At 38.1% G+C, this 72,089-nt stretch overlaps 1 protein-coding gene across 1 annotated transcript; it reads right to left on the bottom strand.

Annotated features, from left to right (window-relative positions):
* Nucleotides 1–18,225: 18,225 nt before the first annotated feature.
* LOC128691604 (leucine zipper transcription factor-like protein 1) lies at nucleotides 18,226–51,832 on the bottom strand. Its single transcript, XM_053780433.2, has 7 exons — nucleotides 51,747–51,832; nucleotides 44,517–44,641; nucleotides 29,248–29,442; nucleotides 27,081–27,282; nucleotides 24,328–24,447; nucleotides 23,783–23,923; nucleotides 18,226–18,499 (listed from the first exon to the last, which is right to left on the bottom strand). Exons 1-7 carry the CDS (start codon nucleotides 51,747–51,749, stop codon nucleotides 18,359–18,361), a joined length of 927 nt encoding a protein of 308 aa, XP_053636408.1. The 5' UTR covers nucleotides 51,750–51,832; the 3' UTR covers nucleotides 18,226–18,358.
* Between the last annotated feature and the right edge of the window lie 20,257 nt (nucleotides 51,833–72,089).

The following is a 72,089-nucleotide window of genomic DNA, read 5'->3' as shown; positions in this document are numbered from 1 at the left end:
GTAACACCACAACATTGCCTGGTCCAGCTGGTAACATTATAACATTGCCTGGTCCAGCTGGTAACATTATAACATTGCCTGGTCCAGCTGGTAGCACCACAACATTGCCTGGTCCAGCTGGTAACATTATAACATTGCCTGGTCCAGCTGGTAACGTTATAACATTGCCTGGTCCAGCTGGTAACATTATAACATTGCCTGGTCCAGCTGGTAACATCATAACATTGCCTGGTCCAGCTGGTAACACCACAACATTGCCTGGTCCAGCTGGTAACATCATAACATTGCCTGGTCCAGCTGGTAACATCATAACATTGCCTGGTCCAGCTGGTAACATCACAACATTGCCTGGTCCAGCTGGTAACATCATAACATTGCCTGGTCCAGCTGGTAACATCACAACATTGCCTGGTCCAGCTGGTAACACCACAACATTGCCTGGTCCAGCTGGTAACATCATAACATTGCCTGGTCCAGCTGGTAACATCATAACATTGCCAGGTCCAGCTGGTAACATCACAACATTGCCTGGTCCAGCTGGTAACATCATAACATTGCCTGGTCCAGCTGGTAACATCACAACATTGCCTGGTTCAGCTGGTAACATCATAACATTGCCTGGTCCAGCTGGTAACATCATAACATTGCCTGGTCCAGCTGGTAACATCATAACATTGCCTGGTCCAGCTGGTAACATTATAACATTGCCTGGTCCAGCTGGTAACATCATAACATTGCCTGGTCCAGCTGGTAACATCATAACATTGCCTGGTCCAGCTGGTAACGTCATAACATTGCCTGGTCCAGCTGGTAACATTGCCTGGTCCAGCTGGTAACATCACAACATTGCCTGGTCCAGCTGGTAACATCATAACATTGCCTGGTCCAGCTGGTAACATCATAACATTGCCTGGTCCAGCTGGTAACATCATAACATTGCCTGGTCCAGCTGGTAACATCATAACATTGCCTGGTCCAGCTGGTAACATTATAACATTGCCTGGTCCAGCTGGTAACATCACAACATTGCCTGGTCCAGCTGGTAACATCACAACATTGCCTGGTCCAGCTGGTAACATCATAACATTGCCTGGTCCAGCTGGTAACATCATAACATTGCCTGGTCCAGCTGGTAACATCATAACATTGCCTGGTCCAGCTGGTAACGTCATAACATTGCCTGGTCCAGCTGGTAACATCACAACATTGCCTGGTCCAGATTGTAACATCATAACATTGCCTGGTCCAGCTGATAACATCACAACATTGCCTGGTCCAGCTGGTAACATCACAACATTGCCTGGTCCAGCTGGTAACATCACAACATTGCCTGGTCCAGCTGGTAACATCACAACATTGCCTGGTCCAGCTGGTAACATCACAACATTGCCTGGTCCAGCTGGTAACACCACAACATTGCCTGGTCCAGCTGGTAACATTATAACATTGCCTGGTCCAGCTGGTAACATTATAACATTGCCTGGTCCAGCTGGTAACATTATAACATTGCCTGGTCCAGCTGGTAACACCACAACATTGCCTGGTCCAGCTGGTAACATTATAACATTGCCTGGTCCAGCTGGTAACATTATAACATTGCCTGGTCCAGCTGGTAACATTATAACATTGCCTGGTCCAGCTGGTAACACCACAACATTGCCTGGTCCAGCTGGTAACATTATAACATTGCCTGGTCCAGCTGGTAACATTATAACATTGCCTGGTCCAGCTGGTAACATCATAACATTACCTGGTCCAGCTGGTAACACCACAACATTGCCTGGTCCAGCTGGTAACATTATAACATTGCCTGGTCCAGCTGGTAACATCACAACATTGCCTGGTCCAGCTGGTAACATTATAACATTGCCTGGTCCAGCTGGTAACATTATAACATTGCCTGGTCCAGCTGGTAACATCATAACATTGCCTGATCCAGCTGGTAACATCACAACATTGCCTGGTCCAGCTGGTAACATCACAACATTGCCTGGTCCAGCTGGTAACATTATAACATTGCCTGGTCCAGCTGGTAACATTATAACATTGCCTGGTCCAGCTGGTAACATCACAACATTGCCTGGTCCAGCTGGTAACATTATAACATTGCCTGGTCCAGCTGGCAACATCACAACATTGCCTGGTCCAGCTGGTAACATTATAACATTGCCTGGTCCAGCTGGTAACATTATAACATTGCCTGGTCCAGCTGGTAACATCATAACATTGCCTGGTCAAGCTGGTAACATCACAACATTGCCTGGTCCAGCTGGTAACATCACAACATTGCCTGGTCCAGCTGGTAACATCACAACATTGCCTGGTCCAGCTGGTAACATCACAACATTGCCTGGTCCAGCTGGTAACATCACAACATTGCCTGGTCCAGCTGGTAACATTATAACATTGCCTGGTCCAGCTGGTAACATTATAACATTGCCTGGTCCAGCTGGTAACATCATAACATTGCCTGGTCCAGCTGGTAACATCACAACATTGCCTGGTCCAGCTGGTAACATCACAACATTGCCTGGTCCAGCTGGTAACATCACAACATTGCCTGGTCCAGCTGGTAACATCACAACATTGCCTGGTCCAGCTGGTAACACCACAACATTGCCTGGTCCAGCTGGTAACATCATAACATTGCCTGGTCCAGCTGGTAACATCATAACATTGCCTGGTCCAGCTGGTAACATTATAACATTGCCTGGTCCAGCTGGTAACATTATAACATTGCCTGGTCCAGCTGGTAACATCATAACATTGCCTGGTCCAGCTGGTAACATCATAACATTGCCTGGTCCAGCTGGTAACATTATAACATTGCCTGGTCCAGCTGGTAACATCACAACATTGCCTGGTCCAGCTGGTAACATCACAACATTGCCTGGTCCAGCTGGTAACACCACAACATTGCCTGGTCCAGCTGGTAACATCATAACATTGCCTGGTCCAGCTGGTAACATCATAACATTGCCTGGTCCAGCTGGTAACATTATAACATTGCCTGGTCCAGCTGGTAACATCATAACATTGCCTGGTCCAGCTGGTAACATCATAACATTGCCTGGTCCAGCTGGTAACATCATAACATTGCCTGGTCCAGCTGGTAACATCATAACATTGCCTGGTCCAGCTGGTAACATCATAACATTGCCTGGTCCAGCTGGTAACATCATAACATTGCCTGGTCCAGCTGGTAACATCATAACATTGCCTGGTCCAGCTGGTAACATCATAACATTGCCTGGTCCAGCTGGTAACATCATAACATTGCCTGGTCCAGCTGGTAACATCATAACATTGCCTGGTCCAGCTGGTAACATCATAACATTGCCTGGTCCAGCTGGTAACATCATAACATTGCCTGGTCCAGCTGGTAACATCATAACATTGCCTGGTCCAGCTGGTAACATCATAACATTGCCTGGTCCTGCTGGTAACATCATAACATTGCCTGGTCCAGCTGGTAACATCATAACATTGCCTGGTCCAGCTGGTAACATTATAACATTGCCTGGTCCAGCTGGTAACATCATAACATTGCCTGGTCCAGCTGGTAACATCATAACATTGCCTGGTCCAGCTGGTAACATCATAACATTGCCTGGTCCAGCTGGTAACATCATAACATTGCCTGGTCCAGCTGGTAACATCATAACATTGCCTGGTCCAGCTGGTAACATCATAACATTGCCTGGTCCAGCTGGTAACATCATAACATTGCCTGGTCCAGCTGGTAACATCATAACATTGCCTGGTCCAGCTGGTAACATCATAACATTGCCTGGTCCAGCTGGTAACATCATAACATTGCCTGGTCCAGCTGGTAACATCATAACATTGCCTGGTCCAGCTGGTAACATCATAACATTGCCTGGTCCAGCTGGTAACATCATAACATTGCCTGGTCCAGCTGGTAACATTATAACATTGCCTGGTCCAGCTGGTAACATCATAACATTGCCTGGTCCAGCTGGTAACATCATAACATTGCCTGGTCCAGCTGGTAACATCATAACATTGCCTGGTCCAGCTGGTAACATCATAACATTGCCTGGTCCAGCTGGTAACATCATAACATTGCCTGGTCCAGCTGGTAACATCATAACATTGCCTGGTCCAGCTGGTAACATCATAACATTGCCTGGTCCAGCTGGTAACATCATAACATTGCCTGGTCCAGCTGGTAACATCATAACATTGCCTGGTCCAGCTGGTAACATCATAACATTGCCTGGTCCAGCTGGTAACATCATAACATTGCCTGGTCCAGCTGGTAACATTATAAATGCCAGTCAGGTATAAATAAAACACATTTTAATGTGTGTTAGGTTATATTTCGCACAGATGAATATTATTATATATGTCATCATAATTCCTTTATTATATTTATATGAATATGTAAACCCATGTGGGTCCTTCAGCGCAAGGCGTGGTGGAGGCTCGATCCTCCGTCCGTTTAAAGCTATTCTGGCACAATGCCGGTTTATTATGCTTATAGGATTTACAATATATAAGAACGTGGACAACATTCTGAGATACTCTCGCATAATACATACATACATACATATGTATATATATATATATATATATATATATATATATATATATATATATATATATATATATATATATATATATATATATATATATATATATATATATATATATATATATATAAAGATTATTTATATTTATATAAAGAAATAGAAATAGAAGAGCTCAAAGATTATTCTTCAGTTCTATACATCATTAATAAGGCCTCACCTGAATAGCCTGAGCTTGCTACCACCTGCAGCTTGCTACCACCTGCAGCTTGCTACCACCTGCAGCTTGCTACCACCTGCAGCTTGCTACCACCTGCAGCTTGCTACCACCTGCAGCTCACAAGACTGCCATCCCCACGAGCCTCTTTGTGGCGGGGCAGATGGCAGACCAGAGGCCTAGCTTCTCCCTACGAGCCCCGTGAGGGCGGGGACTGTGGCTAGGCCTGGGGACACTTGGTCCTAAAGACGAAAGGGTACTTGTACCTACTCCCATGGGAGACTTAGGTCTCGAGACACTTCCCAGATAGGGAGCCAAGGCCGGGTCACCACTCTTGGAAAAGACCCGGGCCGGGAGAGTACCGGCGAATAAAAAAAAAAAGGCCTTACTTATATTATACACCTCATTTCTGGACTCCACATATTCACAGAAGAAAATTGAAAAAAGGTGACGATGTTAATCCGCTGTAGAGCCTCATAGATTAACTGAACCTGCCGTCATGAAAGACGAAGAGGGAGGGGAGATATTAAAATATACAAGTGGAAGACAGGTTTAAATAAAGATATAGAATGCTAAGGATATCTAAAAAAAAAATTACTTAGAACAACGAATTAAAGTTGAAAATTTGAGATTTAGAAAGAATGTAGGAAAGTACTGGTTTAGCAACAGTGGCAGACGAGTGAAGCAATCTGTTAAGTAGTTACTGACGTTAACATCTTGAGCAGCTGTATTATATTACACTAATATATCAGTGAGAAGAATTGAATTTGAGAACCTTCTTAGCCTGGGACATGATAAATGCCCAAAGTCTTGTATGTGTCTTTATCTAACAATCTGTTATTAATGATATTCCTTGTGCTTGTACTGTCTGTCAGACATAGCACACAATCGATGTTTTTTATGGAGAGTACTTGTCTCTTCTTCTAAATATAAAAGCACAGTCATCGTTGCCGCTCCGTCTTCCTTAGAGACTGAAATGAGGAAATGGTTACCCCTTGATCTGCTCCTCGTCTCTGGCAGATTCTAGCCGTCCTCTTCTTCCCCAGTAACACGACTTCACTTGCACTTGTAAGTGTATCTTTATACCGGCATACTGGGAATAAGACACATATGCATAATCAAGACATTTGTCGAAAGAGACATAGTGGTTTTGAAAAAGCCACCATTAACAAAACGTCTACTTCAATCAATGTCTTGATTATGAATGTTAGTTATTGCCACACGTCTCTACTTACAGAAGTGTACTGACCAACTCTTTGTTCTTGCCTCCCTGAGACCAACTGACACTGCCCAACAGACACACTGCCCAACAGACACACTGCCTAACAGACACACTGCCCAACAGACACACTGCCCAACAGGCACACTGCCCAACAAACACACTGCCTAACAGACTGCCCAACAGACACACAGCCCAACAGGCACACTGCCCAACAGACGCACTGCGCAACAGACGCTCCCAATATTTAACAAAAGGTTACACTGAACAGAAAACACTTCCTTTTGTAACAGAAAATGGAACAAAATTAGCAAACAGGACATTAACAACTTATTCATACTGAAGTTTTCTACTTTATACATAAACAGAAGCATGATCTTAATATTATTTTTCAAAAACCGTCACTTCGAAGACACAGAATTCCCAGAAAGATTATGTATAATTATTCATCATAGTTCAGAATCATCCTAGGATGTCCAAGTACCACCAAAATTCGAAACAAGTGTAAAAAAAAATTGATAGTCCAAGCATCAGAGATCGTGCCACCAAAGGAAATCCCTCTAATCGGTGTTAAAATGCTCAGACACATTCACCCAAACTCTTACACAGAAACCCACCAAGCTTTCTTCAGCACTGATGTGCACTCTTCTAAATACATAAAACAAAAACTGGAACCGGCCTCCGGCTGAATCAACCACGATCTGCCAGGTAAGACAACAGTGACACCTCGCGGCACCGTGGGAAACTATCTCTTTCCAAACCACCGTCCATCACTTTCCCAAAAGAACTTTATTTAGTCACAACCAAAGCTTCGTCTTAAAGCCAAACACGATGCCTTGAGTTGTATTGATGTCTTAGTCACACAGCACTCTCCTCCACATATTTTGTATGTTGATGGCTCTGTTCACCAACCCACTGGTGCAGCTGGTAGTGTGCCCTTGTTGTCATGCAGAGTGATGGTTCTTATACCGCATAGAAATTGGAACACGCATCAATAAATGTTCTTATGTCATTCATACTGAACTATTTGCTATACTCCTTACACTTAAATGCGGTCATGTATCTAAAGCAAGCACACTAAGTGTAAGTGATTCACTTTCACACATAAATTCTCTTAATTCCACGAGCGCCAATTGTGTCATGCTTGCGTCAGAAGCCAGACACAGGTAAGTAGGACTGTAAACAGTAGAATCATAATACACCTGTGGATTCCATATCGCATTGGTCTTCATAGGCATAATATAACAGATGAATTGGCAAAGGCATATACATTCAGGAGGGAATAAATTACAGTCTCGGGTTGTCAACCAGCAGTTTAAATCAATGCGAAGAGAACTTCAGTTGAACTTCATTGACTTGAGACTGTGGGAGACTGATGCCAGTCAGTCATTCTATCATGCAGGAGCAGCGCTGTACGACCCTGGTGGCTTAGCGCGTAGTTTTGATTATAATAAAAGTAATATCATGCAGAAGAAGCCACATTTTTATGGTGCATTCAAATAATCAACATACACACGGCTTGGGTTGGACTACAAGTACCTCGTGAGGTTGCATCATTAATTTTATCACACGCCAGTACATAATGACGCAGGGTGTGACAATAGTCCATCTGGCAAAGTTTACATTTCGTTTGGTCTACATCTGGTGGTGGTGATTTAACCTGCCAAAGATACTTGTAACCCAGCCGGAGCCGGGCAGTAGTGACATCCAAGAGTCTGCTTATTTTGTTGGATGCACCATAGACATGTGGCTCCTCCTGCATGATAGAATGATGATAGATGGACTCACTGGTGTCAATCTCCCTGAGCCTTAAGTCCATAAAATTCAGTTGAAGTTCTTTTCGTATTATTGTTCTCAAACTACTACCTGACAAGCCAAGATTGTAATCTACTCCCTCTTTGAAAGCATATAGCTTAGGCAATTTATCAGTTCTATCATGCATCTGAAGACCAATGTGAGATAGAATCCACAGCATGTGCACTCTGACTCCACTGTCCACAATCCTACCATACCTGTGTCTGGCTTCTGACACAAGCATGCAACAATTTATGCTTAATGAGTTGAGAGCATTTATGGATGACAGAGAATCAGTTACAATTAAACTGTCAATCTTTGATACATAGATGCATTTCAGTGCAAGGAGTATGGCAAACAGTTCTGTCTGAAGGGTAGAGGCCCAATTATTAATGCGTGCTCCAATTTCTTTAAGAGAGCCATCACTCTGTACGACAACCGCAGCACTACCAGCTGCACCAGTGGATTGGTGAACAGAACCATCAGCGTAAATAATTTGCGAGAGTGTGTGCTGTGTGACTAAGTTATCAATACAGCTTAAGGCCTCATGTTTGGCTTCAAGGCGAAGTTTTGGTTGTGATTTAAGAAGTAGTTTGGGGGGAAATGGAGGAATGGTAGTTTGGAATGGGGTAATATTCCATGGAGCGGAGAAGTGCCGCTGTTGCCTTACTTGACATAGATCATGTATCTGATTCATGCGGAGGTCGGTTCCAGTTTTTTCGATCCATCTGGAGGATTGTTCACCAGTGCTGAGGAAAGTTTGGAGGGCTTCTGTGCAGGGGTTTGAATGAGCTTGCCTGAGCATAAAATTAATGAATTTAGAAACAACTCGCTCAGAAATGTTCAAGAAATGGCAAAGTACTTTATCCACAGTGATATATTGCAGACCATTCTGGAGAAATACCCTGACTTTGCTAGCTGTAAATAAAGCATTACCACATGTGTGCATGTGTGTGTGTGTGTGTGTGTGTGTGTGTGTGTGTGTGTGTGTGTGTGCACTCACCTAGTTGAGATTGCAGGGGTCGAGTCCAAGCTCCTGTGTGTGTGTGTGTGTGTGTGTGTGTGTGTGTGTGTGTGTGTGTGTGTGTGTTTGTGTGTGTTTGTGTGTGCGTGTGTATGTGTATGAGTGTATATGAGTGTGTGTGTGTGTGTATGAGTGTGTGTGTGTGTATGAGTGTGTGTGTGTGTGTGTGTGTGTATGAGTGTGTGTGTGTGTGTGTGTATGAGTTTGTGTATGTGTGTGTGTGTGTGTGTGTTTGTGTGTGTGTGTGTGTGTGTGTGTGTGTGTGTGTGTGTGTGTGTGTGTGTTTATGTGTGTGTGTGTGTGTGTATGAATTTGTATATGTGTGTGTGTGTGTGTGTGTGTCTCAACAACAATATATGCACCAATAACTCACTACAGTTGTGACCGGGTGTGGAAGTGTGAATTGCTCATTACACTATAATTTGTTCTTGATTGTAGCCATGTATAAACGTAAGTAACCATTCTTACAGGATTCATTACCTATGTAACTTGTGAGTTCATTACCTTGTACCTAGTTCAGCCATCACAACTTTGGGAGCCCAGTCCCTGGACCCATTACGTACCTCTGTAATCTGTAAATACCTTTGTAACTTGTCATGATTGTGACTAGACCTACCTAGAGTTCATTACCTTTGTAAATTGTGAGTTCATTACCTTTGTAAATTGTGAATTCATTACCTCTGTAACTTGCTCAGCTATCAAAACTTTGGAGTCCAGTCCCTGGACCAATTATGTACCTCTGTAATCTTTTGACTACCGCCCACAGGATGGGTATGGGGTGCATAATAAACATATTAAACTAATTAAACTAAAGGTTGCATCACCAGCTCAGCGCTGTATAGCCCTTGTGGCTTAGCGCTTCTTTTTGATTATAATAATAATGCATCACCAGCTGATGTAGACATAACTAAAGTAAACTTTTCCACATGAGCTATTGTCACACTGCATCATTATATGTTGGTTAGATTTTTTTTAGATTTTGCCACCGAAGTGGCTAGTTTATTGTGCACCCCATATCCATCCTGTGGACGGTAGCGCGAGAGCATATGGATACACAAAAGGCCTAGGAACTAGGCCCCAAAGGGTTAACAGGAATACATATGGATTTATATCTACATATCTATAGTTCACTTATCTGTTACAAGCAAATTTAGGAAATTTGCTTAGTATATCTGGTATCTTATTTTCATTAATAAGATATCTTGACATGTCACATAGGTTATTATACTGTCTGTCTCTGTATTCCTCAATAAGTGGACAATTAAGCACATAGTGTTCAAGAGAGTGACCATATGCCTGATCACATAATTTACATTTAGTTTGATCATCATCTGTGTGTCTCCCAAACTGCCAGAAGTACTTGTAACCAAGCCTAAGCCTGGCCACTACAACATCAGTCAGTCTGTTCACATTGCAAGTTGCTCCATAAACATACTTATCTACGTTCATGTTATCATAGTGGGTTATAGATCTACTCAGGCTTCTAACTGCATTCATATAACAATCATTTTCATTATTTACTTCTCTCCTAATATTATTCCTAATGCTAGACACAGTTATACCAAAGTTATATTCTACATTCTCCTTCTGGGTACTCTTCTTGGCTAACATATCAACTTTATCATGAAGGAGTAATCCAATGTGTGATGGGATCCATAGTAATTGTACATTAATTCCTTTGTCCCTAATTTTTGAGTATCTATACCTGGCTTCACCAATGAGCATGTTGTTGGAGTCATTATATGAGTCAAGAGCCTTCAATGATGACATAGAATCAGTAATGATGATAGAGTCAAGCTCAGTGTCATAGGTTAGCTTTAGCGCCATTAGGATTGCAAACAATTCAGTTTGCAGTGTAGACGCCCAGTTGTTAATTCTTATGTCTAACTCAACAAATTTATTATCGTTCTTAACTAGGGAGGTGGCAACAAGAGCAGATGCAGCCCTGCCAGAAGACTCCTGTTTAGATCCATCAGTGTATATAACTTGTGATAACTTATTACTACCGGCTAGGTGAGAAATTTCTTCTTGAGCAGTTGCTCTAACAAGAGATTTAAGGAAGGGATTACTAGCAATGAGCTTCTTGGGAGGGACTTGTAGGTATGTGATATTAAATGAACACATCTTCCATGGAGGGGTGAAATGCTCTTGTTGCCTACAGTGATACAGTTCATGTAGGTTATAAAACTTAATGCAATTGCACGTTTTCACAATCCATTTAGATCTGTGTGTATTTACCTCTAGACACTTGGTAAGGTTCACTGTGACAGTGTCTGGTTCGTTTCTCAACATTCTAATACCGAGTACAGTGTTAATTTCAACAATCCTATCACTGATACTAGAAATACCAAGCTCCTTCCTCATGTTAAGAACTTTTGTAGATCTGGGACAGCCAAGAATAATCCTGAGAGCTTCATTTTGCATTAACTCCAAGGGTCGGAGAGAACTTTCTCTAGCTAATATCAACATGGGAGCAGCATAATCAATTAAGGACCTAACATAGGCTATGTACATCATTCTCACGATTCTCACATTAGCACCATAGTTGGGATTGTAGCCAGCAACAGCTTTGAGAGCATTTAGCCTAGCTTTGCATTTCTTGTTTAGTTGTGGTATAGTGGATTTGTTAAAGGGTACATCTACACCAAGATATCTGTAAGTTTTAACGTAGCTAATGATTTCACCCTGCAAATAGATGGGTGGGGGATGTCGTTTTCTTGTTAAGATCTTTGTTTTAGAGGAAGATATTATGAGGCCTAGTCGATTACAAATTGCTTGAACTTCATTAAGAATGGTATTCATCTTCTTATGCCCTGTTGTATGGATCATATCATCAGCATAGCTTATAGCTATATGTTTAGGTGAGGCAGGTAGAGCATTTAGGAGAGCATTAATCAGAATATTAAATAGCATGGGACGAAAAAAAAATGAATTCAGAGACAACTCATTCACAAATGTTTATGAAATGTCAAAGTATTTCATCCACAGTGGATTATTACCAGCCATTCTTGAAAAAATCTTGACTTTGCCTGCTATAAATAACTCGCAACCATTTAAACTTGACTAATTTCAGCCAAACTTAGCTTCTATATAAGGTAATAAAAATATTTTAATACCACATTACACTGAACTTTTTTTGTGACTGAATTCATATGTGTATAAACAGTTCTGTAGAAAATTTTGGAGTTTCCTAAATTCAGGATGAGTAAATTTGAATAATACAATAATTGTGTAATAAAATATGATGCTGATTTGACCCTTCGAGAAATTTAAATGAAGGGTGGTGTGGAAGAGCCGGAGAGTGATGATGCGGATGGGAGACGCCATATTGAATTTACTGAGTGAACACTGGATATGGATGTGCATTGTAATCAGGCATTCTCGGAGGCCAAATTGTACTGTTTCGGCCTGAATTCGTAATTAGGAACCCGTGTTAATGTCCCCTGCTGAAGAACTGGTACAGGAAATTTGTGGGACCTGAATTGCGTATGAATGGCGAAAAATAAGGGATGCAACATCACTCTCAGGGAAGTACACCATTTAGATCACTAGCTGGCCAGTGTAGGGTCTAGGTGCTAGGCAGGTGTTGTGGTGTGATCCACCTACAGCAATTAAATTGTTAGTGTTAATATCAAAATATTTATGTACCCAGCAAGCCTAATCCTATACAGTTCACATAACTTTAATTACCAAAATAATTGGTTTTAATATTATAATTATTAATTTAATGTCAGGTCTAACTTTTTGTGAGAGTGGTGAAGAAGTGGAAAGTCGAAGGAGCAGCAGTTCAGCGACCAACTGTGACTAAAGTCCCATTTACCTCACCCAAATTACTTGTAGGTAGTAATTCATGTGATTCCCTGTAAGCTTCCTGCAGGTGATTTGCTCACATAATAATAATAATAATAATTTTTCAAAATAACCCTTTGGTTCTAACGGACTCGGATATGTAATCAGGGAAGGTTTAATTTAATTTAATGATCTGATTGAAAGTAATGAATTGTTGGGTTCACATATAATTGACACACTGCCCAACAGACACACTGCTCAACTTACACTGCTTAACAGACACACTGCCCAACTGACACACTGCCCATCAGACACATTGCCCAACAGACACACTGCCCAACAGACACACTGCCCAACAGACACACTGCCCAACAGGTGCACTGCCCAACAGATGCACTGCCCAACAGATGCACTGCCTATGGAAAATAATTTCCCAAAATTATGCTGTATATTTTTTATAATGTAAATATACCTGATTAATACATTACTATTGCTCTAAAGTGTATTTTAAAGAAGAGAACCGACAGGGAAGCTCTGCGCCTGCGCCGACGAGCATGGAAGAGACGCCATTGTTTTGAATGTGGTAAAAGCACGTTAGTGAAATGTGCATAAATTTTCGTTGCTCTAGGGGTTATATTGGGCTTAAAACCTCTCAAACAGGAGCCGAAATTGTTGGATTTGCAGTCCTGCATAACGTGAGAATTAAGCAGATGGAACCCCAGCTAAGTTGTCTACTTATGTTGAGATTCTGGCCAGTATTTTCTTCATATTTAGGCAGGGGTTTGTATATGATACACAGTAATCTCCAGACAAATTGGTGAGTGTTATGATTATAAATTCTCCTGTTACATAAATGTGTATATGTAATCATTTATTAATTTTACTATACAGTCCACATATTTATATTAATGTTTTCACCAGAATTCCTGGTGATGTATATTTCATTTGAAATTAATATAGGTCCAGAGTGACTTGTGGAGAGATAGATTATGGTAGGTATCGAAGGGGGACATTTTTTGCAACCTAGGTGCCCTAAAATTCTTACTTGTCTCTGTAACCTTGATAAAGAATAATTATCGTTGTTACCATTTACTGGTATGTATCTAATGAGATTCATCCAGGTAAATTTAATTTTCCACACTGCCCAACGGACGCTCCTAATATTTAACAAAAGGTTAGACTGAACAGAAAACACCTCCTTTTGTAACAGAAAATGGAACAAAATTAGCAAACAGGACATTAACAACTTATTCATACAGAAGATTTCTACAACATACATAAATAGAAACATGAACTTAATATTATTTTTCCAAAACCGTCACTTCGAAGACACAGAATTCCCAGAAAGATTATGTAAAATTATTCATCACAGTAGTTCAGAATCATAAACCATACCACGGGCGGGGATAGAACCCGCGATCAGAGAGTCTCAATCTGCAATAGTGTCACTACGATTTCGTGAGTCGAGTTCAGAATCATCCTAGGATGCACAAGTACCACCAATATTCGAAGCAAGTGTAATAAAAAATGTGTAATGGATTACAGATGCCACAATTGATTGGATTTGCATGCCCAGTGGGGCTGGAATTGTATTTTTTATACATTTGTAATATTAATGGATTTGTGTAATTATATATTAATTGCTAAGCCCAGTGAGGCTAGGATAGTGATTGATGTAATTGTTAATTTACTAAGCCCAGTTAGGGCTAGAAATGATAGTCTTCTTAATGATTATAATAATAAAAATAATTATTATAATTAACTTGCTAAACCAGGAAATATTTTGCTAGGATATTTGGTGCATATTATAATAATAAAACCAGTGTTCATTAATTGAGTCTAATACATAAAAGAGCCATGGATGAAGGTAATGTAATTAATGCAGATGGCAAGTCCATGGGAATAAAGACTATAATGCCTTATTAAATGCCCCCCAAAAAAATCATGTGACCAGAGCTTATAATAAATGCCTGGAATTGGTGGCAGAAGAAACTGTGAATAAGGTTAATTTAGAATTATATTTGGAATCATTAGAAAATATGTCATATAAATTGTATTACACAGAATATGAAGGAGATCTGCTGGTGAACTGTGCAGGTGATATTGAGAGGGAATTAGTAATTAATCAATATTATGAGATGGAAGAGAAAATGCTGTCATGTAAAATAAAATAAATAAATTAAAATGTGTAAATATTGCCGTTGAGCAATCTGGTAATGTAAGTGCCAGATCTTTGCCCAAACTCACAGAGTTATGTCTACCAACATTTAGTCCAGGAGACAACTAGGAGGAATTCTGGTCAGTATTTAAGGCTACTGTGCATGTGAGGGATGACTTAGCAGATGTCACAAGATTATTTTATCTCAAAGGGCAGGTCAGAAGCGATGCTTATGTCCTGATTCAAGGATTTCAGAATATAGACTTTAGTTAGAGGTGACCTATGGTAATAGGGAGCAAAGTAGGTCAGACCTAGTAAATATTGTGATTAATTTAAGAACTCCAGAACACAATTACAACAATTGGCAACAATTTAGGGTTAAATTAGAAAGAGGTCATAAGTCCTTGAGTAATAAATTTGATTTGGGTGAATCAGACTGAATATTAAGTGCTGTCTTAGAAAACAAATTGACCATGAAAACTATAGAGTGGTGGTCTAATAAATACCACAAAGATTATTTTTCTCTGGAGGAAATATGATTAGGTATACAAGAATTAATTGTTCAATTACAGATCAGCCAACCAAATAATTGTAAGAATGTAACAAATGATTCTGATGAATCTGTCAAGTCTCACAAATGGAAATATATCCTAATGTTAATGATCATCATAATTCATCCTATAAAAAGGGTTGCATAGCAGATATCAAGTGACAGGAGCCAAAGTAATGGTTCTCCACATCAAATTAAGAGGTATAAGTACATTAATAAGTACGGCCTTGTTAATAACAGGGAAGTCAAGCAAAAGAGGGATTGTCTTTTTTGCAAGGGGACTCATTTCTCCAAGAATTGTAATGCTTATGATTCATGGGATGTTAAGGTGGAAAGATTAGAAGAACTTGACAGATGTATCAGATGTTTAGGCTGTCACAATGTAGAGAATTGTTATGCCAAACTTAATAATTGTTATCAATGCCACAAAGGAAGACATCATGTCGTGATGTGTAAGGGTTTGTATAATAATAATAATAATAATAATAATAATAATAATAAATAATAATAATAATAATAATAATAATGACAAGCATGATAATAATGATAATGATGTTAACACTGACATAACAGTTACTAATGTAAAAATTGCAGCTCATGTTAATGATGATGACATAGCTAAAGTGGCCTTACCTGTGGTGAATGTAAAAATTCGGGATATAAGGCATAAATCAAAGAATGTAACTGCATTATTGGACCAGGGATCTCAATGCACTTTACTAAAACATAGTTGCCTTAATGATATAAAATTGAAAGTGGGGGATCCAACAAATTTAAAATTATCTGGTTTTCTGTCAGATAAAAGGGCCCAGTTGTACGACACTGTGTATGTAAATGTCAGCTTGGACAATGAGGGAAAACGTATCAATGTAGTTATAGTTGATAGACTCCCACAGAAAATCTCTACAATAGGGTTTAGTGAAGCTACTGAGAAGCTTTCACAAAATAGTGTAGAACTGGCAGCCTCTTGTGTAAATAATGACTCAGTGGGGCCAATAGATCTTCTAATAGGGAGTGATTATTATGCTACATTTGTAAAGGGTTTGGAAAGGAAATGTGGTGTTAATCTTCTAAAAACAGCAGGAGGTCATGTATGTGAATACGTAATGTATCCTATCTTTATACCAACGCCCATTCTCTGATAATTTTATTTATAAATGTGTGTAAAAATTGTAAAGCAAGGTGGAACACAAAACAATTTTAATTAAGTCGTTTATCAACGACCATCCCCCGGTCGCAGTGTAGAAAATTTTCGATTTCCTAAATTCATCATCGGTAAATTTTAACAATACAATAATTGTGTAATAAAATATGATGCTGATTTGACCCTTCGAGAAATTTAAGTGAAGGGTGGTGTGGAAGAGCCGGAGAGTGATGCAGACGGGAGACGCCATATTGAATATAATGGGTGAACACTGGACGTGGTTATGCATTGTAATTAGGCGTTCTTAGAGGCCAAATTGCACTGTTTCAGCCTGAGTTTGTAATTAAGAACCCGTGTTAATGTCGGCTGCTGATGAACTGGGACAGGAAATTTGAAGGACCTCAAGAATTACATGTGGATGGCGAAAAATAAAGGATGCAACATCACTCACAGGGAAGTGCACCATAGTTCTTGCATTTAGATCACTAGCTGGCCAGTGTAGGGTCTAGGTGTTAGGCAGGTGTTGTGGTGTGATCTGTCAACAGTAATCAAATGGTAAGTGTTAATGCCAAAATATTTATGTACCCAGCAAAGTTAATCTTATACAGTTCCTATAACTTTAATTACCAGAGTAACTGGTTTTAATATTATAATTATTAATTTAATGTCAGGTCTAGTTTTTTGTGAGAGTGGTGAAGAAGTGGGCAGTCGAAGGAGCAGCAGTTCAGCGACCTACTGTGACTAAAGTCCCATTTACCTCACCCAAATTACTTGCAGGTAATAATTCAGGTGATGCCCTGTAAACCTCCTGCAGGTAATTTGCTCACATAATAATAATAATAATAACAATGATAATAATAATAATAAAAATAATTTTTCACAAGTTCATTACAAATGTATCAAAATCATAAAGTTGTAAATAGTTCATTAACTCTGCAACTTGTTTAGCATCCATAACTTGGAGTCCAGTCTCTGGACACATCATGTGACTCTGTAATCTTTTGATTACTGCCCAAAGCATATATTAATCTAACTAAGCAGTTATCACGCCCTTGAGGACCTCGCCGACTAGGATAAACCTGGCGAGAATATCTTAAAGCATAAGACTGCCAGAATTTTCTGATGGTAGATGGTACTGGTAAAGAAAATATGATTTCATTTCTCGCCAGGTTCATTCTGCCCAGACTTACACAGCCAACACCTACGACTCCTTCCTCTAGCATGTAGCACCTGACCTTGGTCTGGCCGGTAAACCTACTATAGTAATTCATCGCTCATTATGGTCTTGCAATATGTCAGTGTAATTAGCTATTATATTAATGGCATGCAGTACCGACAAGTAAATGAGAAACATGTGTATCACCTTGGTCTCTACGTTTTTGAAACGTTTCGCCTTTGCAGCAGGTTTATTCAGTCAAATACAAAGGTGACTGATATACTGAAGATACAGTTGAAGACGAGAGAGTTTGAGGCTAGTCTCTCCCAGTCATCTTCCACGCATTTCACTTCTGAACTACCATTACATACTTGGTGTTACTGTTTCACCATGGAAGTGAACAACCTCTTTTAAGGTTGAGTAACTGAACACTTCACTTTCTCTTTCTGACCTGTCTCCAGTTCATTAGTCACCTTTGTATTCGACTGAAGAAGCTTGCTGCGCAGGCGAAACGTTTCGAAAATTTATAAACTTGATGCGAAATTTACTGACATTGTTCAAGTAATGGCTGCTTCTTTAATAAGCAATGATATATGTATTTCCTTATTCTAGAACATGCAAGCACAGTCAGTCGACTTCCTCAGTCATAACAGGTACAGTACTTCCCCAGTCATTACAGACAGAGTTGACTTCATCAGTCACTGCAGGCACTGTTGACTTCCTCAGTCATTAACGGCACAGTAACTTCATTTCTTCACTCATCAATAACGTCATCAGTATTCGGTTCATAAATGTCCAGTTTCTTCCGCATTGACCTGATCTGATCGTTCTTCCTGTTCAACATTTTCTTCATGTTCTGGTAGGCGCCGGTCTGCGAAAACTTCTTCTCCAGTTCCTGACGATCAACAGTAACTATAGTGTTTAAAATATCTTATTTTTGTATCACATTGTCAGTACGTAGTATAAACTGATTTTTCAGTCATATAATATATATATATATATATATATATATATATATATATATATATATATATATATATATATATATATATATATATATATATATATATATATGCAAAACAACCACTCTGAAAGAATAGAGAAATTCCAGGCGCTTTCGTGACTACTCACATTATCAAGGAACTTGATAGTTCCTTGATAATGTGAGTAGTCACGAAAGCGCTTGGAATTTCTCTATTTTTCATAGTGTTTGTTTTGCATATTCTGAAATCACCTGTTTACTGTGATCTTATTGCATATATATATATATATATATATATATATATATATATATATATATATATATATATATATATATATATATATATATATATAAATATAAATTTTTAGAAAGAATTCGTTGCGTTCTAAGAATAATAATTGTTTCATGAGTCTGAGACCCTGGTGACCTCTGACCTAGAAACATACCTAGATGGTGACCTCTGACCTAGAAACATACCTAGATGGTGACCTCTGACCTAGAAACATACCTAGATGGTGACCTCTGACCTAGAAACATACCTAGATGGTGACCTCTGACCTAGAAACATACCTAGATGGTGACCTCTGACCTAGAAACATACCTAGATGGTGACCTCTGACCTAGAAACATATCTAGATGGTAACCTCTGACCTAGAAACATACCTAGATGGTGACCTCTGACCTAGAAACATACCTAGATGGTGACCTCTGACCTAGAAACATACCTAGATGATGACCTCTGACCTAGAAACGTACCTAGATGGTGACCTCTGACCTAGAAACATGCCTAGATGGTGACCTCTGACCTAGAAACATGCCTAGATGGTGACCTCTGACCTAGAAACATACCTAGATGGTGACCTCTGACCTAGAAACATGCCTAGATGGTGACCTCTGACCTAGAAACATGCCTAGATGGTGACCTCTGACCTAGAAACATACCTAGATGGTGACCTCTGACCTAGAAATATACCTAGATGGTGACCTGACCTAGAAACATACCTAGATGGTGACCTCTGACCTAGAAACATACCTAGATGGTGACCTCTGACCTAGAAACATGCCTAGATGGTGACCTCTGACCTAGAAACATGCCTAGATGGTGACCTCTGACCTAGAAATATGCCTAGATGGTGACCTCTGACCTAGAAACATGCCTAGATGGTGACCTCTGACCTATAAACATACCTAGATGGTGACCACTGACATAGAAACATACCTAGATGGTAACCTCTGACCTAGAAACATACCTAGATGGTGACCTCTGACCTAGAAACACCTAGATGGTGACCTCTGACCTAGAAACATACCCAGATGGTGACCTCTGACCTAGAAACATGCCTAGATGGTGACCTCTGACCTAGAAACATGCCTAGATGGTGACCTCTGACCTAGAAACATACCTGGATTGTGACCTCTGACCTAGAAACATACCTAGATGGTGACCTCTGACCTAGAAACATACCTAGATGGTGACCTCTGACCTAGAAACATACCTAGATGGTGACCTCTGACCTAGAAACATACCTAGATGGTGACCTCTGACCCAGAAACATACCTAGATGATGACCTCTGACCTAGAAACGAGTAGTGAAGATATCTTCTGTATGGCTCGGAAGTAGCACCTAGGTGTTACTTCCGGTCTAGGTGTTACTTTCGGTTTCCTACTTCCAGTCTCTCCTTCGCCCCTACATAGGTGTGAAATTTCACACCTTCATGCTAATGACCCTGACCTCACTCTCGACCACCTCACCCGCGCCACCCCCTCCCCCTTTTTTCGATAAATTCACTAGTCAATTTTACATATTACGAAGTTAATGCACACACACACACACACACACACACACACACACACACACACACACTTTTCTCAATAACTCTTAAGAAATATTCTCTCACCAACATCCTTTAACAACTCACTACAGAACAACCCCAGATTACTTTGAACATCATCAAAACATTCTCATACAACATTTGAATACTCTCTAACATCGTTTGAACACTTCCAAACACCTTTGAATAGCCTCAAACACCATTTGAGTACTCCCAAATACACCACTGAATACAGCCAAAACACCACCAAAATCACCGTAAACTAAGATCAACCTCACCAACTAACACCCATTTTCACACAAATCCCCTCAAATCACTATAACCAAGACGATTACCAATTTCTATGATTACACTCACCTCAAACTAAGATATAACAGGAGCGCAAAAAACATGAACACACACACAACAGGATCACCTCTTTTTTGGCATCTCTATTTCGACAACAACACCCACAACTCATAACTTCTTTTTTGGTATCTCTAGTTCTTCAACAATACCCACAACCCTCATCACTTACCATTTTATTCACAATTTTTCCTCTTTCGATACAATTTTTTCCCATTGTTTTTTACTAAATCTTAAATGTAATGCACATTCTTCCCTACACTCACTAAAATTCTAATAAAATCCTCCCCATACCCATCTCCTTGTATCCACATAGATTAATATTTTACTCACAACAACTAATCATCTCACTACCCAACTACTGCGGCATGTTTCTACAACCTCCAAGTCCCAGGTATTGGAGATTCTCCCTCCATTCTTTTCCAATGTATCATAACTTTTCATTTCTATAATTTCTTTTAAAATATTCACACATTACCTTTATTTTCAGTAAAATCCCCCATATTTCATTAAATTTCTAATACAACCTTCCCCATACCCCTCTCCATCTCACCCACATTTCTTCACATCCACTCACCCATCTCCCAACACACCTCTTCAGAACACAAAAATCGCATTTCACATCCATAAATCCATCTCATCACCCATCTAAAATCCACTAAAATCACTCTAACCAAGATATTCACCAAATTCTATGACCACCTAACACACACAGACATCACACTTTACTTTGAACACCTTCAAAACACTCGCATATATCATTATTTGAAGACCACCTTTTCTCAATATCTCTTAAGAAATATTCTCTCAACAACAACCTTTATCATCTCACTACAGAACAACCCTAGACTACTTTGAACACTATCAAAACACTCTCATAAATCATTTGAATACTCACAAAAACACCTTTGAACATTTCCAGACAACACTGAAACACTTCCAAATTACATTAGAACATTTCGAAGACATCATTGGAACACTTCCAAAATATCATTTTGAATACTCCCAAATAAGATTTGAAATCTCTAATTCATCTACACTTACATATTTCATTAACCGAAATTACAACTCTCCAGACTTTACAACATTATCACAAAAACTAACTCATACACTTATGTCATGAGACATTTACCAAAACTAACACACACACACACACACACACACACCACACTTTACTTTGAACAACACCAAAAACACCATCAAATTGCCTTTGAATACTACAAAAACATCATTTGAACACATTCAAAAACATCATCAAACTCCTTTGAACACTCCCAAAACACCCCTGAATACTGCCCAAACACCACTAAAAATCACCAGAACCTAAGATCAACACCACCACCTATCACTCATTTTATAGAAATCCCCTCAAATCACTAAAACCAAGACGATCCCACTCACCTCAGACTATTAAATAACATGAGCGCAAAAAAAAAAAAAAAAAAAAAAAAAAAATTCTCATAAATCATTTGAATAGTCTCAAACACCTTTGAACATTTCCAAACAACACTGAAAAACTTACATCAGGATCACCAGCAACTGAAAACATATTATGGACACAAAAAACTAAGACATCCATCAACTAACATCCATCATCACTCACCTCAAAACCACTAAGATCGCAGAAAACACTCATTTTTTATAAACATTCACACAAAAATCACAATCACCAACTCCTTACAATATTTACCAATATCTAATACACTCAGCACCAACACATGCCGACACAGATAGGGACACCTCCCATGACGTCACACTCCAACCAGTGTTTACTTGGTGATCAGTGACGTCATACCCAAACACCTTGTTTCAACCTGTTATATCTCCAATATCTAAGATCACCCCAGTCAAGAAGTTTACCAAATTCTATAACCCCACCACTAAGATCACTAAAACATCACACATTTTGTACACATTCTCTTAAAACATCATAACCAAGATCATTAAAAACTAAGATCGCTTATGTCAAGATCACTAAAACTATCTATACTTTTACTAAGATCGCATAACATTTTGTCTTCTCTAACTCACCCACCAATTTACATTCTCATTCACACTTACACATTTCATTAACCGATATTACATCTCATCCACCAAACTCCTCCCTCAAACTCCAGACTTTACAACATTAGCACAAAGAAAAAAAAAACTAACTCATACACTTATGACATTACCATAATTAACTCAAAGACTAACTTTGAACAACACCAAAACACCGCTGAACATTTTCAAAAATACTCTGCACATCATTTGAACACCTTCAAAAGCACCATCAAACACCTTCGAATACTCCCAAAACACCATCGATTACTACCAAATCACCAATGATTACTGCCAAAACACCGTCAAAATCACCAGAAACTAAGATCAGCATCACCAGCTAACACCCATTTTATAGAAATCCCCTCAAATCACTATAACCAAGAACTCCCTCCCCATCCCCCCCATGAGCGCCCATGCTGCAGGGGCGGCACGGGCGCGGTTGGGCTTGCGGGCAGGGGGCTCGGGCGGGGGGGGGGGCGCGGGTGAGGTGGTCGAGGGTGAGTCAGGGTCATTAGCATAAAGGTGTGAAATTTCACACCTATGTAGGGGCAAAGGAGAGACCGAAAGTAGGAAACCGGAAGTAAGATAAGATTTCGTTCGGATTTTTAACCCCGGAGGGTTAGCCACCCAGGATAACCCAAGAAAGTCAGTGTGTCATCGAGGACTGTCTAACTTATTTCCATTGGGGTCCTCATCTTGTCCCCCAGGATGCGACCCACACCAGTCGACTAACACCCAGGTACCTATTTGCTGCTAGGTGAACAGGACAACAGGTGTAAGGAAACGTGTCGAAATGTTTCCACCCGCCGGGAATCGAACCCGGGCCCTCCGTGTGTGAAGCGGGAGCTTTAGCCACCAGGCCACCGGGCCATCTAGGTGTTACTTCTGAGCCATACAGAAGAAATCATTACTACTGAAACGTACCTAGGTGGTGACCACTGCTAGCCTTCCATCCATCTGGTTACCAGAGCTTACCTTCTCTGCCAGCTGGAGTTGAGCCTTGACTTGTAGGAGGGTTTGCCTGGAGACGGTCAGGTCAGAAGATAGCTGGTCCATAGTGGTGTCAGTCTGCTGCATCGCCAGCTGCAGTCGCATCTTCTCCACCTCGTCCACCAGCTGCAGCAATCACATGGAAAGGAAGACAGAGGTTCAGCATGCCACGAAAGATCTTTTGTGGAAACGAAGTAGAAGAGAGATGAGGCTAGTCTTGTTTTGAAGGAGAGGAATAGATTGTGGTCGTGGGGATATGTTCACAGATGGGGAGTTGGGAAGGTGGGGAGAAGTGTTGCAGGGGTTGCTGGGGAGGTGCAGGGAGATTACTCTCAAAATAAACGTAAAATTGGAGATACCGGATTATGCATAGGAAGATAAACATTAATTTTAGAAGGGAAAATCGACGTAGACAATAAAAAATGAGACAGAGGTATAATAGAACAACTGAGGAGTGGAGGTAGGAGAGTCTGTCAGAGGTACAAACCAACTGATAGAGACTTCGAGAGAGTACTTCACCCTGACAGTACCTCAGTAACATCGTCATTAGTGGGCCTGGTGGCCATGCAGTTCTTGAGAGTGTTGACTTCGTCGCGAGCTGCTTGTAGGTTCACACTCATCTCAGTCTTTCCCTTCTCAAGATCCCTCGCCTGAAAATGAAACATGTTTTACATTTTTTGTTTTGTTTTGTTTTTCATAACTCATTTTTATACAGTTCATTTTATATGCTAAAAGTTGTTATCCTACCTCAACTCATTATACAGGTAAAATACTACTGTATGCCTACTTTAGTTCATTTCAAAATCCAGCCTCATTTAAAGTATAATACTACTTCTAATAACAACAATAATTAATAATTTTAAATAAACTACATAGTAAAGCAATTATTCAGCACTAATTAGTAACATTCAAGAGGCTTGAAAGAGTATAAGTAATTCAACTTAGCCTTAGAAATAGATTTTACATTGTTTTACTAATTAAACCTCTTGATTGATGAGGTTGTGATGCTCCACAACATTGGTAACGCTCACTGTGAATGTCACTGATATACAGTACTGACATGTGTCTCAGTTGTGGAAATTTTTTATAATTTTCCTGAATTTAGAGTACAAAAAATTAAATAATAAAATAAATGTTCATTGATGTGTGGTGTTGGTTTGACTTTCGAGAAATTTCGAGTGAAGAGAGCGTGGGGAACCAGCACAGCAGGGAATTGCGTAAGGGAAGATGCGAGAAAAAATGGCGAAGTAAACATCGGTTGTACATAATAGTGATAAAACTGTATGTCATCGACGCCAAAAAAGAGTTTTGTGGGTTGCTGTAAATGGTCCAATTTCCTGGGAAGCAGCCACAGTATAGATGGAATTATGGAAAACAAGGAGGCACTGAATTGTCTGTGCAGCCCACCATACGTGTGTACGCCTACAGTAACTTTCAGTAGCTTTCTAGCTGGCCATTGTAGTTATCTGTTAGTGAGGCGTTAATAGGTGTGCCCAAGTAATGTCTGAAGAAATAGTAAATAATAAGTATAAATGTTGTAGTCCAGCTATCCAATTCATTGAAGTTTAATCACTATTGTTAAAGATACAGTCCACAATCGTAAGTTACCAGTGTTAATAATTTAAAGTTAATAAATCCAAAAATAAATATATTACAGGTCCAATTTATGTGAGTGTGAGAGGAGTGTGTGGGTTTTGAAAGAGAGACAGTGCGACCCAGTGTCTCTAAAATAGATCAATTAGGGCTATATTTAGATGATGTAGAGATAGGTTACAAAATGAATTGTATGAATATGTAATGTATCCTATTTTTATACCATAGCACATTCTTTGATAATTTTAATTATAAATGTGTATAAAAATTGTACAGCAAGATGGAATACAAAGACAATTTTAATTAAGTCGTTTATCAACGACCATCCTCCGACCGCAGTGTGGAAATTTTTTACATGATTTCCTAAGTGTAGAACATATAAATGAATAATATAATAACTGTGTATTAAAATGTGATGCTGTTTGGACCCTTCAAGAAAGTTCGAGTGAGGAGGGTGCAGAACAGCTGCTGGGGAGGAGAGATGCCATATTGAATTTAATGTGTAACCCCTAGACTGTGTAGTGCAATATAATCAGGCATTCTCAAACGTGAATTGGGGTTTTGTGGCCTGAATTTGGCATTAGGAACCCATGTTAATGTCCCCTGCTGAAGAATTCAGACAGGAAATTTACAGGACCTCAAGAATTGCATGTGGATGGTGGAAGATAAATATGTGTATATCCCTCACAGGGAAGTGCACCATTAGTCCTTGCATTTAGATCTCTAGCTGGCTAGTGTAGGGCCTAGGTGTTAGGTGTTGTGGTGTGATCCATCTACAGTACTTAAGTGGTAAGTGTTAACACAAATTATATTTTGTGTACCCAGCAAGCCAAATCACATACAGTCCACAACTTTAATGTACCAGAGTAGCTGGTTTTAATATAAATTTAATTTCAGGTCTAGCTTTTTGTTAGAGTAGTAGGGAGTGGGCATCGAAGGAGTCACAGCTCAGCGACATGCTGTGACTTAAGTCCCACTTACCTCACCCAGATTATTTGCAGGTAATAATTCAGATAATGCCCTGTAAACCTCATGCAGGTAATTTGCTTACATAATAATAATAATAATATTATTATTATATTATTATTATTATTATTATTATTATTATTATTATTATTATTATTAAAATCACTTTCACAGAAGGTATTCAGGCTGAATTTAGGGAACTGGAGTACAGATCCAATTCCTTAGATCAACAGCCCCTCACCAGCATCAGGAAAGCTCCCTTGAGGGGTTTTGTCAGTCATCAACACTCACTGTGCTACCAGCTCTTTCAGTGTTGACGCTGCTTGTTGGTAATCAAATTTTCCGTTACATTTTCTTTATTTCGATCTCTTCTTCATAAAGGTATAAAGATGATTTTTGGATACGGTGTATATAAACATGGGTTCTAAAATCTTATTAAATAAAATGGTCATTAGTGTTCATATTTTTGTTTACGATATTTCAAGTGAGAATTTTGGTTAATATTTTTTATAGATGCCTCAAGTAACATCGAAATGTTTATTAGAGTGTTTTCACGATATTAGAATGTTTCATGTTGTCTAAAGGGGAAGGGGGGGGGGGTAATGCACTTACTGGAGAGCATCTTGGGTATACTGTCCATATTGAAGATCGGAAAATTAAAACTATATATTTTTGGTCACTACCACCACCTCCACGCTAACTACCAACCACCAGGACAACTTACTTTGGCCTCGGCTTGCTCCAGCTTGACCTTAAGTTCTTCATTATGGCTAGAAAGTCTGTGCATTTCTGCCTGAAGGAGACCCATAGGTCCGTCAACATCTGTAAGAGGTGCCAGCACCCTCCTCTTGGGCGAGGGAAGCTCCATGCTGGGGCGAGGCTGCACATCCTGCTCCTCAAACTTCTTGATTTCATCCAGAAGTTCTCTGCAGCAAGAAGGCGAGAATGTATTATCTGGCAACAGTTCCGGGGCATCATGGCCCCCACCATTCGGTCTCAGATTAGACCTCTCAGATTTCAAATGAAAAAAAATGAATAAGAATTATTAAAAAAAGAGGTAAAACAGAAGTGTATACTGAATGTGAACAGATGTTTGTAAGATGTACCTGTTAGAATGATAACAAATTCTCAATACAGGCAGCACACTCCACCAATATTCAAAACACTCAACCTACTCACCATACAAAACATCCATACTAATTATTGCACTTATTACATACATAGAACACTTAACTCTGATATTAACCCTCCCCTCAAACATCTGCTTGCCAACCTCAACAGAACACATGACCATAACACAAGGCACAGATCACTCTTTGATGTTCCTCGTGTCCATCTCACACTATGCAAAAACTCAATGCACATAAAAGGCCCTAAAATCTGGAATTCATTACCTGTAAATATAAAAGAAACACTACCTGTTTATAAATTCAAGTCTCTTCTCAAAGTTCACTTACTCACTCAAAACCAAATAAATACTGAATAACTGAACCATATAAATTGTATATCCTAAATGTTACTCACAATTATATCACACAAATGTTAAACCTAACTTTGTTATTTTTTTTAAATACACTACCTAACAGAATACTCCATTCTACTGAATGAACAGCAATGCATGCAACCATATGACCTGTCTTTGTAATACTCATTTGTATTTTATAGTTATCTGTTTACAATAATGTCTTATCACTGATTTCATCATTGCTTAGTTAATCTTAAGTTAATTGTAAGCCAGCCCGTAATGCATTACGGCTTTGGCATGCTGCTCTTACCTGTATTTTTTTGTACCTCTGTATGTATGCTAAATTTCTAAATAAATAAATAAATAAATAAGAAATAAAGCAATCATACCCGAGTGGATAACGTTTAAGAGGTATTCATTTCATATATATTTAACAGGAAAGAAGCGTCTCCAACGATGATTGTTGTCGACCAACCTACTTATTACAACCCTGGAACAAAAAGGCCTGTTATCCTGGGTGTAAAGGGGAGCAAGTAGCAGAACACAGCTGAATGGCTTTGAATTATATTTTCCTTCACCAAGTAGTATGTCATTGTTGTCAGCTAGGCCTGTATACCATGTAGATGTACTTGTAGTAAATAAAGATATTATTATTATAATTATTTACAAGTATGTACACTATATACAGTTGGAAATATATGTGTACAACACGGTAAATCAAAGGCAAAGACACAGGCTGGAGACAGAATGGACAACAGTGTTCAACCAGCAGCTGGGTGAAAATGACAAGGGTGAGAATGTGAGTGGTGTCCATGTCACCTTCACAATTGCCAGTTTCCACAATATGGTTGGCTGAACCTAGGTGCTGATTTGACGATGGGGCCCCGATCGTCCGACCCTTAGTTACCTGGTTCACTGGTTGCTGAGGCAGCTTATATGAGTGTGTTCACATGCTCCGAATAAGGGTACATACTCTTTGCATGCAACACCACTACATGTACTTGAATATTTAACAGAGATCTGTGACCTATAAGTTCTTCCAGATTAAAATGAATCACTACCAAGCACGTGATAAACTAATAAATGTTTGTACAATAAGTGAAAATATCCCAAACCAAATTAAAACTATCAAATGGTTAACATTAATGCAAAAAATTCCCATGTTCTTGGGAAACATCCCGACACTCAAAATATACCAGGAGGCCTGGTTACAGACCGGGCCGCGGGGGCGTTGACCCCCGAAACTCTCTCCAGGTAAACTCCAGGTATACCAATGAAGCTGTTCAGTGGCGGATTTTTGTGTGTTGAGGTGTGCAGCTGCAATATTCTTTTCTCCCTTTATATCTCATGAAAAAGTAAGAACGACGATAAAATGAAAAGTTGAAAAGAAGCCTAGGAGGGATTAACTTGAGATTCATAACTCAACTGGTTTTCCAGGTCTGACGTGTCGACGGTGAGAGTGAGGTGCCACTTCTGAGCCTGTGTGAAGAGTTTAGCCAGGAGGAGGGAGGTGGTGTGGGAGGCATGGATGAGTTCTGTCTCTACCTCCGCCCTCACCACATCCTCCAGAGCCTCCAGCATCTCCATCACTTCCTCTGCCGTGTACGTCTCCTCCACCAGCCTGCGGGAGGGAAAAAACCAGATAGATATTTCCATTGCAGTCCTTCCCATGGATGCTGCCACCATCGGTCAACCAACATCCATGTACTCTACCTATTTACTGATACAGTGGACCCTCAACCAACGGCATTAATCCGTTCCAGAGGGCTTGCCGTTGGTCGAGTTAATTTTCCCCATAAAAAATAATGGAAATAGAATTAATCCATGCCTGACACCCCAAGGTCTGAATTTATTTTTTTTACATGAAATATACATTTCCTTATATGGAAATGAATGGGACATGCAAAATAAACAATAATTAAATGCCACTTACCTTTATTGTGGAGTTATTGATGAGTGATGTGTCAGCAATTCTCAGTAATTCTCACCCTTTTTAACAAAGGCTTGGCACTAGAAGTTTTCTTGGGACCCATGGTGACTTATTTAGCAGTTACAAGCACTAGAAATAGTGGAATAATCCAAAATATATGGGAGGTACACGTTGAAACCAACCATAACAGCTTGTAAACAATAACACACTGACTTGGAGTGGCTGGGCCCGTTCAGGCCGCCCTCCGGGGCCCATCGACACGTTCCGGAAAATGATGTTGGTTAAGATAAGATTTCGTTCGGATTTTTAACCCCGGAGGGTTAGCCACCCAGGATAACCCAAGAAAGTCAGTGCGTCATCGAGGACTGTCTAACTTATTTCCATTGGGGTCCTTAATCTTGTCCCCCAGGATGCGACCCACATCAGTCGACTAACACTCAGGTACCTATTTGCTGCTAGGTGAACAGGACAACAGGTGTAAGGAAACGTGTGGAATGTTTCCACCCGCCGGGAATCGAACCCGGGCCCTCCGTGTGTGAAGCAGGAGCTTTAGCCACCGGGCCACCTTTTTGCCGTTGGTTAAGGCATTTTTTTCTACAGCAAAAAGCGCCATTAGACGAAATTGCTGTTACCTAATGCCGCCGTTAATTGAGGGTCGACTGTGTGCGTGTGTGTGTGTGTACATATATATATATATATATATATATATATATATATATATATATATATATATATATATATATATATATATATATATATATATATATATATATATATATATATGTCGTGCCGAATATGTAAAACTGGTCAATTAGCAAGAACTCATTTAAAATTAAGTCCTTTCTGAAATTTTCTCTTATACGTTTAAAGATATATTTTTTTCATTAATGTTAATGTAAATTTTTTTAATTTTGCACCAAAAGAATCTTAGAAACTTACCTAACCTTATTATAAGAAGACCAATTTATTTTAGCCTAACCCAACTAAATATATTTAAAATACGTTTACAATAATTTAGTACAAAATAAACACAATCAAATATATTTTTTTCGTTAGGTTCAGAACGATTTTGGCGAAATTATTGCATACACAAATTTTCACTTGTCCTATACGGCAAGAAGAGCGTTGCTATTTAAGCCAAGATCGCAAGTTCTGCCTATTCGGCACGACATATATATATATATATATAATATATATATATATATATATATATATATATATATATATATATATATATATATATATATATATATATATATATATATATATATATATATATATATATATATATATATATATATATATATATATATATATATATATATATGCAATAAGATCACAGTAAACAGGTGATTTCAAAATATGCAAAACAAACCACTCTGAAAGAATAGAGAAATTCCAAGCGCTTTCGTGACTACTCACATTATCAAGGAACTATGAAAGTGAAGCATCCAAGGAAGCTATATAAGGGGTCCGGCCAGCACCTCACTATCAGATCCCACAACGGTTAAACACGTGACGCGCGGCGAGCCAACTTGGAAAGGTCCTTTGCAAAACTCACCCCCAAACTATTCTACCCAAGAAAATTTAAAAATTATTTGTCCAGTGTATTATTAAATTCTTCCCAAATTCTATTAATTATAAATGGATCTAATTTATATAAACCAAAGGAAATATTCATATTATTGTTAAAACTGCTTTTTATGAAACAAGATTCAATTATATTCCTGTCGACCATAGACTTGCTAGATACTACTTTCTCAACTTTTTGAAAATCAATTGGATGGTTAAAATCTCTTACATGAATAAATAGAGCATTGGAATCTTGTCCAGTTCTAATGCTATATTTATGTTGTTTTAAACTTAGTTCAAGATTTTCACCAGTTTGACCGTAATAAACTTTATCGCAAATTTTACAAGGAATCTTATAGACACATCCATCAGCATTTTGGGGGGAATTCTTTATCAAAAGTTTTTTTACTGTATCAAGATTTTTGAATACAACTTTAATATTAAAAGTCTTAAGAAGAGAAGGCATATCAACCAAGTTTTCATGGTAAGGGAGAACCAACATATTTTTAGTTGAATAAGGCTGGTTGCCCCTTTTTGGATTATAAAAAGTGTTTCTAGCAACTTTAAAAGATTTATCAATTACATTTCTTGGGTATTTTAAATCATTACCTATTTCATAAATTTTGGATATTTCCTCATCTATGAACTCAGGACTACAAATTCGTAAAGCTCTCAAAAACATTGATGAGAAAACAGACAGTTTGACTCTATCTTGATGCGAGGAATAATAGTGGATATAGGAACAGTTATTTGTAGGTTTTCTGTAAATTTTAAATTTTAATTCATTATTAACCTTAATAATTAAAACATCTAGAAAAGGCAATGAGTTATTTTCTTCAAACTCAACAGTAAAGTTTATAGAATGGGCTAAGCTATTTAATTTTCCAAGAAAATGGTGTATATCTACATTTTTGGGCATAAGACACAAAATATCATCAACATATCTGAACCATTTAGCTCTATTAGGGAGGATTGTGTTAAGCAACCTTGTTTCAAAAAATTCCATGTATAGGTTACTAAGAACAGGTGAAAGAGGATTTCCCATTGCCATACCAAACTTCTGAGTGTAAAACTTATCAATGAATACAAATTTTGCATCAACAATGCAAAGTTTAATAAGTTTAATGATAGTAGGAACTGGCAATGGTAAATCATAGTTAACGAGTTCTTCAGATAAGAAATTTAATAAATCATCAACAGGAACTTTCGTAAACAAGGAAGTAACATCAAAACTAACCATGTTAAAATCATTTAAGTCAGTCAAGGAGCTTAATTTATCAACCAAGTTTCCCCTCAAGGAAGGTTCCTTGATGTTGGTGAGGGGCTCTTGATTTAGGGAATTGGATCTGTGCTCCAGTTCCCTGAATTAAGCCTGAATGCCTTCCACATGCCCCCCAGGCGCTGTATAATCCTCCGGGTTTAGCGCTTCCCACTTGATTATAATAATAATATCAACCAAGTCTATGTTGTTTTTAACATTAAAGTGTGATGTAGTCCAGCTGGGCTTGTGAGGTCTCTGGGGAGACCTAATTTGACCAATTATATGGTCACACCTTGCCTTGGCAGGCGTCTGTAGCCACGCCCACGTCTGAGGTCTTTTGTTCTTGACGCCTCAGACCTAGGCGTCAGGTTGCAACACGTGGTTGTGGAGGGTGCTTGGACCACCATAAAAGCCCAAGGAAGAGCATGATCATGAGACTCGAGCGGAGCTGCTGCCGGGGTGCAGAGCTCCTGAGCATAGATTCGAGCGGAGCTGCTGCTGGGGTGCAGGGCTCGGGAGAAGGCTGCTGAAGTCTCTGGAGGAGACTGTTGGAGGCACTGGGCAGAGTACTGGCTTGGCGTCGTACTCGTGCTGTGTAGGTCTTGGGACCTGTGGCTTAGTTCCTGTAGTGAACTGTCCTCTGTGCTATATTGTAAGTTATATTCATTTTCGTCAAGTTGATTGTGTTCCTTGTCTCACTGCCTATGTGTACCACCCCATTTATCTAAACCCCAATGATATACTCCTGTTCCCAAATATATTATTGTACAAGGACTTAATAATAAACTGTTTGAGTAGAATAGTAATATTCACTGTCCCCGTCATTTATTCTTTTTCTTATATTTTATTATGTTTATATATGAGTGAAGAGTGGGCGAGGCATATGTTAGTGAATAGTGTAGAGTTAATGAGAGTGTCGTGGTGGTCACCACTGACCTGTCATTACCTACCTACCTCCGCTAATCACCTCTCCTACAACCTCGCCTGCCTCTCGCCTGCCTCTCCCCTGCCTACATAATCCCTTACTCCCATATTCCCCTTATATCCTATTCAATCATTACCCCCCTACATGACATGGTGTCTAAGCGGTGGTGGTTCTTATTATTTTTATAGTAGGAACCAGTCCCATGTGCCTTATTTTTGACTGCTCGGTTATACTTATGCTACCATTTTTTTTTCTTGTGTGTGTAAATCTAAAGTGAATATCTGTATGATATTATAATCCTAGTGACCTTAACTGTCCTTTTTTGACGGTGGGTCTGAATAATTGTTTGGGTGTAATATTATATTTGGTGGAGTTGGTTGTTGGTTTGAGATAAATGGTGGAGAATATCAGTATTTGGGTGAGACTTTTCGGGGAAGCAATTACTGGCCGAAATTGAATATTTACAGAGGAATGAGAAGTCACCCAGCCCACCTTGGAAGACTCACCCACAACTGTCACCCATTGAAGAGTTGCCTATAATTGCTGTCCACCTGATGTGCCCAGTCACCCAGCTGATATGCCCAGTCACCCAGCTGATGTGCCCCAGTAGATGTATTGCTGCCCTGGTCTGTCATCCAGTGTAGTGGGTGTCTGTCTGCGTCACCCAGCCTCTGTGACCATCACCCACGGACCGCCAGTTACTCGCAGTTGCCAGGGATGGGTGACCGCACCTGCTGTTGATGACCTGAAGTGACCTCACCTCACCTCCAGCAACTGACCATAGCCTGCTACTGCTGATGTCGGCTGCTGTGATGCTGCTGAGATGCTGCAGCCGTGCTGAGATGCTGGGACCGTGCTGCGATGCTGTAGCCATGCTGCGATGCTGTGGCCGTGCTGTGTGCTGCTGTGATACGACCGTGCTGCGATGCTGTAGCCATGCTGCGATGCTGTGGCCGTGCTGTGTGCTGCTGTGATACGGCCGTGCTGTGATGTTGAGATGCTGCGGTCGTGCGGTGATGTTGAGATGCTGCGGCCGTGCTGTGATGCTGGGACCGTGCTGCGATGCTGTGGCCGTGCTGTGTGCTGCTGTGATACGGCCGTGCTGCGATGCTGCCTAGCTCAAAAGGAGGAGATGGCGGTGATGCTGCAGTGGTGTGTGAGGGATTCTGGCTGGTGTGCCAGGACAGGAGAATCTACTATGAAGGAGTTGCCATCCTCGGAGATGTGGAAGGACGTGAGCCGCGGAGATGGACTCCAGCTGCTGGGACCAGCCTGCTTTCAAGGGCGGCATGGAGGTGTGTCCTGCCTTGCTGGTCGACCTGTGCGACAGGTATGCGGGGATGCCCTGCCAGCCATGAGAGACAATTAAGAATGTGAGATGTCCCCAGCCTACTTTGACTTGCCAGAAGTGTTAGTGTTACCTGTGTGGAATAAGGTGACCTTGAAAACGGTCCAGTGATTATGGCCGCCTTGTTTTATGAGGCCAGTGAATCCTAGTAGTGGCATAGGATAATGGAGGGTCTTAGCTGCGATGCCTGCCCTGTCTCGATTTTCAGATGTTGTAGTGCGCATGTGAAGTGTGCCGAAAATGCGACCTTGGTGGTCGTGAAGTGGTCCAGTTGCAGTTACTTGAAAGAATGCAACCCGTTGGAGCAGTTTTCCACGTCAAAGAAGCCTAGAGAGGTTTGGCCCAATGGTTAACGTGCGAGGGTGACTAGCATTGGCTAGTGCATTTCTAGTAGAAGTAGGGAAGGCACTGGAGCCCGATATTTAGGTTTAAGGAGAAATGACGGGTAAGGAGGCTTTGCACCAGAGAGCGACTATTATGCTGGCCAACTGCCAGGTGTACTGTTTATGCTGCCTTGTGGTAGATGAGAAGGTTGAGGGAAATATATGTAATTGAATAATTTTGTATTATGTATAATTTTGTCTTTGTATTGTAATAGATTTAAGGGGTTAGGATTAAAATAGTCTAATAACTAGGACAAATTGTCCTAGTTCTCAGATATTTTAAACTGGGGGAGAAAGGGGGATGTGATGTAGTCCAGCTGGGCTTGTGAGGTCTCTGGGGAGACCTAATTTGACCAATTATATGGTCACACCTTGCCTTGGCAGGCGTCTGTAGCCACGCCCACGTCTGAGGTCTTTTGTTCTTGACGCCTCAGACCTAGGCGTCAGGTCGCAACACGTGGTTGTGGAGGGTGCTTGGACCACCATAAAAGCCCAAGGAAGAGCATGATCATGAGACTCGAGCGGAGCTGCTGCCGGGGTGCAGAGCTCCTGAGCATAGATTCGAGCGGAGCTGCTGCTGGGGTGCAGGGCTCGGGAGAAGGCTGCTGAAGTCTCTGGAGGAGACTGTTGGAGGCACTGGGCAGAGTACTGGCTTGGCGTCGTACTCGTGCTGTGTAGGTCTTGGGACCTGTGGCTTAGTTCCTGTAGTGAACTGTCCTCTGTGCTATATTGTAAGTTATATTCATTTTCGTCAAGTTGATTGTGTTCCTTGTCTCACTGCCTATGTGTACCACCCCATTTATCTAAACCCCAATGATATACTCCTGTTCCCAAATATATTATTGTACAAGGACTTAATAATAAACTGTTTGAGTAGAATAGTAATATTCACTGTCCCCGTCATTTATTCTTTTTCTTATATTTTATTATGTTTATATATGAGTGAAGAGTGGGCGAGGCATATGTTAGTGAATAGTGTAGAGTTAATGAGAGTGTCGTGGTGGTCACCACTGACCTGTCATTACCTACCTACCTCCGCTAATCACCTCTCCTACAACCTCGCCTGCCTCTCGCCTGCCTCTCCCCTGCCTACATAATCCCCTTCTCCCATATTCCCCACTTATATAAAATTCATTCCATTACCCCCCTACATGACAAAAGTTAGAAATTTTGCCAACAATAGGGCTCAAAATATCAACAAGCCATTTGGATAATTTATATGAAACTGACCCTATGGAGCTAATAATTGGTCTGACTGGATTCCCTGGTTTATGTTGAAATTGCAAAAGCCTTTTGTAACTCTGAAAAATTTTCTGATTTATCCTCTGATGAAATTAATATTAGTAAAGGAATGGTATATAGCTCTATGTTAAAACCCAACATTCCCAATTGCCCTCAAAGATTCTTTAAGTCTTATGATACACTTAATAACAATAAAAGTTTGCGCCTTACTAAAGCAGACAAAATAAATGCAATAGTAATTATGAAAGAAAATGATTACCAAGAAAAAATGAATATTCTCTTAGATGATACTGAAACCTATTCTAAACTTAGGAAAAATCCCCTAGAAACCGTTAACAGCAATTTCAATAAAACAATAAAACTTCTACTGAAAGGCAAAGATGAATTAGTCAAACAATTTACTTCCACTAATCCATCTTTACCTTACATGTATGGACTAATAAAAACACATAAACCAGGGAATCCAGTCAGACCAATTATTAGCTCCATAGGGTCAGTTTCATATGAATTATCCAAATGGCTTGTTGATATTTTGAGCCCTATTGTTGGCAAAATTTCTAACTTTAATGTTAAAAACAACATAGACTTGGTTGATAAATTAAGCTCCTTGACTGACTTAAATGATTTTAACATGGTTAGTTTTGATGTTACTTCCTTGTTTACGAAAGTTCCTGTTGATGATTTATTAAGTTTCTTATCTGAAGAACTCGTTAACTATGATTTACCATTGCCAGTTCCTACTATCATTAAACTTATTAAACTTTGCATTGTTGATGCAAAATTTGTATTTAATGATAAGTTTTACACTCAGAAGTTTGGTATGGCAATGGGAAATCCTCTTTCACCTGTTCTTAGTAACCTATACATGGAATTTTTTGAAACAAGGTTGCTTAACACAATCCTCCCTAATAGAGCTAAATGGTTCAGATATGTTGATGATATTTTGTGTCTTATGCCCAAAAATGTAGATATACACCATTTTCTTGGAAAATTAAATAGCTTAGCCCATTCTATAAACTTTACTGTTGAGTTTGAAGAAAATAACTCATTGCCTTTTCTAGATGTTTTAATTATTAAGGTTAATAATGAATTAAAATTTAAAATTTACAGAAAACCTACAAATAACTGTTCCTATATCCACTATTATTCCTAGCATCAAGATAGAGTCAAGCTGTCTGTTTTCTCATCAATGTTTTTGAGAGCTTTACGAATTTGTAGTCCTGAGTTCATAGATGAGGAAATATCCAAAATTTATGAAATAGGTAATGATTTAAAATACCCAAGAAATGTAATTGATAAATCTTTTAAAGTTGCTAGAAACACTTTTTATAATCCAAAAAGGGGCAACCAGCCTTATTCAACTAAAAATATGTTGGTTCTCCCTTACCATGAAAACTTGGTTGATATGCCTTCTCTTCTTAAGACTTTTAATATTAAAGTTGTATTCAAAAATCTTGATACAGTAAAAAAACTTTTGATAAAGAATTCCCCCAAAATGCTGATGGATGTGTCTATAAGATTCCTTGTGAAATTTGCGATAAAGTTTATTACGGTCAAACTGGTGAAAATCTCGAACTAAGATTAAAACAACATAAATATAGCATTAGAACTGGACAAGATTCCAATGCTCTATTTATTTATGTAAGAGATTTTAACCATCCAATTGATTTTCAAAAAGTTGAGAAAGTAGTATCTAGCAAGTCCATGGTCGACAGGAATATAATTGAATCTTGTTTCATAAAAAGCAGTTTTGACAATAATATGAATATTTCCTTTGGTTTATATAAATTAGATCCATTTATAATTAATAGAATTTGGGAAGAATTTAATAATACACTGGACAAATAATTTTTAAATTTTCTTGGGTAGAATAGTTTGGGGGTGAGTTTTGCAAAGGACCTTTCCAAGTTGGCTCGCCGCGCGTCACGTGTTTAACCGTTGTGGGATCTGATAGTGAGGTGCTGGCCGGACCCCTTATATAGCTTCCTTGGATGCTTCACTTTCATAGTTCCTTGATAATGTGAGTAGTCACGAAAGCGCTTGGAATTTCTCTATTCTTTCAGAGTGGTTGTTTTGCATATATATATATATATATATATATATATATATATATATATATATATATATATATATATATATATATATATATATATATATATTTATATATATATATATATGCAGGACAAGCTACAGAGGGGTGGAAATCTTTAGCTCAAGTACTTCCACACTTCTCAGTACGTCATCAGGAGCTGTGCAACGTTGCAAGGGAGCAACCAAAGCAGGGAGAGAGGTCTCAGAGTAGAGTAAGTGTCACCGTCCACATTTACCCTTAGACTGCAGTTAGTGATTGGTGCCAATACCACCCTACCATCATCCCCCTACTCCCCATATGGGGTAGGAGGGTTTCTGAGATGTCACGTATGAAATTATAAGATATAAAATGCCAGCCCTAAGCTCTTTCTAATCGTGTATAACAGGTTATGTGGTTTGAGAAAATGAGTTTCTCGTTAGATACTGTAGACATGGATAGCTATTATTCTGTGTGACCTTTTCAAATATTGAAAGAAAGAAATGTGCTCTTTGTCCGTTTAAATGTCCTGCTCTGAGGTACTCGAATGTTCTACCCATGTACTCAGAAGTATCTCTTCCTAAATATTGTCTACTATTATTCTCAGTGCCGGTTAACATGCCATACATGGGGATCTTCTATGCCTATCCGATAATATTTCTATGATCTAAATTCTACTAATACCCTTTAACCTCTCGTTACGTTATCTCGTTATCTTGTGTGCTTGTCACTGTATGGTACATTAACAGCTACAGGTGTTATATAACCATCACAACTGACGTGGTGTGAAGTTTTAGTGCGTAGACACTGGTCGGGCGTCACCAATCCATCAACCCATCTGGCATAATGAACAGTCTTGTGATTTTGTATAACATTGTTGTTTAAGATTGTGTACAATGGACTCTACTAAATAATTATCGAGCTTGTATAACCCATAATTTGAGTTGTATACTGTATTCCTTTCAGAACCCAGGAAAATAAGGGGATTAGTCAAAGAGCTAGAAACGAATATGTACGGATAAGGAGAGTGGGCCCAAGGGCAATACGAAAATGACAGCAACGAAAGCCAAGTGTGACTCAAAGCTGTTGTATAGCCACATCAGGAGGAAAACAATAGTCAAGGACCAGGTAATCAGGCTGAAGAAGGAAGGAGGGGAGTTCACAAGAAATGATTGAGAATTATGTGAAAAGCTTAACACGAGATTTAAGGAAGTATTTTCAGTGGAGACAGGACTCTGGGAAGCCGGAATGGTGGGTAACAGCAACAAGTGCTAGACAAAATGCACACAACCGAAGAAGAGGTGAAGAGGCTGCTAAGTGAACTAGATACTTCAAAGGCGGTGGGACCGGACATCTCACCGTGGGTCCTGATAGAGGGAGCAGAGGCATTGTGTGTGCCACTAACAACAATCTTCAACACATCTATCGAAAGAGGGCGACTACCCGAGTTGTGGAAGACAGCAAATGTAGTCCTGGCTTTTAAGAAATGAGACTGACACGCAGCATTAAATTACAGACCAGTATCGCTGACATGCATAGTATGCAAAGTCATGGAGAAGATTATCAGGCGAAGAGTGGCAGAGCACCTAAAAAGGAGTGAGCTTACACACGACAGCCAGCGTGGTTTCAGGTAAGGGAAATCCTATGTCACAAACCTGCTAGTTTTACGACAAGGTGATGGAAGTAAGGCAAGAGAAAGCGATAAATGGGTGGGTAGACTGTATTTTCTTGGACTGTAAGAAGGCTTTCAACATAGTTCCACACGAGAGCTTAGTGCAAAAGCTAGAGGATCAGGCAGGTATAACAGAAGGCACTGCAATGGATCAAAGAATACCTGATAGGAAGGCAACAATGAGTCATGGCAGGTGACGAGATGTCAGAGTGGGCGCCTCTGAAGAGTGGGGTTCTAAAAGGGTCAGTCTTAGGACCGGTGCTGCTTCTGGTATATATGAACTACATGACGGAAGGGATAGACTCAGAAGTGTTTCTGTTTGCAGACGATGGGAAGCTAATGAGGAGGATTCAATCGGGTGAGGATCAGGCAGGACAACAAAGGGATCTGGACAAGCTGCAAGCCTAGTCCAGCAACTGGCTCCTGGAGATTAACCCCACCAAGTGCAAAGTCATGAAGATTGGGGAAGGTCAGAGAAGACCGCAGACGGAGTACAGGCTAGGGGGCTCAAAGACTGCAAACCTCATTCAAGGAAAAAGATCTAGGGGGTGAGTATAATACCGAGCATATCTCCTGAGACGCATATCTACCAAATAACTGCTGCAGCATATGGGCGCCTGGCAAACCTAAGAACAGTATTCTGACACCTCAGCAAAGAATCGTTCAGGACCCCGTACACCGTGTACGTCAGGCCCATATTGGAGTATGCAGCTCCAGTTTGGAACCCACACCTGATCAGCACGTCAAGAAATTGGAGAAAGTGCAAACGTTTGCAACAAGACTAATCCGGGAGGTAAGGGCATGTCCTACGAGGAGAGGTTAAGGGAAATCGACTTTACAACACTTTAAGACAAGAGGAAAAAGGCGAACATGATAACGACACATAAAATACTGAGAGGAATTGAAAAGGTGGAGAGAGACAAAATGTTTCAGAGATGTAACACAGCAACACGGGGTCTCACTTTGAAGTCGAAGGCTCAGATGAATCACAGGTATGTTAGGAAGTATTTCTTCAGTCAAAGAGTTGTCAGGAAGTTGAATAGTCTGGACAGTGATGTAGTGGAGGCAGGATCCATACATAGGTATGGATCACATGATGAAGCACATGGAGCAAGAAGAGAGTGAACCTAGTAGCGACTAGTGAAGAGGCGGGGCCAGGAGCTATGAAACGACCCTTACAACCACAATTAGGTGGGTACACACAATATTATATATATATATATATATATATATATATATATATATATATATATATATATATATATATATATATATATATATATATATATATATATATATATATATATATATATGTATATATAATATATATATATATATATATATATATATATATATATATATATATATATATATATATATATATATATATATATATGTATATATATATATGTATATATATATATATATATATATATATATATATATATATATATATATATAGATAGATAGATAGATAGATAGATAGATAGATAAGGGGGTGGTAGGAGAAGAAAATATTCATATATATATATATATATATATATATATATATATATATATATATATATATATATATATATATATATATATATATATATATATATATATATATATATATATATATATATATATATATATATATATATATATATATATATATATATATATATATATATGCAATAAGATCACAGTAAACAGGTGATTTCAGAATATGCAAAACAACCACTGTGAAAGAATAGAGAAGTTCCAAGCGCTTTCGTGACTAATCACATTATCAAGGAACAATGAAAGTAAAGCATCAAAGGAAGGTATATAAAGGGGTAGCCCACACCTCACTATCAGATCCCACAACAACGAAACACCTGACGCGAGACAGCCGGCCCGCCGGCTGAACTAGACAGGTCCTTCATACAACCCACCAACAAACTATTCTACCCAAGAAATAAGAAATTTAAAAAATTATTATTTGTCCAATGTATTATTAAATTCTTCCCAAATTCTGTTAATTTCAGGTGATTTCAGAATATGCAAAACAACCACTGTGAAAGAATAGAGAAGTTCCAAGCGCTTTCGTGACTACTCACATTATCAAGGAACAATGAAAGTAAAGCATCAAAGGAAGGTATATAAAGGGGTAGCCCACACCTCACTATCAGATCCCACAACAACGAAACACCTGATGCGAGACAGCCGGCCCGCCGGCTGAACTAGACAGGTCCTTCATACAACCCACCAACAAAATATTCTACCCAAGAAATAAGAAATTTAAAAAATTATTATTTGTCCAATGTATTATTAAATTCTTCCCAAATTCTGTTAATTATAAATGGATCTAATTTATATAAACCAAAGGAAATATTTATATTATTGTCAAAACTGCTTTTTATGAAACAAGATTCAATTATATTCCTGTCGACCATGGACTTGCTTGATACTACTTTCTCAACTTTTTGAAAATCAATTGGATGGTTAAAATCTCTTACATGAATAAATAGAGCATTGGAATCTTGTCCAGTTCTAATGCTATATTTATGTTTTTTAATCTTAGTTCGAGATTTTTACTAGTTTGACCGTAATAAACTTTATCGCAAATTTTACAAGGATTCTTATAGACACATCCATCAGCATTTTTGGGGGGAATTCTTTATCAAAATTTTTTTTTACTGTATCAAGATTTTTTAATACAACTTTAATATTAAAAGTCTTAAGAAGAGAAGGCATATCAACCAAGTTTCCATGGTAAGGGAGAACCAACATATTTTTAGTTGAATAAGGTTGGTTGTCCCTTTTTGGATTGTAAAAAGTATTTCTAGCAATTTTAAAAGATTTATCAATTACATTTCTTGGGTATTTCAAATCATTACCTATTTCATAAATTTTGGATATTTCCTCATCTGTGAACTCTGGACTACAAATTCGTAAAGCTCTCAAAAACATTGATGAGAAAACAGACAGTTTGACTCTGTCTTGATGGGAAGGTTGCTTAACACAATCCTCCCTAATAGAGCTAAATGGTTCAGATATGTTGATGACATTTTGTGTCTTATGCCCAAAAATGTAGATATACACCATTTCCTTGGCAAATTAAATAGCTTAGCCCATTCTATAAATTTTACTGTTGAATTTGAAGAAAATAACTCATTGCCTTTTCTAGATGTTTTAATTATTAAGGGTAATAATGAATTCAAATTTAAAATTTACAGAAAACCTACAAATAACTGTTCCTATGTCCACTATTATTCTTCCCATCAAGACAGAGTTAAACTGTCAGTTGTCTCATCAATGTTTTTGAGAGCTTTACGAATTTGTAGTCCAGAGTTCATAGAGTTCATATATATAATGTGTGTGTGTGTGCATTATAGTGCTAACTCTTGATTTACATATATAAAATCCATCATTGTCTCAACATCATTTGTCCCACAAGTGTATACAGTAGACTATTACTTTCTATGTAAGTCCAATGTACATATACAGTAAGTATACACTTGTAAGTCCAATGTACATATACAGTAAGTATACACTTGTAAGTCCAGTGTGCATATACAGTAAGTATACACTTGTAAGTACAATGTACATATACAGTCAGTATACACTTGTAAGTACAATGTGCATATACAGTAAGTATACAATTGTAAGTCCAGTGTACATATACAGTAAATATACACTTGTAAGTCCAGTGTACATATACAGTAAGTGTACACTTGTAAGTCCAATGTACATATACAGTCAGTATACACTTGTAAGTACACTGTACATATACAGTAAGTATACGCTTGTAAGTCCAGTGTACATATACAGTAAGTATACACTTGTAAGTCCAGTGTACATATACAGTAAGTATACACTTGTAAGTCCAGTATACATATACAGTAAGTATACACTTGTAAGTCCAGTATACATATACAGTAAGTATACACTTGTAAGTCCAGTATACATATACAGTAAGTATACACTTGTAAGTAAAATGTACATATACAGTAAGTATACACTTGTAAGTCCAGTGTACATATACAGTAAGTATACACTTGTAAGTCCAGTATACATATACAGTAAGTATACACTTGTAAGTCCAGTATACATATACAGTAAGTATACACTTGTAAGTCCAGTATACATATACAGTAAGTATACACTTGTAAGTAAAATGTACATATACAGTAAGTATACACTTGTAAGTCCAGTATACATATACAGTAAGTATACACTTGTAAGTCCAGTATACATATACAGTATGTATATATGCGTACGAAACAAAACAATCATTCTGACTAAACATGAATGTCTGTGATAATACCTGGTATCTTTAACGTCTTGGAAACAAGCGTCCACTGAGCGAAGGTGATGAGCTCTCTGGTACCTGGTGAAGCGAAGGTACCCTGACATACATACCCGGTGTTCCTCACTCAAACCCAACTCACTCTGAAACCAACCGGATCAATTATTGTGTATGAATGGTATACAATCCCGACGAAATGAAGAATTAGACACTTGTGCAACATCTGTGTGTCTATGTAGACGTTTTGCCATCCAGTGACTTTATCAGTACAATTCAAGGATATGATGTGAGTACAGTAGAACTATATACAAAAGATGAGGTAATTAGTCCCTTAGTTTAGAAGTAACTGATGAGCACCGAAGTCTTGAAGAATCTGAAGTACAGAACTTTGTCAACTAGTAACTAAAACAACAAGCAAGGTAATGAGTAATGACATTATTGTCTCAAAGTAATTATGTAATTATGTTTAACCTTCCTGTGTTATTTAATATCCTTTGTGTAATAAGTATTCCTTTATATATTGAACATAGTCATTATAAATTTACAAATAAAATATAGGAAAAAGTACCAGTATCGTTCCATTCCTAATATATATGAGTAAATATATATATATATATATATATATATATATATATATATATATATATATATATATATATATATATATATATATATATATATATATATATATATATATATATATTATATATATATATTATATATATACATATATATATATATATATATATATATATATATATATATATATATATATATATATATTATATGTTATATATATATATATATATATATATATATATATATATATATATATTATATTATATATATATATATATATATATATATATATATATATATATATGTATATATATATATATATATATATATATATATATATATATATATATATATATATATATATATATATATATGTATATATATTATATATATATATATATATATTATATATATATGTATATATATATATATATATATATATATATATATCTTGCATATATATTTATATATATATATGTATATATGTTTATATATCTATGTGTATATATATTTATATATATAAATATATTTATGTATATATATGTATATATATTTATATATATATATATATATATTTATATATATATATATATATATATATATATATTACCAGAGGCGCGCTTACACTATACTTATAAAACTGCAACATTAACGCCCTTCCAAAAGAGTGTAGGCACTGTACTTCCCATCTCCAGGACTCAGTCCGGCCTGCCTGTTTCCCTGAATCCCTTCATAAATGTTACCTTGCTCACACTCCAACAGCACGTCAAGTCCTAAAAATCATTTGTCTCCATTTGTTCCTATCTAACATGCTCACGCATGCTTGCTGGAAATCCAAACCCATTGTACACAAAACCTTTACCCCCTCCCAACAACCTTTCCTAGGCCGACCCCTACCCCGCCTTCCTTGCACAACAGATTTTTACACTCTCGAAGTCATTCTAATTCGTTCCAGCCTCTCTACGTGTCCGAACCACCTCAACAACCCCTCCTTAACCCTCTAGATAATAGTTTTGGTAATCGCATACCTCCTCCTAAACTCCAAACTATGCATTCTCTGCATTGTATTCACACCACACATTGCCCTCAGACATGACATCTCCACTGCCTCCAGCCTTCTCCTTGTTGTAACATTCACTACCCATGCCTCACATCCATATAAGACTTGGTTTATCTATACTCCTATCCATTCCCCCTTCTTTGCTTCCATGGGTAAAGTTTTTTGTCTCCACAAACTCTTCAGTGCACCATTCACCTTTTTCCCCGCATCGAATCTATGATTCACCTCATGTTTCACAGACCCATCTGCTGACACGTCGACTCCCAAATAAGTGAATACATTCACCTCTTCCATACTCTCTCCCTCCAATCTGGTATCCAGTCTTTGGTCTCCTAATTTTTTTTATCCTTATCACCTACATTCACTTTAAATTTCCTTCTTTTACATACCCTACCAAATTCATCAACCAACCTCTGCAACTTCTCTTCAGAGTCTCCCAAAAGCACAGTGTCATCAGCAAAGAGTAACTGTGACAACTCCCACTTTGTGTTAGATTCTTCATCTTTCAATGCACACCTTTTGCCAACACCAGAGCATTCACTTCTCTTACAACTCCATCTATAAATATATTGAACAACCAGTGTGACATCACATTCCTGTCTAAAGCCTACTTCTACTGATGGGAAATAATCCCCCTCTCTTCTACATACTCTAACCTGAGCCTCACTATCCTCGTAAAAACTCTTCATTGCTTTCAATAACCTACTTCCTATTCCATACATTTGCAACATCTGGCACACTGCTCCCCGCTATTCACCCTATCATACGCCTTATCCAAGTCCATTAATCCCACAAAAACCTCTTCACCCTTATCTATATACTGTTCACTTACACGTTTCACTATAAACACACGGTCTACACCTCCATATATACATGTATATATATATATATATATATATATATATATATATATATATATATATATATATATATATATATATATATATATATATACATATATATATATATATATATATATATATATATATATATATATATATATATATATATATATATATATATATATATATATATAAGTCGTGCCGAATAGGCAGAACTTGCCATCTTGGCTTAAATAGCAATGCTCATCTTGCCATATAGGACAAGTGAAAATTTGTGTATGCAATAATTTAGCTAAAATCATTCTGAACCTAACGAAAAAAATATGTTTGACTGTGCTTGTTTAGTACTAAATTGTTGTAAACGTATTTAAAATAAATTTAGTTTTGTTAGGCTAAAATAAATTACACTTGCTATAATAAGGTTAGGTAAGTTTTCTAAGATTCTTTTGGTCCAAAATTATAAATTTTTACATTAACATTAATGAAAAATATATATCTTTAAACGTATAAGAGAAAATTTCAGAAAGGACTTAATTTTAAATGAGTTCTTGCTAATTGACCAGTTTTACATATTCGGCACGACATATATATATATATATATATATATATATATATATATATATATATATATATATATATATATATATATATATATATATATATATATATATATATATATATATATATATATATATATATATATATATATATATATATATATATATATATATGAAGACACTGCAAGACTCCAGGCAGACATCAAGCAAATCTTTCAATGGACCACAGAAAACAATATGAAGTTCAGTGATGAGAAATTTCAATTACTCCGAAATGGAAAACGTGAGGAAATTAAAACTATTTCGGAGTATATAACAAATTCCAACCACACACCAGAGCGAAAAACTAATGTAAAGGACCTGGTAGTGATAATGTCAGAGGATCTCACCTTCAAAGTCCACAACATTGTATCAATTGCATCTGCTAAAAAAATGACGGGATGGATAATGAGAACCTTCGCAACTAGGGATGCCAAATGCATGACAACACTCTTCAGATCGCTTGTTCTATCTAGGCTGGAATATTGCTGCACTCTAAGAGCGCTTTTCGAAGCAGCTGAAATTGCTGACCTAGAATATGTACAGAAAATTTTCACTTTACACATAAGTGCAATAAAACACCTAAATTACTGGGAATGCTTGAAGTTCATTGGCCTGTACTCCCTGGAACACAGGCCAGAGAGATACATGATTACATACACTTGGAAAATCCTAGAGGGATTAGTACCAAATTTGCACACGAAAATCACTCCCTGTGAAAGCAAAAGACTCGATAAGCGATGCAACATCATCCCCGATGAACAGTTGGGCACCGCTAGCACGATAAGAGACAACACAATAAGTATCAGGGGCCCAAAACTGTTCAACTGCCTCCCAGCATACATAAGGGGGATTACCAATAGACCCTTGGCTGTCTTCAAGAGGGAGCTGGACAGGTACCTAAAGTCAGTACCTGACCAGCCGGGCTGTAGTTCATACGTCGGGTTGTGTGCGGCCAACAGTAATAGCCTGGTTGATCAGGCCCTGATCCACCATGAGGCCTGATCACAGACCGGGTCGTGGTGGCGTTGACCCCGAAACCCTCTCCAGGTATACCCCAGGTATACATATGTACATACATACTAGATACCTCAAAGGCAGTGGGTCCTTAGAGAGGGAGCAGAGACGCTGTGTGTGCCACTAACAAGCAACACATCCATTGAAAGTGAGCAACTACCTGAGGTATAGGATATGGCAAATATAGTCCCAATTTTTAAGAAAGGAGACAGACACGAAGCATTAAACTACAGACCAATGTCACTGACGTGTATTGTATGCAAAGTCATGGAGAAGATTATTAGGAGGAGAATGGTGAAGCACCTAGAAAGAAACAAGCTTATAAATGACAACCAGCACGGTTTCTGGGAAGGAAAATTAAGTAACAACCCTACTTGAGTTTTATAACAAGGTAACAGAAGTACGACACGAGAGAGAGGGGTGGGTAGATTGCATTTTCTTGGGCTGCAAGAAGGCCTTTGACACAGTTTCTCACAAGAGATTAGTGCTAAACCTAAAAGGATCAAGCACACATAACAGGAAGAGCACTGCAATGGATCAGAGAATACCTGACAGGGCGGCAACAACGAGTCACGGTACGTGACGAGGTGTCAGCGTGGGCGCCTGTGACGAGCGGGGTTCCACAGGAGTCAGTCCTAGGGCCAGTGCTGTTTTTGGTATATGCGAATGACATAACGGAAGGGATAGACTCAGAAGTATCCCTATTTGCAGATGATGTGAAGTTAATGAGGAGAATTACGTCGGATAAGGATCAGGACTACAAAGGAATCTGGACAGGCTGCAAGCCTGGTCCAGCAACTGACTCCTCGAATTTAACCCAGCCAAATGCAAAGTCATGAAGATCGGGGAAGGGCAAAGAAGACCACAGACAGAGTATAAGCTAGGTGGCCAAAGACTACAAATCTCATTCAAGGAAAAGGATCTTGGGGTGAGTATAATACCGAGCACATCTCCTGAGGCACACATCAACCAGATAACTGCTGCAGCATATGGGCGCCTGGCAAACCTAAGAATAGTTTCCGATACCTCAGTAAGGAATCATGCAAGACTGTACACCATATACGTCAGGCCCATACTGGAGTATGCAGCACCAGTTTGGAACCCACACCTGGTCAACCATGTCAAGAAATTAGAGAAAGTGCAAATGTTTGCAACAAGACTAGCCCCAGAGCTAAGGGCAATGTCCTACGAAGAAAGATTAAGGAAAATCAGCCTGACGACACTGGAGGACAGGAGGGTTAAGGATGACATGATAACTACATAAAATACTGCGAGGTACTGACAAGGTGGACAGAGACAGGATGTTCCAGAGATGGTACACAGAAATAATGGGCCTCAATTGAAAGTTGAAGACTCAGAAGAGTCAGAGGGATGTTAGGAAGTATTTCTTCAATCACAGAGTTGTCAGGAAGTGGAACAGTCTGGAAAGTGAAGTAGTGGAGGCAGGAATCATATATAGTTTTAAGACGAGGTGTGATAAAGCATATGGAGCAGGGAGAGAGAGAACCTAGTAGCGATCAGTGAAGAGGCGGGGCCAGGAGCCATGCCTCGACCCCTCCAACCACAAATAGGTGAGTACATACATACATACACACATATTAGGGATGGAACGGTACCGATATAAAAGATGATGCAACTAATTTTAATGAAAAATAGATTCCGGCATCCTAGCAATGAAATGTTTATTTCAATGTCATTAAGCCTTTAACCCGGGAGACAGATTTTATAATCGCTACATCTCCATTATCCAATTTCTTGACGTGTTCGCCAGCTCCAGGCAGAGCTTCACGACCTACTTTATCAAAAGGGATTGTGGGAGGGAAGGTCGTTGGACCGTCACAGGATAAATGACAAAACGTTCACTCTGGTCAAATGGTGTCATCAGTCTGGTGTGGAGGGCAGGCAAGCACAGTATCACATATCCTGAAGCAAAGATGCATCATTACAATAAGCTTTTAAGAAGCTGACTATATAAAGCTTTACGCAGAGAAAAACAGTGTTGGCGATATGTCAAATCATAGCTGCCTACCAGCATGTTTAATCTACCTGGGGATTTAAAAACGTGTATTCATAATATTTATTGATGTAGACCCCCGCCAGGTAAAGTTAGAAAAAATAATATAATAATAACAGTAATAATAAGATAAGATTGTGTTCGGATTTTTAACCCCGAAGGGTTAGTCACCCAGGATAACCCAAGAAAAGCAGTGCGTCATCAAGAGACTTGTCTGTTTTATTTCCGTTAGTGTCGTCAGTCTTATCCCCAGGATGCGACCCATACCAGTCGACTAACACTCGGGTACTACCTGCTAGGTGAATAGGATAACAGGTGTAAGGAAACGCCTCCAATGTTTCCACCCCTGCCGGGAATCGATCCCTGACTCTCAGCGTGTGAAGTGAGAGCTGTGTCAGCCAGATCATTGGGTCCCAATAGTTAATAATAGTAATAATATCAATGATATTATTTTATTAATTACTACTAGTAGTAAAAGAAGCAGCAGCAGTAGTAGTAGTAACAGTAGACGTAGTAATAATAGTATTAACATTATTAATGTGATAGTAGCAATGATAATAGTAATATTACATTGTAGTCATATGCAAATAAGTAAATAACAGGTAGATGTATATTTAATCTGTTTTCTAACTGCATTATTCGATAGATTAGTCAGTAGTGTTCGTCATTTATGATATAGTAACACAGTATTTCAAAAATATTTTTATTTCCAACTTGGACAGACGGATGAGTAAGTATACTATTATTATTACTACATTCTTGTAAAGAGCGGTAAACCCGTATGGGTGCAAGCAACTCCCTGGGAAAAAGGAATGCAGTCAGGTTCGATCCAAAGAAAGGAAGAATAGGTCCATTTCCTTGTATCATGGCCTTGAGAGGCAGAGTAATGTTCTATAATATTGTATCTCAATATCTGTCTGCCGGGTTTTTATTACACGGATTTAGAAATTTACATTCTAGTATTTTTTTTTTTTAATATCATTACACGTATATAGCACACCTGGCCTACACAGCATATGTCTAGCAGAAATATTCCGGCCTGCCCGCCAGTTTTCAGCCTACAGTATCTCTTAATTACTCCAGCACGGAACTTTAATAGTATTTTCTTCGTGGAACAGCACACAATTGTAAAACATTTACCATTTTTAACCGCAATAACTGTGAAGCAGATGTAAAGTCAGCAGACACAGTGGAACAGCAGACGTGTGTTGAGCAGCAGCAGCAGCAGCAGCTGTCACTGTTGCTTGGTTACCAACACAAACACTAACACCGCTGCCACAATCTACCACCAAAATTAATCCATAACTTTGTCTTGTGTTAAATATATAACTTGCCCGAATAATATAATTACCATTATACAAAAAAATATGAATAAAAATCTGTATCAGTGCAGAGGTTCTCCACTACACATGGGCAGCGCTGTATAGCCCTTGGGGTTTAGCGCTTCTTTTTTATTATAATAATAATAATAATAATATACATGCTGGTCTTTCCTGGTGCTAAGTACTCAAAAACTGGCCATGAAGGAGATTCCTGAGGTCTCTTCTTAAATTTTTCAAATTAGAAAGAATTGAAATGCTTATGATTCATGGGATGTTATTAACAAGGTGGAAAGATTAGAAGAACTTGACAGATGTATCAGATGTTTAGGCAGTCAAAATGTAGAGAATTGTTATGCCAAGCTTAATAATTGTTATCAATGTCGCAAAGGAAGGCATCATGTCGTGATGTGTAAGGGTGTGTATAATAATAATAATAATAATAATAATAATAATAATAATAATAATAATAATAATAATAATAATAATAATAATAATGTTGATGAGCCTGACACAACAGTTACTAATGTTAATGATGATAGCATAACTGAAGTAGTCTTACCAGTGATGAAAATATTTGGGATAAAAGATGTAAATAAAAAAATGTAACTTCATTATTGGAGCAAGGATCTTAACACACATTCATAAAACATAGCTGTCTTAACGGTATGAAAGTGCAAAAGAAGGATCCTACAAATCTAAAATTATCTGGTTTTCTGTCAGATAAAAGGGCCCAGTTGTACGACACTGTGTATGTAAATGTCAGCTTGGACAATGAGAAAAAACGTATCAATGCAGTTACAGTTGATAGACTCCCACAGAAAATCTCTACAATAGGGTTTAGTGAAGCTACTGAGCTTTCACAAAACAGTGTAGAATTTTTTTTTTTTTTTTTTTAAGATTCGCCGGTATTCTCCCGGCCCAGGCCTTTGGCAATTGGTGGCCCGGCCTTGGCTCCCTAGCTAGGGAGTGTCTGAGACCCAAGTCTTCCATGGGAGGAGGCACAAGTACCCCCTCATCTTAGGGACCAACTGTCCCCAGGCCTAGCCACATTCCCCGCCCTCACGGGGCTCGTAGGGAGAAGCTAGGCCTCTCTGGTCTGCCATCCCCGCCCCAAGGGGGCTAATAGGAATGGCAGTCTTGTGAGCTGCAAGCTCAGGCTCAGGCACCTACCCTGCCCTAGAAGGGCTGGGCATGGTGTAGAATTGGCAGCCTCTTGTGTAAATAATGACTCAGTGGGGCCAGTAAATCTTCTAATAGGGAGTGATTATTATGCTACATTTGTAAAGGGTTTGATAAGGAAATGTGGTGTTAATCTTCTAAAAACAGCAGGAGGTCATGTAATAATTAAAAAATAAATGGAACAGTAAATATTTGTTATTGCTATAATCTAATAATTGTGTTAATAAATGGACAGAGATGAAACTAGATTGTTGTTAAAAGGGAAATTTGTTAAAGGTTCAATAATAGATAAATTAGGGCTATATTTAGATGATGATGTAATTAGGTGTAGAGATAGTGTGGAAAATTTCATTTATCTGTATGTAACTCATAATGTACATACCAGTAAATAACAAAGATAATTATTATTTATCAGAGTTACATAGACAAGTAGGAATTTGGGACACCTAGGTCACAAAAATGTCCCCCTTCGATACCTACCACTGTCATATCCACAAGTTGCTCTAGACCTATTAATTACAAATGAAATATGTATCACCAGGAATTCTGGTAAATGTATAAATTTGTGGACTGTATATTAAAATTAATGATATTTATACACACATTTATACAACAGAAGGAGAATATATCTTAATATCACTCACCAATTGACTGGAGATTAAGGTGTATCATACTCAGAAAACCTCACTGTCTATCCATGAAAATAACACTGGCCAGAGCTACAAACATAAACAGACTTATCTGAGGTTCCTGGAGCTGTCTTGTCCAGTCGCCTGATATCCAACAATTTCGCCTCCTATTTGAGAGGTGTCAGCACAATTTTAACCTCTAGAGCACGAAAATTCTTCACATTACACTAACGTTTCTAATCCATATTCAAACAACAATGGCGAGTCTCTTCTGCGCAGGCGCAGGATTCTTCCCCTTTTTTATAACAATTTTTATTAAATACAGTATGGCCATCTATTTACATATAACTACTGTATTTCTGGAAAATATATACAGTATTTTCCACACTGTGGCCGGGCTGAGTTCGTTGCTAAACTACTCAAATTGCTCATTTGGTAATGGTGGAGGACCTGGGTGCATATAGGATCTGGCATTCACACGGCAACATATTACACAAGATTTAATCACCCTTTTTACACTTTGCCGTCCTTGTGGAACCCAGAAAGTTTCCCTAATACAATTTAAGGTATCTTGTACCCCACCATGCATTACATTTTTATGGGCATTTAGAACAATCAAATTTGTTAGATGATGAGTTTTGGGCAGTAAGATAGGGTGTTTAGCATAATCACCCAATTCAGAATTTTGCAACCTACCTTTGCACATAATTACATTGTTCTCTAAATACAGCCCCAATTTCTCTATTATGGAACCTTTCACAATTTTTCTTTCCATCATCAATTTAATCTCATTTCCATAGATTTCTTCTTGTACCCTCTTTATCCAATATTCAAGAGGATGTGAAAACTTATATGAAATATTCATCTTGTTTAGAAATTTAAACACCAACTTAGTTACATTGATTAGTTTGGGTAAAGAAGAATACCTATTTATATCAATGGCTAAGGAAGGACAAACTGTTGGAGTGGTGGTCACAGTAATTTCAACAGGAGCAATATACAACTTTTGTACAGGCCAATTAGCTTTAATTACCAACCAGCTTGGTCCTTTAAACCATGATACAACATTTACAAATTTAGCATAAGGTAAACCTCGAAACAAGAAATCAGCTGGATTCTCCTCACCAGGAATATGATTAAATGTTAACAAATGCTGACCCAAACTATTATACTTCTCTTGCATCTGATTAATTTCAGCGACTCTGTTTTGTACGTACACAATTTTACTGTTTAGATTATGAATCCATTGTAAGGATACCTCATTAACAGACCAAATTACAGTGTCGCTAATATTTATCTCCTGCAACTTATTTCTTATATAATTAGCTAATTTGACACTTACATAAATGGCTGTTAATTCCAACTGAGGTAAAGTACATGATTTAATTGGAGACACTTTAGCCTTAGACATAACAAGAGAAATAACACTATTACACTGAAGATAATCAACTGCTCCATATGCCAATTTTGAAGCATCACAAAAAATGTGGAGTACATTTTTCCCATTTGAACTGGCCACCTGGCATGGTAACTCCAACATTGGAATTTTTTCATAATCACATATTAATTCATCCCACCTGTTAATGAATTCCTCAGGTAGAATTTCATCCCAAGCACATTTAAGTTTCCATACTTCCTGTATTAATAATTTCCCTCTTATAGTAAGGGGTGACACTAAACCTAGTGGATCAAAACATTTGGAAACTTCAGCAAGCAAAACTCTCTTAGTTAATTTATTTGGCATACTGTAATTATTAGGTTTTAACATTGACAAATCTCTCTCAGTATCCCAAGTTAACCCCAATACATTACTACATTTTGGCACTTCATCTCCAGGGAAATCTTTACTTATTTTGTCCTTTAATTTGGACGAATTACTATTCCATTCTCTCAGAGGCATATTTGCACTTTGCATTATTTTATTAGCCTCTCCATAAGTCATTAACAGTTCCTCTTCAGCTGATGTCACACCCAGGAAATTGTCCACATAAAATTGTTTGCTCATTACTTTACTCAATGGACTTCCCATACATTTAAGGTGTGCATTTATCATTGCTTGAAGTAGGAACGGACTGGATGTAGCACCAAATAATACGCTCCTAAAGCGAAAGGTTTTCAGAGGGCTAAGTGGGTCACTAGGATTCTCAGGCCATAAGAAGCGGGTACAATCCCGGTCAGCCTCTTGTAAACCCACTCTTAGGAAAGCTTTACTTATGTCAGCCGTAAAGGCATAATTCTTCATCCTGAAATTTAATAAGATATCTCCTAATTTTTCCCTCAACGACGGACATGTCATCAAACAGTCATTTAAACTAGGTACATTTTTGTTACTCCTGGCACTACAATTAAACACAATCCTCAAAGGAGTGGTCTTAGAATCTTTCTTCACTCCGTAATGTGGCAAATAGTGACCATAAATTTTGGCATGCTCAGGAGGTACCTCTTCTATAAATTTATTAATTAATTGTTCAGCAATTATATCATTATAGGCAGTTAACAATTCTGGTGTCTTACTCAGTTCGCGGAGCTGAGCCTTTAACTGTCCATATGCCATTCTGTAATTAGTGGGCAATTCTGGATGGTTCAGTCTCCACGGAAGTTGCACCCAGTATTGTCCAGATTCAAATTTTACATCTCTCAGGTATTGCTCCTGAGTAGCCCCTCAAGGAAGGTTCCTTGATGTTGGTGAGGGGCTCTTGATTTAGGGAATTGGATCTATGCTCCAGTTCCCCGAATTAAGCCTGAATGCCTTCCACATCCCCCCAGGCGCTGTATAATCCTCCGGGTTTAGCGCTTCCCCCTTGATTGTGATAATAATAATAATAATGCTCCTGAGTAAAATAATCGTCTGGACTTTCTTCATTTACATTTACTACAATGCTGTCTAATTCACACAATTTATGCACTGGCTCAACACCATCCTCTATGGAAGAATTATACTGGGGTACGATTTCATGAGTATGACACACCGTTATGGTATTTGTAGTTTCCTCTAGTCATGAATTATTATTACGAGGAATCCTCCCATACATTACATGGCCTCCTGCAGTCTTCAAAAGGGTGACACCACATTTCTTTACCATACCCTTTACAAAGGAGGCATAATAGTCACTACCTATCAAAATATTTATTGGGCCTACAGAATCATCACTTACACCAGAAGGTGCTAAATTTACATTATGTGAGAGTCTTTCTGTAGCTTTACTAAGCCCTACTGTAGATATTTTATCTGGAAGTCTATCTACAGTTACTGCATTAACACGTTTTTTCTCATTGCCCAACCTGTCAGTTACATAAACAGTGTCATACAATTGAGCCCTTTTTTCTGAGAGAAAACCAGATAATTTTAAAGTTGTGGGATCTCCCATCTGTACTTTCATACCATCAAGACATTTACGTTTTATGAAAGTACGTTGGGATCCCTGGTCCAATAATGCATTTACATTTTTTGATTTATGCCTTTTATCATCAATTTTTACCTGTAACACAGGTAAGGCTACTTCAGCAAAACGATCATTATTAACATTAGCAGCAATTTTTACATTAGCTACTGTTGTGTCAGGATTGTCAACATTATCATTATTATCAACATTATCATATAGACCTTTACACAACTATATGGTGTCTTCCTTTGTGACATTGATAACAGAAGTTTAATTTGGCATGGCAACCCTTTACATTGTGATTACCTAAACACCTGATACATCTGTCAAGTTCCTCCAATCTTTCAACTTTATCATTCCATGAATTGTATGCATTGCAATTCTTAGAAAAATGAGTACCCTAGCAGAAAAGACAATCTCTCTTTTCTCTGACTGGTTTTTTATTACTGGGCTACTCTTAGGAGGGTACTTATTCTTCTTACCTTGTGCAGAATCATTATTTCTGATTCTTGCTATTTGATATGCACCTATGCAACTATTTTTTAGGAAATGAATTTTTATTATTACCATTGGGATAATTTTTCCCTTTGTGAAACTTGACAGACACCTCAGAGTTATTATGTGTTGCATCTTTAAAATGAGTTAGTTGGCTGGTTTGCAACTGCACAATTAATTCTTGTAGACCTAGTCTTATTTCCTCCAGTCCAAAATAACCTTTGTGATATTTATCCGAGATCCATTCAAGTGTTTTACAGCTTAATTTATTCTGTACCATGGCACTCAATAAAAAGTCTGATTCCTTCAGATTATATTTATTACTTAAAGTTTTGAGAGTGCTCTCCAGTTTAACTCTAAACTGCTGTAAACTTTTGTAAGCGTGATCTGGAGATTTTAAATTAACAATGATATTCACTAGATCCAACCTACTTTGTTCTATATTACCATAAGTGACCTTCAACAAGTCAACTGCTTCCTTGTAAGAGTCATCTACATTGGGAAAGGCTTGTATGAGTATGTGAGCATCTCCTCTTACCTGTCCTTTGAGGTAAAATAATTTAGTTACACAGGCTAGGTCACTCCTGTCATGCACAGCTGCTTTAAAAATTGACCAAAATTCCTCCCAATTTTCTCCAGGATTAAATACAGGTAAACATAATTCTATGAGTTTTGGCAAACACATATTATTTGTTGGAGCAGACTGATTAACTGCCTGGTTTACACATTTTAATTTATTCAAGGACTGACTTTTACAAGAATCTTTTCCTCTAATTCATAATACTGATTAATCATAAGATCTACTTCAGTCTCATCTACACAGTTTACTAATAAATCTCCTTCATATTTGTTGTAATATAATTTGTATGAATCATATCTATTGCCTAAAGCATCTAAATACAATTTTAAATAATCAGTATTCGCAGTTTCTTGATTCATTAATTCCAAACATTTATTGTATGCTTTTGTTACATGCCATTTTCTAGCTTGCAGTGATGCTTTTTTTGCTCTATATTCCATATGTTTGTCTTGTATATTAATTTCCTAATTTTCAGCCATGATGCAATGTATTAAATTCATCTTTATTAATAACACTGATTACAACTTACAACACTGATACAACTTACCTTTGAGTAAATCCTAGCTACTTGGGCTTAGCAATTACATGTAAGAAAATTATAATATAAATTTTAGCTACACTTGAGCTTAGCAATTACACAAACACTGATATAAATCTTGGCCAGAATTGGCTTATCAAAATTAACATTATACAAATACATTAATATAAATCCTAGCCACTTGAGCTTAGCAATTACGTGTAAGAAAATTGTAATATAATTTTTAAATACACATTAATAGTGTTAGCTACACTTGAGTTTAGTAATTACACATACACTGATATAAATCTTGGCCAGAATTATCTTATCAAATTAATATTATACAAATTAATAAAAATCCTTGCCAGAATTTGGCATAGAAAAATTAATATTATACACAATATAATCTTTAGCCACACTTGGCTTATCTAAATTAATATTATACAAATTAATATAAATCCTTGCCAGAATTTGGCATAGTAAAATTAATATTATACACATTAATAAAATCTTCAGTCATACTTGACTTGGCTTATCCAAATTAATATTGTAATAATTATAATCCACTACACATTAAGTAAATTTGTGAACTTAACATCCACCTCCTTCTGTCATTTCACATATAATTATTAAGTAATTAACTAATTAATGGCTTCACTAATTACCTCCGGTTCGAAGAACCAATGGGCAAATTAAATGTGGAAAATTGCATTTATCTGTATGTAACTCATAATGTACATACCAGTAAATAGCAAAATTAATTATTATTTATCAGAGTTACATGGACAAGTAGGAATTTGGGACACCTAGGTCACAAAAATGTCCCCCTTCGATACCTACCACTGTCATATCCACAAGTTGCTCTAGACCTATTAATTACAAATGAAATATGTATCACCAGGAATTCTGGTAAATATATAAATTTATGGACTGTATATTAAAATTAATGATATTTATACACATATTTATACAACAGAAGGAGAATATATCTTAATATCACTCACCAATTTGACTGGAGATTAAGGTGTATCATACTCAGAAAACCTCAAAGTCTATCCATGAAAATAACACTGGCCAGAGCTACAAACAAAAACAGACTTATCTGAGGTTCCTGGATCTGTCTTGTCCAGTCGCCTGATATCTCAAGTTATGCAGGAATGCACATTGCAATAAAGTTGGTAGAATTACTGACAATATGTAAAGTAAAAGAACACAAGTGCAATTAATGTGACATTTTATTGTGGCAACGTTTCGCTCTCCAGGAGCTTTATCAAGCCATTACCATGGCTTGATAAAGCTCCTGGAGAGCGAAACGTTGCCACAATAAAATGTCACATTAGTTGCACTTGTGTCCTTTTACTTTACAGGAATGCACATCCAACAATTTCGCCTCCTATTTGAGAGGTGTCAGCACAATTTTAACCTCTAGAGCACGAAAATTCTTCACATTACACTAACGTTTCTAATCGAAATTCAAACAACAATGGCGAGTCTCTTCTGTGCAGGCGCAGGATTCTTCCCCTTTTTTATAAAATTTTTTATTAAATACAGTATGGCCATCTATTTACATATAACTACTGTATTTCTGGAAAATATATACAGTATTTTCCACCGATAGGTTACAAAATGAATTGTGTGAATATGTAATGTACCCTATCTTTATAACAAAGTCCATTCTCTGATCATTTTATTTATAAGTGTGTGTAAAAATTGTAAAGCAAGGTGGAATAAAAACCCAATTTTAATTAAGTCGTTTATCAAGGACCATCCCCCGGCCATTCTATAATTCTAAAGCTCAGTTTATTATCTAAGACAACACTTAATATCCAGTCTGATTCACCGAAATCAAACTTATTACTCTAGGACTTAAGACTGCTTTCTAATTTAACCCTAAATTGTTGCAGATTATGGTAATTGTGTTCTGGAGTTCTTAAATTAATCACAATATTTACTACGTCTGACCAACCTATTACCATAGGTCACCTCTAACAAGTCAACTGCCTCCTGGTAACTAAAGTCTATATTCTGAAATCCTTGAATCAAGACATAAGCATCGCTTCTGACCTGCCTTTTGAGATAAAATAATTTTGTGACATCTGCTAGATCATTCCTCACATGCACAGCAGCTTTAAATACTGACCAGAATTCCTTCCAGTTGTCTCCTGGACTAAATGTTGGTAGACATAACTCTGAGAGTTGGGCAAAGACCTGGCATTTACATTATTAGATTGCTCAACGGCAGTATTTACACATTTTAATGTATTTAATACCTCTCTTTTACATGATAGTATTTTATCTTCCAGTTCATAATATTGATTAATTAATAATTCCCTCTCAATATGATCTGCACAGTTCACCAGCAGATCTCCTTCATATTCTTTGTAATACAGTTTATATGACACATACCTATTTTCTAATGAATCCAAATATAATTCTAAATTAACCTAGACCTCATCTTCATTAACAATGATGATCTGATACGAAATGCCACCATATCAAAAACAATATACTCAGATCACAACATAATTGAGGTTCAGACATAAAATGCGCGGAGCCCCAGACCGACAAAATGAGATCAGTCACGAGGGAGCCTTCACCAAATTTAACTTCAATAACAAGAACATAAAGTGGGACCAAGTAAACCAAGTCCTAAATGATATAAGCTGGGAGGATAGACTAAGCAACACAGACCCCAACTTATGCCTAGAACAGATTAACTCGGTGGCACTCGATATATGCTCAAGGCTTATTCCTTTAAGAAAAAGGATGTAGAACCCCAGACCTGCTCAGAACGTTCCAAGCTGCACTAACAAATGCAAGGAATAGAAAGGAAGAACTTAGGCAACAGGAATGGGAACAGTTTGTTAGTGGATTAAATAGGTCCACCCCTTTGAGTTTGGCTTGGAAAGGTATAAATAAAATAACCAGGAAAAAGACTGGCAATGTTGCTCATCCCTTTCCTCTTGAAAAAGCAAATGACCTCATAAATGACTGGTCCAAAACATCCAGGCATGAAAGCCTTCCATCTCATATTAGAAAAAATTTAGAGAGTACTTCTGAAGAAATGTTGAAACTGATTAATTTTATGAGCCAAAATATTGATGAGAGTGATTGCCTCTTTACCGAGTATGAATTAGATAATGCATTAACCAAAGGTCGATCAACTGCTCCTGGAGAGGATGGTATAACCTATGATATTCTCAGAACTCTAAGGCACGTGCCTGATAACCCTTTGTTGGCACTGTATAATCTCAGTTACATTGAGGGCGTTCTTCCTACTTCCTGGACCAATAGTCTCACTGTGCCTATCCCTAAGCCCCAACAGCCTGATACATTTAGGCCGATCTCCTTAACTAGTTGTCTTTGTAAAACTTTTGAAAGAATGATGCTTAACAGACTGTACTACAGAATCAGACATCAACTTTCCCCCTACCTCTATGGGTTCATGAAAGGTAAAAGTGTGCAGATCTGTATTTCCACCTTTCTCACTGCACACACCTCTACTAGTTTTACCACTTTTCTTGATCTAAAATCTGCATTTGATATTGCGAACAGAACCGTTATACTACATGAACTAGCCAAAATGAATATTGGTGGTAGCTTACTCTGCTGGATAATAGGATACCTGTCAAATAGAGTATCCTCTGTCCTTTACCAAGGCTTCAGAAGTGATTCTAAAGAAATGTCTTTAGGTACACCGCAGGGAGGAGTTCTTAGTCCCATGCTATTTAATATTCTGATTAATGCTCTCCTAAATGCTCTACCTGCCTCACCTAAACATATAGCTATAAGCTATGCTGATGATATCATGATCCATACAACAGGGCATAAGAAGATGAATACCATTCTTAATGAAGTTCAAGCAATTTGTAATCGACTAGGCCTCATAATATCTTCCTCTAAAACTAAGATATTAACAAGCAAACGACATCCCCCACCCATCTATTTGCAGGGTGAAATCATTAGCTACGTTAAAACTTACAGATATCTTGGTGTAGATGTACCCTTTAACAAATCCACTATACCACAACTAAACAAGAAATGTAAAGCTAGGCTAAATGCTCTCAAAGCTGTTGCTGGCTACAATCCCAACTATGGTGCAAATGTGAGAATCGTGAGAATGATGTACATAGCCTATGTTAGGTCCTTAATTGATTATGCTGCTCCCATGTTGATATTAGCTAGAGAAAGTTCTCTCCGACCCTTGGAGTTAATGCAAAATGAAGCTCTCAGGATTATTCTTGGCTGTCCCAGATCTGCAAAAGTTCTTAACATGAGGAAGGAGCTTGGTATTTCTAGTATCAGTGATAGGATTGTTGAAATTAACACTGTACTCGGTATTAGAATGTTGAGAAACGAACCAGACACTGTCACAGTGAATCTTACCAAGTGTCTAGAGGTAAATACACACAGATCTAAATGGATTGTGAAAACGTGCAATTGCATTAAGTTTTATAACCTGCATGAACTGTATCACTGTAGGCAACAAGAGCATTTCACCCCTCCATGGAAGATGTGTTCATTTAATATCACATACCTACAAGTTCCTCCCAATAAGCTCATTGCTAGTAATCCCTTCCTTAAATCTCTTGTTAGAGCAACTGCTCAAGAAGAAATTTCTCACCTAGCTGGTAGTAAAAAGTTATCACAAGTTATATACACTGATGGATCTAAACAGGAGTCTTCTGGCAGGGCTGCATCTGCTCTTGTTGCCACCTCCCTAGTTAAGAACGATAATAAATTTGTTGAGTTAGGCATAAGAATTAACAACTGGGCATCTACACTGCAAACTGAATTGTTTGCAATCCTAATGGCGCTAAAGCTAACCTATGACACTGAGCTTGACTCTATCATCATTACTGATTCTATGTCATCATTGAAGGCTCTTGGCTCATATAATGACTCCAACAACATGCTCATTGGGGAAGCCAGGTATAGATACTCAAAAATTAAGGAAAAAGGAATTAATGTACAATTGCTATGGATCCCATCACACATTGGATTACTCCTTCATGATAAAGTTGATATGTTAGCCAAGAAGAGTACCCAGAAGGAGAATGTAGAATATAACTTTGGTATAACTGTGTCTAGCATTAGGAATAATATTAGGAGAGAAGTAAATAATGAAAATGATTGTTATAGGAATGCAGTTAGAAGCCTGAGTAGATCTATAACCCACTATGATAACATGAACGTAGATAAGTATGTTTATGGAGCAACTTGCAATGTGAACAGACTGACTGATGTTGTAGTGGCCAGGCTTAGGCTTGGTTATAAGTACTTCTGGCAGTTTGGGAGACACACAGATGATGATCAAACTAAATGTAAATTATGTGATCAGGCATATGGTCATTCTCTTGAACACTATGTGCTTAATTGTCCACTTATTGAGGAATACAGAGATAGACAGTATAATAACCTATGTGACATGTCAAGATATCTTATTAATGAAAATAAGATACCAGATATACTAAGCAAATTTCCTAAATTTGCTTGTAACAGATAAGTGAACTATAGATATGTAGATATAAATCCATATGTATTCCTGTTAACCCTTTGGGGCCTAGTTCCTAGGCCTTTTGTGTATCCATATGCTCTCGCGCTACCGTCCACAGGATGGATATGGGGTGCACAATAAACTAGCCACTTCGGTGGCAAAATCTAATCTAAGAAAAAGGAGGAGTAGATGTAAAATAGAAAGAGACAGGCGCTCCCTTTACAGGTGACGAAAAAGAATAACAGAGCGGCTAAGAGAGGCCAATATATCGGAAATGTGTAGAGAGTCACTGGTCAGAGAAATAGCAAACATCGAACTTAAGCTAAAGGAATCTTATAGGAGTCAAGAATCGCGGGAAGAACTAAAAGCCATAAATGAAATCGAAAGAAACCCAAAGTATTTATTTACTTACTTAATCAACCTCTCCTAGGTGGTTGTATAATCTGTTGTTGTTGACTCAGGTAGGGGTTTTGTAGATAATAAGTAAGTTTGTTTGGATACATTTAAAAAAAAATGGGAGGCTACATAGCAATATATGTGTAAATTACTCAAGATAACCTAAAAAAAAGTTGAACACAGTGACTTATTTCCATGGGATTCTTTGCGTTCAAACATTCACAAACAAACACAGGTTAGGTGGACGATTATGTTAGATTCAATTCAATTCAATTCAATTCAGAGTTTATTCTCTATAAGGATTACAATGCTGAGTTTACAGAATTTGGTTATTGTGTGGCTTACATGTAGTAAAATAATAATTACAGAGTGTACCACTAGAACACCTAGCATGGCTAGGCATTTCGGGCAGACTTAGATTAAATCTTAAGTTTAAAATATTACAAAATTATGAGGTAAGTTGGTATTATGGCTAAGTGACTAAATACTAGTTTGTGAGTTTAGCAATGTGAATGCTTTTGTTTTGGCACTATACATAGTTTCAGTATTGGAGTGTCACAGGCCAACTTATGACTAGTTAAGATTCATTATTTTAACTAGACAGAATAAGTAAGTTTATTCAGGTATACACAAAAACAGTTACGTAGATTATCATACATAGCAGCATGTGTGTAGAGAACCTTGGATAACCCAAAAAAAAGTCAAGAGTGACTTATTTCCATTGGGGTCCTCTTAATACATTATTATTATACTATAAAGGATACAATATCTTATTATTATACTATAATGATATACACTAGGAATAAGGTAAAAAGAGTTATTTACATTTACACGTGTGTTAGATAAAAAAAATAAAAAATCATTCTTCTCCCTTTTTGTCGCTATATTCATTAGGTACCTATGGCTCTCTTCTTGAACTGATTCATGCTATGACTGGTTTTGACATGTGCGGGCAGTCTGTTCCATTCCTTTATTGCTGTACAATAAAAGGTGTTTGAAGCCTGGCCACTGACTGTGGGTACTACAAAGTTGTGCTCTCTCCCTCTAGTACTATGATTTCTTCGGTTCCCAGCCTTGACAAAATTAGCAGCAAGATATTCGGGACGCTGTTTGTGAGCAATTTTATAAACTTGATTTAACGTCAGTTGTTTTACTCTGTCTTCAATATCCAGCATGTCCAATTGTTGTAATTCATCCTAGCCTACATGTTCTCTTGGACCCAGGTCCAGGATGAATCTTAGTAACCGTTTTGTTTTGGGTGATTTGCAATTTATCTTTCAGTTTTTTGTCAAGGGAGAGTACCATGAAGAGCAAGCGTAATCCATATGACATTGTATAAAGGCTAGACATAGGTTCCTGCGAGCCTCAGTTGGTAGACATTGTGCTTGTCTGTAGAGGAACTTCAGTCTGACATTCAATTTCCTTACTACACTGTTCCCTATCAGATCTCCTGACATGCATGGGTCAAAGGGGATTCCCAGATATTTTACTGAGGAAACTGAAGTGATGGGTTCCCCATTACACCGGACATTAAAATTATTTACCCTTCTCAGTTTTTATATTTCAATTCAGTTCAAGTTTATTCTCTATAAGGGTTACAATGTGGGGTTTACAGGTTTTGGGTATTGTATGGTTTACATGTTATAAAATACTAATTACAGAGGGGGCCACTAGGACACCTAGCATGGCTAGGCATTTCGAGCAGACTTAGATTAATCCTTACAGATTATGGTATTAAGGCTAAGTGACTACATCATAATTTGTGAGTTTAGCAATGTGAATGCTTTTGTTTTGGCACAATACAGTGTCTATATTGGAGTATCATAGGCAAACTTATGACTAGTTAGGATTTATTATTTTAAGATTAAGATTAGTATTTCTGGGTTTATAGTCAGTGGGTGAGTGAGTGTAATTGTGAACCACCAGGTGGTTATCATGTAATTAGTTGTCGGGGTGTATCAGGGAGATAAGATGTTTTCTAACTGTAAGTAAGTAAGTAAGTTTATTCAGGTATACACAAATACAGTTACATAGAATTATCATACATAGCAGCATATGTGTAGAGAACCTAGGATAACCCAAAAAAGTCAGACACAGTGACTTATTTCCATTGGGGTCCTTTAAAGTGGTTTTGAAAGTGATGAATGTGTCTGCAGTTCTAGAGTTTTCAGGTAGGGTGTTCCAGATTTTAGGTCCTTTCAAATACATTGAATTTTTGTAAAGGTTCAGTCGAACACGGGGAATGTCATAGATATGTTTGTGTCTGGTGTTATGCCTGTGAATCCTGTCACAACTATCAAGAAAGCGTTTTAGGTCAAGGTTAATATTGGAATTTAAGGTCCTGTAGATATAGACTGCACAGTAGTAAGTGTGGATGTTCTGAACAGGGAGTAAGTTTAGATCTATGAAGAGTGGGGGGGAGGGTGTTGCCAGGGATGGGATTTAGTGATTATTCTTACTGCGGCTTTTTGTTGGGTTATTATTGGCTTTAGGTGTGTTGCTGCAGTTGAACCCCAAGCACAGATAGCATAGGTGAGGTATGGATATATAAGTGAATGGTATAGTGTGAGAAGGGCAGTTTGCGGTACGTAGTATCGTATCTTGGAGAGCATCTCGACCATTTTGGATACTTTTTTTGTTATGTGTTGGATATGGGTGCTGAAATTTAGGTTGTTGTCGAGGTATAGGCCAAGGAATTTGCCCTCATTATGTCTGGCAATTAGAGTGTTGTCGATCTTAATGTTAAGTTGCGCAACACCTACTCTGCTACCAAACATAATATAGTAGGTTTTGCCAGTGTTAAATGTAAGTTTATTGGCTGTCATCCAAGTCGATATTTTGAGCAGCTCCTCGTTAACAATGGTGTTGAGGGTGGCAAGATTAGGGTGAGAGATGACATAAGTCGTGTCGTCAGCAAAGAGAATGGGTTTCAGGTGTTGGGATATGTTTGGAAGATCATTGATGTAAATGAGGAAGAGCAGGGGTCCAAGGACACTTCTCTGCGGAACTCCAGTATCAAGTGGCCATATTGATGAGGCTGTGTCTTTAATGGTGACATACTGATACCTATTAGAAAGGTAAGATTTATAATACGCAAGCGCATGTCCTCTTATACCATAGTGGTCAAGTTTGTGGAGTAGGATGCCGTAGTCAACTTTGTCAAACGCTTTTCTTAGGTCAATAAAAATTCCTAGAGGATAATCCTTATGTTCCAATGCTGTGTAAAGCAGGTCTAGCATTTTTATAATTGCATCATTAGTGCTTTTATTTTTCCTGGATCCAAATTGGCATGGGTTGAGTATGTTTTGTGACGTTATAAATGAATATAGTCTCCTGTACAAGAGTTTCTCGAAGATTTTGGATAGCAATGGTAAGTTTGATATTGGCCTATAGTTGTTTACGTCTGTAGGGTCACCACCTTTATGTATTGGTGTAACCCTTGCTGTCTTGAGTAGTGTCGGGAAAGTGCTAGTTTCTAGTGACTTGTTAAAAAGTAATGTAATAGCATGCGAAAGGACATGGGCCGCTCGCTTGTACAATAATGGTGGGACGTGAGACAGATTCCCCGAGTTATTTTTAAGTGACTTTATGATCGCGGTGACTTCCGTGGGCTCAGTTGGTACAAGACAGAAGGAATTTGGGAAATTCCCATCTAGGTAGTCCCCGGCACGATCATTGGTACGTGGGATTTTATGGCGAGATTAGATCCTATGTTTGAGAAGAAGTCGTTGATCTTGTTAGCTGTATCAGTGGGATGCAGTGGTGTTTCATGAGGTTTAGTTTGAACAATATTCTTGGTTTTTTTCAGTTTGTGGGTCCCCAGGATCTGGGAAAGTGGGTCTTTACCTGACACTAACAGAGCACTGTCATCTGCAAACAGTGGGAGTGCGCATTGGACACTGATGGGCATGTCATTTACATAACATAAGAATAATAAGGGATCCAGAACACTACCTTGGGAAACTCCACATTCTATCGGCAGGGGTTCTGATTCTGTTTTGCTGATTTTGACAATTTGTTTCCTATTGCTAAGACAGGACTTAAACCAGTCTATGGAACCTCTGCCGATAGCTTGAAGTTTATTATATAGTAAATTATGGTTGACAGTATCGAAGGCCTTTTGCAAGTCTAAGGTTACCATACCTATTAGGTTCACTATCGACATTTCAGTTCTCGTGCAATCCATCAGATTAATTAGGGAGGTGTCGGTTGAGTAAGAGCTCCTAAAGCCTGATTAGTAACTATGAAGAATGTTGTTGTCATTAAGATACTTAACTACTTGACAGTACCGCCCTCTCGAGAATTTTGGATATTACACTGAGTATACTAACAGGCCTATAGTTGCTGACATTAGACCTACCATTTTTCTTGAAGATAGGAATAATTCTGGCCTCCTTGAACCCTTCTGGTACGGTATTAGTGGTGATGGACAAATTTATTTTGTGAGCAATTGGGATTGGCAATTCAGAAGCACCATCTTTTAGGAACTTAGACGGGATGTTATCTGGGCCGGTGCTCTTAGTATGGTTTAACCTGCTTAGTTCTTTTTGCACGAAGTCATATGACACACTTACTTGTTGACAGCTGCTTGGGGCTACCTCTTTATTGGTATAGTATGTTTTAAACTTATCAGAGTCTGTGTTAAAGGTATTTGATGCAGCTGATAGTTTCCTTACTGGTGTTGATGCGACAGTTGTGTAGTATGAATCAAAATAATTTGCCACTTTAGTTGTTTCGTGGCATACCTCGTTATCAACATTTACTACTATGTTAAATCTATCTACGGGTTTATAGCTATACCCCAACTGTTTTAGTTGTTGCCAGAGCTTTTTAGGGTTATTCTTGTATTCTTCGATTTTTGAGCAATATTGCCTTTCCTTTGCTTCTTTTATAAGCCTCTGTACTCTGTTCCTCACCCTTTGGAATTCATTTAGCGCTGCAATATCCTGTCTGTTTTAAATCTTTTTAGCAACTGGTCTCTGAATTTCATATTATCTAATATATCGGTAGTCATCCAGAGTTCAGTTCTTCGTTTAATCCTAACCTCTTTAATTGGTGCAATATTATCAAGGATGGTAGTGAACATTGTTTTAAATTTTTCCCAGGCATCGTTTACGTCCGTGCAACTTGTTATCTCTGTCCAGTCACAATTGTGTAGCCTATTTACCAGTGTTTCTTTACTGTAGTTTCTAGTTGACCTCATTTTTATTGTCCTGTGATAAGATAAGATAAGATTTCGTTCGGATTTTTAACCCCGGAGGGTTAGCCACCCAGGATAACCCAAGAAAGTCAGTGCGTCATCGAGGACTGTCTAACTTATTTCCATTGGGGTCCTTAATCTTGTCCCCCAGGATGCGACCCACACCAGTCGACTAACACCCAGGTACCTATTTGCTGCTAGGTGAACAGGAGTGTAAGGAAACGTATCGAAATGTTTCCACCCGCCGGGAATCGAACCCGGGCCCTCCGTGTGTGAAGCGGGAGCTTTAGCCTATCCTATCCCTAGTGATTTTCCTAGTGCAGTAAATGATGAAATGATCACTAAGACCTGTGGTAATGACGCCTGACTGACTAATGTTCTCAGAGCGGTTACAAAGTATGTGGTCAATTAGGGTGGCTGAGAACTATGTGATCCTGGTTGGTGTATTAATTAGTTGAGTATAACTATTTAAACCTAGAATTTGCTTATATCTTTTGCATAGCCCGTTATTTTGCTGTTGAAAACAGATATTGAAGTCGCCCAGTATTACTGTCTTGCATTTATCAAGTCCGGACAAGACTCTCGAAAAGTCCTCTAAGAACTGGTCATGGGTGGGAAGGCGGTAACTAGTTCCTACTAAGATGGGATTGGTCTTGGGAAACAACACTTCAAACCATCGAATCTCCAGTTTATTGTCATTTAAATCAGGCCTTGGATTATAGGCTAAGTCATTCCTTATGTAGGCACATACCCCACCGCCTTTTATATTCCTATCTAAGCGATTTATATCGTAAGATAAGATAAGATTTCGTTCGGATTTTTAATCCCGGAGGGTTAGCCACCCAGGATAACACAAGAAAGTCAGTGCGTCATCGAGGACTGTAACTTATTTCCATTGGGGTCCTCAATCTTGTCCACCAGGATGCGACCCACACCAGTCGACTAACACCCAGGTACCTATTTGCTGCTAGGTGAACAGGACAACAGGTGTAAGGAAACGTGTCGAAATGTTTCTACCAGCCGGGAATCGAACCCGGGCCCTCCGTGTGTGAAGCGGGAGCTCCAGCCACCAGGCCACCGGGCCACCTATTTTAACCTCTTCGTCAGCACCGTATCATCCAACCAGGATTCAGAGATGGATATAACTGCCGCCCTAGTTCTGTTAGTTAGAATCCTAATCTCTGCCAATATTGGAAAAAGTGATCTTGCGTTGACATGAATAAAGTGAAGGCCTGTTTTAATAAAACAATCACAATCATCAATATATGGCAAGGGGTAATTTGTATTAAAAATAGGTAAATCAATATCATCATTGTTAAAGGGTAACTGTGCCAAAGTGCATTTGTTACAAAGAAAATGAAATATGGCACCTTTACCATAATAGAACACACATCCATTATGCACCCACACCTTACGCAATTTACATAAGGTAACTTTACTGTTCTTTCGTACCTTAGTACAGTGCATACATATGTCTGGTGGTATCTGAGATAATAAGAATGGTTCTTTTGTCTCACATTGACCAACTGTGCATTACATATAGAGTTAAGGTATCATTCCTAGCTACTAGACCGTAATTTTCACCGTCACTTGTCTCTTCTGCACCCGTACCATAGTTTGAGGTCCTGGATTAGTATGGGTATCACCACTTAATAGCGCCACTATAAAAGCTGTGCGCCACTGTTTTTGTTCGGATATGTTGTGTTGCCATACCTTGCTGTGATAGTGATATTTAAATTTCTGGTATGATGGCAATTGTTGGGCTATCACTGACCAGGGTGCTATAACCCCATTTGCCTTTTCAAGTCCCCATGACTGATTTCTTTAAATAACAAAAAAAGGTGGGTTATTTGTGTTGTGGAAAATACTGAATATATTTTCCGGAAATACGGTAATTTATAGGTAAATAGATGCCCTATATTGTATTTTTAAAAAAAGTATGTTATCGAAAAAAAGAAGAGAGGCTCGCCATCTTGGTTTTGAATTGAACAGAACGTTAGAGCGAAAGGGAAGAATTTTTCGTGCTCTAGAGGTTAAAATTTGGCTGACACCTCTCAAATAGGAGGCAAAATTGTTGGATGTGCATTCCTGCATAACTTGAGTATCAGGCAACTGGACAACACAGCTCCAGGAACCTCAGATAAGTCTGTTTATGTTTAATTCTGGCCAATAATTTCATAAATTTAGACAGTGAGGTTTTCTGGGTATAATACACATTAATCTCCAGTCAAATTGGTGAGTGATATTAAGATATATTTTCCTTCTGTTATGTAATTGTATATATA

The sequence above is a fragment of the Cherax quadricarinatus genome, chromosome 26, assembly GCF_038502225.1.
Source record: "Cherax quadricarinatus isolate ZL_2023a chromosome 26, ASM3850222v1, whole genome shotgun sequence".
NCBI lineage: Eukaryota > Metazoa > Arthropoda > Malacostraca > Decapoda > Parastacidae > Cherax > Cherax quadricarinatus.
The sequence above is the reverse complement of the archived record's forward strand: the minus strand, read 5'-3'. Positions and strand labels throughout refer to the sequence as shown.

Bases quoted from the DNA above. Each gene is read 5' to 3' on its own strand.
- LOC128691604 (XM_053780433.2), bottom strand. The intron at 27,283-29,247 runs GTTGAGTTATGA...TTCTTGCTGCAG, and splicing joins ACGTCAGACCTGGAAAACCA to AGAACTTCTGGATGAAATCA. The intron at 18,500-23,782 runs GTAAGCTCTGGT...GTTGATCGTCAG, and splicing joins AACTCCAGCTGGCAGAGAAG to GAACTGGAGAAGAAGTTTTC.